This window comes from Pelobates fuscus, chromosome 1 (assembly GCF_036172605.1).
Source record: "Pelobates fuscus isolate aPelFus1 chromosome 1, aPelFus1.pri, whole genome shotgun sequence".
Classification (NCBI taxonomy): Eukaryota; Metazoa; Chordata; class Amphibia; order Anura; family Pelobatidae; genus Pelobates; species Pelobates fuscus.
Window position 1 is genome coordinate 297,355,546 of NC_086317.1, and position 72,089 is coordinate 297,427,634.

The window sequence follows — 72,089 nt, forward strand, 5'->3', positions numbered from 1 at the left end:
TGATTTCTGATTTAAGCTATCCATTTTCTTAAAATCTAGTTCCTTGTACCTTATCACACTTTGCAACTGTGCTTCCAAGTAAAAACAATATACATTTATCCTGCTTACTGCATCCCTGTAAATTGATTGGATTTAATGAATATTATTACAGAAAATTAAATGAACACACACACATATATGTATATATACATGTCCACGTGTTAATGGATACAATATTCCTGTCTATTATTACTTTGATGTTGCAACTCCATATTTACTTACTTGTGCTGTTTAGGGATTCAGAGATCTGAATTCAATCTGTCGCTTTCCTCCGGCACATTTAATTTACCCTTCAAGCATATAACTATACCGCTGATTCTGAAAAAGCCCAACCTTGACCCCAACTCCCCATCCAACTACACTATAGTATATTGCATAGTATATCGCTACTGTCGTTTGCCTCCAAGATCCTTGAAATAGTTGTGCATGCGAGATTGACAAACTTCCTTGAATCCAACTCTCTGCTTGACCCACTTCAGTTTGGATTCCGCACTCGTCACTCTGTTGAAACAGCTGTGACCACAGTATCCAACGATTTAATCACTGCTAAATATTGTGACCATTACTCTATCCTACTTTTCCTTGATCTTTCTGCTACCTTTGACACTGTTGATCATTAACAGCTTCTTCTAATTCTCCGTAATCTATGAGATACTGCCCTCTCCTGGTGCTCCTCCTACCTCTCCCAGCACTTTTTCAGCGTTTCCTTCTCTGGCTCTGCCTCTTCTCCCCAGCTCCTCTCGATTGGTGTTCCCCAGCGCTTTTTCATTGTTTCCTTCTCTGGCTCTGCCTCTTCTCCAAAACCCCTCTCTGTTGGTGTCCTTGGTTCCCTATTGTTCTCAGTCTACACTGCCTCCCTTGGAAAACGTATCAGCTCTTTTGGCTTCCATTATCATTTATATGCAGATGACACACAAATCTTTTGAAGGAGTCCTCTGTCCTCTTCTGATCTCTCTCTGCCCATTTTGACTCGTGTCTCTGACTGCCTCTCCACGATTTCCAACCGGATGGCTGCTCACTTCCTTAAACTCAACCTGTCCAAAACAGAACTTCTAGTCTTTCCTCCCTCAAGTGTTGCTACTCCCGTGTCTGTCTCCCTCCAAGTCAACGGCGGCACCATCACCTCTATCTACCTCACAGGCTCGCTGCCTAGGTGTTCTCTTTGACTCCGAACCTCTCCTTCACCCCTCATGTCTAGTCGATCGCCAAATCCTGCCACTTCCATCTCAAAACATAGCTCGCATCCGCCCCTATATTCAACACCAGACCCAGCTAAGGTGCTGGTCCATGTCGTTGTTCTTTCTCCTTGTCTACTGCAATCCCCTTCTCAGTGTTCTTATGTGTTCCCAGATTGCATCGCTGCAATCTATAATGAATGCGGCACCGAGGCTCATTTTTCTGTCCGCCCGCACCACCCACGCCTCCCCCCTCTGTCAGAATAACTTACTTAGTTATCAGTGAATACTTTTCTAGCAACCTATTTCATTACCCCTACTAGTACCCTTTGTGTCACTATACCCCACTCCCTCTAGCATGTAAGCTCATTGAGCAGGACCCTCAACCCCTCTGTTCCTGTGTGTCCATTTGTCTGGTTACAATTACGTGTCTGTTAGTTTACCCATTGTACAGTGCTACGGAACTTGCTGGCGCTATATAAATAAATAAATAATAATAGTCCTTGGGGAACACAACAACAGCCTTTCAGCAGTGTGCATATTCCCTTAATGGTTTAGTGACAGCCATAATGGGCATTGGGTTTGCAAAATGTACACAGCGCCATTTCTCAGAAACAACACTGTTCTCCTTTGCAAAGCTGCAGGGGTAGCATCTTTGTCCCAAAATCACTTTGCTATGATGAAGTAGTTTTAGAGTTTAAATTGTCCCATTTAGCTTGCTGGCATAAATCCCTAGCCGTAAATTGTAAAGCTGGTGTAAGGACTTTTTGACAAGCTGAGGAATGAGAACAGCTGATCTCTCAAATGAACATTGAGGTTGATGAATGAGACCAGTTAAAATTTAAAATAAATCTTGATAAATATTTTGAAACAAACAATCTGTTTTCCTTGGTGTTTTCCTTGGTGTTTTAGAGATTCCTACATTAATTCCTGTTCAGTGCACAGTGGTTCAGTTTGTAAGTAGAAGTATTTAGTTTGATGGTTGACTACTGTGTACCTTAATCCTAACTCCTATTAGGAGGCACTCATCCAAAAACAGTTTCCAAGAGCGAAATGAACAAACAACAAAAGACACAAAAAACTTTATAAATGTTTAAATATGTAATAACAAGAGAAGAAAGCCTTTTAAAGCATAAACCAGTAACAAAAAAGCACAAATACAGCTGCATATAAGAAAGCAGCTTTTAACTTGTATTTATATGTAATATTTCAGGGTGACTGCAATTTTTTGGCCTGGCCACGTCAGGGCTAGGCAACCTTTTAGTGGTACTGTGTCAAAACAAGATATTGAAGATATTGAAGTCCCCTGGTGTGCCGGTACTTTATTTTTAAAATTAGGTTTGTATGTTCCTGTAATGTGATTGTGTTATTTATGGGTGAAGCAGTTGCATTGTATTTGTACGTTGTGTGCTGTTATATTGTTCATGAGTAGTTTGTGATATTGTGCATGGTACCTATGAATGTGGCATGTGTATGGGGGATGCTTGTGGAATTGTGTCTGGATGATATGTCACATTGTGTGTTTGGTGATGTGTGTATGTGTGGGGAAGTTTGTGGTATTGTATGTGAGCGGCTGTTTGTGGGGTTGTGTGCGTGTATGTGGATTTTCATTGTTGTGCTTGTGGGAACAGTGTGTGTGTTTGTGTGTGTGCTGTTTATAAAATATGGGAGCATTGTTCTGCAGCTCTGTGTATATCTAGCAGTGTTGTTGACTTCCCTGGGATCCAGTGGGGGACCAGGCTGGCCAGGTACAGGTCAAGGGCAGGAGCTGTGATAGCTGCTGCAAGCTGCTCTACTCCACTGTGGATTCGTGTTCACAAGTGCGGGGAGGAAGTATTCTGAGATTTCATGTCAAACTAACTTGATTGCGTTCTACGAAGAAGTAAGTAGAAGTATAGATCACGGTGTTGCAGTGGATGTGATCTATTTGGATTTTGCCAAGGCATTTGATACAGTTCCACACAAAAGATTAGTGTTCAAACTCAAGGAAATCGGTCTCGATGAAAATGCTTGTTCTTGGGTAGAACATTGGCTTAAAAACAGAATACAAAGAGTTGTCGTTAATGGTAAATTTTCAAGCTGGACAGAGGTGGCAAGTGGTGTCCCTCAGGGGTCTGTTCTGGGACCCCTTCTATTTAACATTTTTATAAATGATCTTGAAGACAGCATTGAAAGTCATGTTTCAGTGTTTGCAGATGACACAAAACTTTGTAAAATAATACAATGTGAGCAAGATATTACTTTGCTGCAGAAGGATTTAGATAGACTGGAGGACTGGGCACTCAAATGGCAGATGAAATTTAATGTTGAAAAATGCAAAGTTATGCACTTCGGCGTAAAGAATACACAAGCAACGTATACCCTTAATGGAAGCGAATTAGGGATAACAACACACGAAAAGGACTTGGGAATTGTTATAGACAACAAACTATGCAACAATGTGCAATGTCAATCAGCAGTGGCCAAGGCCAGTAAGGTATTGTCATGCATGAAAAAGGGCATTCATTCTCGGGACGAGAATATCATTTTGCCTCTCTATAAATCACTGGTAAGACCACATATTGAATATGCTGTGCAATTTTGGGCACCTGTTCTAAAGAAGGATATCATGGCACTAGAAAAAGTGCAGAGGCGGGCTACAAAATTAATAAAAGGAATGGAACATATCAGCTATGAAGAAAGGTTAACAAATTTAGACCTATTTAGTTTAGAAAAACGTCGCCTGAGAGGGGATATGATAACATTATACAAATATATTCGGGGCCAATACAAACCATTGTGTGGAAATCTATTCACAAACCGGACTTTACATAGGACACGAGGCCATGCGTTTAGACTGGAAGAAAGAAGATTTCGTCTAAGGCAAAGAAAAGGTTTTTTTACTGTAAGAACAATCAGGATGTGGAATTCTCTGCCTGAAGAAGTGGTTTTATCAGAGTCCATACAGATGTTCAAACAGCTACTAGATGCATACTTGCAAAGACAGAATATTCAAGGATATAATCTTTCAATGTAGGGTAATAACTGCTTGATTCAAGGATAAATCTGACTGCCATTCTGGGGTCAAGAAGGAATTTTTTGTCCTAGCTTGTTGCAAAATTGTGCTTCAAACTGGGTTTTTTTTTTTTTTTTTTTCCTTTTGGATCAACAGCAAAAAACAGGTGTGAGGAAGGCTGAACTTGATGGACGCAAGTCTCTTTTCAGCTATCTAACTATGTAACTATGTAACTATGTAACTTCCTTTAAAGGGACACTATAGTCACCAGCACAACTACAGCTTATTGGATTTGTTTTGGTAAGTAGAATTATTACCGTCAGACTTTTTGCTGTAAACACTGTCTTTTCTGATGATGTCTTGCAGACTGCTTGTTTTTCTGAGTCAAACAGCATGCAGAGTTACAGCTTCAGGCTTGAATACAGTAAGATTTTGCTATATATATGGAGGCATGAGGGCCCAAGGGGGCTAGATGGTGGTGTTAACACTATAGGGTCAGGAATACATTTTTGTGTTCCTGACCCTATAGTGATCCTTTAAGTGCTGCCATGCGTAAATTAAGGATTGTCTCTCAACGCCTGCATTCACCGCCCAGTTTGCACTAGCTAATATATGAAGTCCCATTGGGACTCATGATAGGCCAGAGCCTGTTTGGCTTTGCTAGAGTTGAGTACCATGCAACGGCACCCTGAGTGTATAGATTGCTGAGCCTACATTTGGAACAATTGTGTGCTGCTATTCAACAATGCAGTTTCAGATTCTGAGCTACTGAAATAAGTAAACTTTTTATACTTCTCCCAGAGTATTTAAAATATAGTTCATTAAAATTAAAATGTATATTTATAGGCAATATAGTAGATTATAGTTAACTGTAGTACTAGTACAGTTACAAAGCTGATCTATGCTTTATTATATGTTGTTTAAGCCCCACGGTCACAGATCAGCTGTTATTGATTAGTGGAACCATATCACATTTTATATTTAATTTTGTTTAGAAAGGCAGATGTTAACTGCTTTCTAGTTGATTCCCTTTAAAAAATCTAGTTGATTCCCTTTAAAATATTGTAACCTCTGGGTCTTGTACTTGAAAATACATTCTTGGCAGTCTCTCCCAAAAGCATTTTCTACATTTCACAAATTGTGCAAATAGAAATTATTGGCATCATGTCAATACACAAAAAAGGGAAAATAAATTAATAAATCTTATAGGTTATAATTATTCATTATATAATTAAAAGGTTTGAGTAAATCTAAATTTTCTCTGTAGGTAAGTATGCTAATAAAAATCAGCTTTATTTATAAAATATTTACCAGGCAGGATATCTTAAGATTTCTCTCATTTTCAAGTATGTCCTGGGCTCACAAACACTGCATTGTTACAATAGGGTACAATAAAATTCTAGAAAAAAGAATATAAAGTGTATATATATATATATATATATATATATATATATATATATATATATATACATACATATATACATTTAACACATACCAGGCAATAAGTATAGTCAGCCATCACAGGTGCATTTTGTACTGAAGTATGTTGCCATAACTCTTTTAAAAGATTTTAGATTGAATGAAGATTTGACTGTGTCCCTGTCACGGTAATATACCCCAACACGCAGGAATAGTTCAACAGTCACGAGACAAGAACAAAGTTCGTCTTACCGGACCTTAGAATGGCCGGACTAGGACGAGAGAAAGACAGAGTCAGAACAAGCCGAGGTCAAGGGAACTGAGAGACAGCGTAACGTAGAACAAGCCGAGGACTGGTACACAGAGAACAAAACAGCGGATAAGCAAGCAAGGATAAGGAGAGAGCGGAGTCAGGAACAAAGCCAAGGTCAAGCACCAAAAAACCAACTGAACGATACAAGCACTAAAGGGAACTGGACAGAAACCACGATAGGGCAAAGAGCAAGGGAAACAGGTGAGTATAAATACCCTAAAGGTTCACTTTGATTGGCCCCTGTCATATCCACGCCCCCAAAACGTGAGTGTATGGGGAATGTGGCCTGACAGGGGCCAATGGGAGACTGATTCTAATTTAGTCTCCCACTGTCCCTTTAAGAGCGCGCCCGAGACGCGCGGCGCGCTCTTAGTGTCGGGCGGGACATGTGACCGCTTCTCGCGGTCACTGCCCGCCTGACTGATCCCATCGTTGGCTGAGCCGCGCGCGGCTCGTGCAGGAGCAGGACCGCGCGCGGCGAGAAGAGAGGACCCCGGCCGGCCCCTGGAGAGGGTAAGTACCGCTACAGTACCCCCCCCTGAAGACACGCCCACCGGGCGGGGAGGAGCAGGCCTGGCAGGAAAACGAGCGTGGAAAGAACGCACAAGGCGAGGAGCGTGAACAGCGTCAGCGGAAATTCAACTGCGTTCCTCAGACCCATAGCCCTTCCAATGTACCAGATATTGGAGGCGACCCCGAAGCAAACGAGAGTCAATTACAGCCGCCACTTCAAACTCCTCATGGCCCTCCACCGAAACCGGAGGAGGAGGGGGGACATGCCGAGTATAACGGTTGCACAGGAGGGGTTTTAACAAGGAGGTATGAAACACGTTAGGAATGCGTAATTTTTTTGGAAGATCCAATGCATACGAGACAGGATTAACCACATGCAAGATACGAAAAGGACCAATAAAACGAGGGGCCAACTTCATAGAAGGCACACGAAGACGAATATTGCGAGTAGAAAGCCAAACCCGGTCTCCCACAGCATAGGATGGAGCCGCCCTGCGATGCTTGTCTGCCTGAACCTTCTGGCGAGCAGCTGAGGCCACCAAAGAACACTGAACCTGCTCCCAAGTATTACGTAGACTAGCCAAATGTTCGTCCAGAGCTGGCATGCCCTGTAAGGAGAATGCAGCTGGAAGAACCACGGGATGCCGGCCATAAACAACGTAAAAAGGGCTGTTACCGGAGGATTCATGAGCAGCATTATTACGAGCAAACTCAGCCCAAGGAAGAAGGTCAGCCCAATTGTTCTGATGGTGGGACACGAAACAGCGAAGATACTGCTCCAGAGATTGGTTGGCACGTTCAGCAGCTCCATTAGACTGGGGGTGGTAGGCTGAAGAAAACGAGAGGGAGATACCCATCTCTGCACAAAACGCTCTCCAGAATCTGGAAATAAACTGGCTACCCCTATCGGACACGATCGAAGTGGGAATACCATGCAACCGAAACACCTCCCCGGCAAAGATAGAGGCAAGTTCCTTGGATGATGGCAATTTGACAAGAGACACAAAATGAGCCATCTTAGAAAAACGATCCACAATCATCAGGATGACAGTTTTACCATTAGAGGGAGGTAATTCAACAATAAAATCCATGGATATATTGGACCATGGCCTCTCGGGTATGGGCAACGGATGCAACAACCCACAAGGAACTCTGTGGGAGGACTTCATACTGGCACAAGTGCTACAGGCATTAACGTAATCGGTGACGTCCTTGCGCAAGGAAGCCCACCAGAAATATCTAGAAACTGCTGAGACTGTCTTAGAAATACCAGGGTGTCCAGCAGTTCTAGTGTCATGATATAATGACAAGATGTCTCGTCTCTCTGGTATATCAACGAATAGCTTATCAGCAGGCCTCTCCTCAGGAGCCAAGTTTTGTTTAGCCTGAATAGTTTGTAAGAGAGAAGACGAAATAGAAAGAACAGTAGTCGCTATTATTCTGTCAGGCGGAATGACAGGGGTAACATCGACCTCGAGTTTGTCAGTAGTCTCGAATTGTCTGGACAGAGCGTCAGCTTTAGTATTATGATCACCCGGTCTGTAAGTGATTATGTAATTAAAACGAGACAAAAACAGAGACCACCTGGCCTGCCTAGAAGACAATCTTTTTGCTTCACTAAGGTATGAGAGGTTTTTGTGATCCGTTAAAATGAGGATAGGATCCCTGGTACCCTCTAGCAGATGTCTCCATTCCTTGAGTGCCAAAATGATAGCAAGGAGTTCACGACTGCCTACATCATAATTCCTCTCTGCTTTGGACATCTGTCTGGAAAAGAAGCCACAAGGGTGTAACGGCTTTTCAGGTGAATCTCTTTGAGACAAGATAGCACCTACCCCTATCTCAGAAGCATCAACCTCAAGAATAAAGGGCAGTGAAGGGACAGGATGCTGTAAAACAGGAGCAGAGGCAAATGTAGCTTTCAAGAATTCAAAGGCCTCGAGTGCTTCTGGTTTCCAGACATGAGTATTACCATCCTTCTTGGTCATTCTGGTTATAGGCGCTACAATGGCAGAAAACCCTTTAATAAAACGCCTATAATAATTAGAGAACCCCAGAAAACGCTGAATGGCTTTCAAACCCTGGGGTAGAGGCCATTCCATAATGGCAGACAGTTTCTTGGGATCCATACGAAAACCCTTGGCAGAGATTATATAACCCAAGAATTGGACTTCAGATTGATCAAATGAACATTTTTCGAGTTTGCAATAGAGACCGTTAACCAGAAGAGTTCTCAACACTAATTTAACATGCATGTGATGAGTCTGTAAATCATTAGAATAAATTAATATGTCGTCCAAGTATACTATAACGAATGTATGTATAAATTGACGTAGGACATCATTAATAAATTCTTGAAAAACTGCTGGGGCGTTACAAAGACCAAAGGGCATCACAGTGTACTCGTAGTGGCCACTCCTGGTATTGAAAGCAGTCTTCCACTCGTGATCCTTTTTGATACGTATGAGGTTGTAAGCACCCCTAAGGTCCAATTTAGTAAAAACTGTGGCCTGTTTAAGCCTATCAAAAAGTTCTGTGATCAAAGGTATGGGGTACGCATTTTTGACGGTGATTTTATTAAGGCCCCTATAGTCAATACAAGGCCTTAATTCGCCATCTTTCTTAGATACAAAGAAGAACCCAGCCCCTGCCGGGGAAGAGGATCTTCTTATAAATCCCTTCTCTAGAGATTCCTTGATATATTCCTCCATAACAAGATTCTCCTGAGGAGATAAAGGATATATTCTCCCTTTGGGAGGCATCGTACCAGGTAATAATTTAATTGCACAATCGTAAGGCCTGTGAGGTGGCAATCTTTCAGCCTCCCTTTTATCAAAAACAGATTTAAGAGACAGGTACTGAGAGGGTATGACCGTAGGCACGGGAGGAATATGAGTAGAATTCAAAGGGGTGACTTTAACAACACAAGACTCTTGGCAAGAATCACTCCAAGAAACTATTTGTCCTGACTCCCAATCAATGGTGGGATTATGAGTACGTAACCAAGGATACCCTAACACGAGGTGAGAGGAAGGAGAAGTAATGATCTGAAACCGAATGGTCTCAGAGTGTAACACCCCTGTAGACATATGAAGTGGAACAGTTTCATGAGTGATAACTGGAGAGCATAATGGTCTACCATCTATGGCCTCAACGGCCAAGGGTGTCTACTTCTCTCTGGTGGGTATGTTATTCTCTTTGACAAAACTGGAATCAATAAAGTTTTCGGCCGCTCCGGAATCAACCAGGGCTAGTATATTCCCTGCTATGCAGTTACTATCAAGGTGCAGGGAAACAGGAATAAGTAATTTATTAAGAGGCAAATGTGAGGACTGTGATGTCACACCCAAGGCCAGTCCTCTATACGGACTTAGGTGCGATAGTTTCCCGGACGCACGGGACATTCTTGTCTCATATGACCCCTCCTACCACAATAAAGACAAAGTCCCTCCTTTCTCCTATAAAGCTTTTCAGCGTCAGTGAGTTTGGCAACCCCTAACTGCATAGGTTCCTCCTCAGAACTTTTAGATCCCTCGGGAGTCTCAGCTCTAGGGGAGTTAACGGGAAAAAAATGTCTATTTCTGGACCTGGTGTATAACCTGTCACGGATCCTGTTATCTATATCGATAAGATAGTCAATCAGGTCCTCCAGGGGTACAGGGAGGTCCTTAGCTGCTACCTCATCCAACATAGTTTCAGACAGACCTTCCAGAAACGCGGTAGTAAGCCCATTATTAGTCCAATCTACCTGTGAGGCCAGGGTACGGAACTGAATAGCATAATCGGCTACAGATTTAGATCCTTGCTTTATTCTCATTAATGCCCTGGCGGCATTTTTTGACCTTTTAGTCGTGTCAAAAGTTCTACGAAACGCTGCGAGGAAGCTAGTGAAGTCGTGTACCATAGGCCCATTAGCCTCCCAAATAGGATTTGCCCATTCTAGTGCCTTATCCGTAAGTTGGTGCATAAGAAAACCCACCTTAGATCTATCAGTGGGAAATGAACGTGGGTACATTTCAAAGTGGAACTCCACTTGATTAAGGAATCCCCTACATGTCTTAGCGTCCCCTCCATACCTAGGTGGCGGGGTTAGATGTGCTGAAGCATTAGGCATATTAGCAGTATCTGGTATAGGGTTTACAGGAGGCGCAGGTACAGGTACCGGAGCTGATCTGGATAACAGTGTCTGGATGGCTTGAGCCATTTGATCCATACGGTGATCCTGTTCTGCGAATCTAGCCTCATGAGTGGCCATCTGTTTTCCTAAACCTGCGGGGTCCATGGCCCTATCGTAATGTCACGGTAATATACCCCAACACGCAGGAATAGTTCAACAGTCACGAGACAAGAACAAAGTTCGTCTTACCGGACCTTAGAATGGCCGGACTAGGACGAGAGAAAGACAGAGTCAGAACAAGCCGAGGTCAAGGGAACTGAGAGACAGCGTAACGTAGAACAAGCCGAGGACTGGTACACAGAGAACAAAACAGCGGATAAGCAAGCAAGGATAAGGAGAGAGCGGAGTCAGGAACAAAGCCAAGGTCAAGCACCAAAAAAACAACTGAACGATACAAGCACTAAAGGGAACTGGACAGAAACCACGATAGGGCAAAGAGCAAGGGAAACAGGTGAGTATAAATACCCTAAAGGTTCACTTTGATTGGCCCCTGTCATATCCACGCCCCCAAAACGTGAGTGTATGGGGAATGTGGCCTGACAGGGGCCAATGGGAGACTGATTCTAATTTAGTCTCCCACTGTCCCTTTAAGAGCGCGCCCGAGACGCGCGGCGCGCTCTTAGTGTCGGGCGGGACATGTGACCGCTTCTCGCGGTCACTGCCCACCTGACTGATCCCATCGTTGGCTGAGCCGCGCGCGGCTCGTGCAGGAGCAGGACCGCGCGCGGCGAGAAGAGAGGACCCCGGCCGTCCCCTGGAGAGGGTAAGTACCGCTACAGTCCCTGAGGTTATTCCATAATTGTGATGCTCTGTGGGAAAACGAGGATGGAACCACTTTATTTTTGTATTGCGGTATGCTAAATATCGTGCTAGTACTGGATTGGAGGTTATAGGAGGTCGGAACAGCTGGGGAGAGCATTCTACTCAGTAGGGTGGGAGCTTCCCAGAAATGCTCTTATGCAGAAGGCTGGAAAGATGAAGAGTGCGTTGGGATTCCAGTGATAGCCAGTTTAGCTCTTTTAACATGTCACAGTGGTGGGTAAAGTAATTACATTCTAGTGCAAAGAGGCAGAACAAATTATATAACGTATTAAGGTTGTTAAGGTGTGTTTGCGGTGCAGGTGTATACACTGCATCTCCATAATCAATGACCGGCATTAGCATTTGTTTCCTTACTGAAGGACTTAGGCAGGATTTGTTTCTGTACAGGGCACCTAGTTTTGGATAAAATTTTGAAGAGAGCTTTTCGATGTGAAGGCCAAAGGATAGATTGGGGTCTAGCAACATACCTAGATATTTAAAAGAAGAGACTGTGGTTAGTGTGCTATTTAAATTTGTTCTTATACATTTTGTAGTTTACGTAATTTAGGTACAGTTCCAAAGATCATTGTAACTGTTTTGTCAGTATTTAGGAAGAGTTTGTTATCCACAATCCACTTTTCTACCTCGGTGAACTGGTCTTGGAGCATGGGTATTTATAGGTATTTCCAGCGTTATTTATTAAATATAACAGTACGTTTTTGGCAACTGAAATGAGAATTGCAAAATTTAGACTAAAGCAGCTGAGATGAAAAAGGACCTGAGCTGTAGTTGCTTCACTCTGAACTGCTTTGTTTTATATGTGGAGTATTACCGAGCTTAAATGTGTAGCTTAATGGCAATATTTTGTCTTTCATGAGAAGAGAGTCTAAACTAATGTATAATTATAGCACACATTTTCAATGAACAGAATGTGCAACAGATGGAATAAATCACTATCAAGGAATGTGACATGACTCAGTACATTTGCGACAGAAAACACATGACGTTAATAAATCTCTTAGAAAAGTTTATTAAACTGTCAGTTTAACCAATAACTCAAAATGCTATCAGAATAATCTGACCTCCCAGTTTTAATAGCACATATTGCCATGTTTGCCATTTTAATATTTCAATGCAACATCTGAAAAATATTTTTTTATATATACCATTATAAATGTCCATATGTTACCATCATCAGTCCAGATATGTATTATAGGATATGGTGATTTTAAATACACAGTTATGAGCCATCCAAGGCCAACCCTGACTTAACAGTGGGTTGTTTGGTAAAATACTTCCCCCCTTTATCAAAGCATCACTGTATAACTACCAATATGTTGTCACAGACAATGATAGGTTGCCAAGTTTAGAAAAACTACCTGGAGCCTGAGTATAAAGCAAAGCTAAATGACAATTTCCTAAGGCCATCTCCTTTTTCACCCTTTAACCACTGCAGGACTCAGCTCATGAGCCCTCGAAGACTGTTGCAGTTTGCTCTTTACTTCTTTTCGAAGATCACCATCTCCTCCACTGCTATCCACCCCGGTTGCACCATCTCCATTTACATTTGTCATATCTGCTTTTTGATAATTGTAATTAACTTTTTCAGTGTAGACATACTTAACTGAGCATTGATGTTATCATAAACTCAACAAGGGTAAAAGAAGGCTGTAGGAAAGGATCTAAAGAAGGCAGAATTTACAATGTGCTGTATTATTCATACATTACATCCATATACTGTTCTGAGTTTTCCCATTAGATTCTTTTTGTTGAATTATGAGATAAAAGCAGAAGTCCTGAATATTTAAACAAGGTTCATTGTTGTCTGCCATGGTTTGCACACAGTAAGTATTGCCTAATCAACAACTTCTTTGGAAATGAAAAACACTTGCTTCAGTCAATATTTATTAAAAACTGTAATACATAGCTTTGCAGGGTTAACAGACCTGGGACTATACACAGAGACCACTCCAATGAACTGAAGTGGTCAGGGAGCCTATAGTGTCCCTGTAAGCAGTAGGTTTACAACAAGCACATAAGCCAGCAATAACAGGAGTCCAGGAGGCAAAGCTAAAAAAAAAACTGGTCAGGGAGCCTATAGTGTCCCTGTAAGCAGTAGGTTTACAACAAGCACGTAAGCCAGCAATAACAGGAGTCCAGGAGGCAAAGCTTAAAAAAAAAACTCAAACACTAAGTTCAGGACGAATGATTCCCCCGAACAGTGTATTCCTAAGTGTTATAAAACCAAACACAGGCGATCGTGGAAGTCCAGCGGTGTTCGGGAGTTTCAGTATCTGCAAATAGTTCCATGAACTCGACGACCAAACACCACTGCTTGCGTTCATGCGAACAAGATGACCGCCATTTTATGGTCATCAATAGGAATTGCGGCCACCCAGACAAACACTTAGAACACTGATGTGGACATTGCTCATCAGTCTTCCCATTTTTAATTTCTGGTGTTTAGATTTTGTGGAAATTAAATCTCTTGAAGAATAGTGCCCATCGTGCTAATTTGGCACTTAATATTTGTGATATCCTAAGCTCTTGTATTCAGTTGAAAAGAGAAATGGAACAGAAGTGCCATTAAGTAGATGTCTCCTTTCATCAAGTGTTGACTTAATGGAGAGGAGCTCTTTTTCTCCCATACTATAATTAATTTCAGTTTCATTACATTTTCTAGAATAGCATGCCACTGGATAAAGGTGTTCAGTAACAGAGAGGAATGTTGGGATAATATGACTCCTAAGGCACAATTGGGTGCATAAACGTCTAAAGTATAACTGTGTTTAGGATAAGGGAGGCTTAGGATGGGAACAAAGGTAAAAAAACATTTAGTGTTGTTAAAGAATTATCTGAGTTTTGATGAAATGTTTTGATTGTTTTGTGAGTGCAGTGACTGTACTTATGATGGTTGAGAAATTATTTCTGAATTTATGATAGAAATTAGAAAGCATGTTAAATATTGGCATTTGGAACTACTCATTCCACAGTGGCAGACATTTTTTTTTCAGGTCCATTTTGATAAAGCAAAAGTATCATATATGTGAAACTGTTTTCTTTACATGTTCTTAATGTGTACTGATGTCAGGAGAGTAGAGGAGAATGTCATCTAAATATATAATCACAAATTGGTCTAGTAAGTCAATGAAAATATCAATGATGGAATATTAAAATGGAATATTAAAATTAAGCTGATGTATTGCAGAGTTTGAATGGCATGACTAAATATTCAAAGTGATGAGTGGTCTTCCATTCATCCCCTTTTCTTATTCTCAGTACGTTTTAAGCACCACAAAGATCTAGGAATCATTTTTCAGTCGCAATATCAATTCAGGAACACATGGTATCTGTTTTTATTGTGATTTGATTCAATTTACTGTAATCCACTATGGGTCTGATAGTTCCACCTGTGTTAGTAACAAAGAATATATCTTTGCCCTTGCAGGGGAGATAGAAGGCCTAATAAAACCCTTTTTTACGTTAACTTCAATGTATTAACTTAAAGTGGCCAATTCAGCTTCAGAAAAAGAGAAAATATGTCCTACGGGAACTTTGGCTACTTCCATCAACTGAACCGGACACTCTAGGGTCGAGGGTTAGGAGGAAGTATAAATGCTTCTTTTTCATTGAAAATATCATAATAGAAATTACATTGTGTAGGTACTGTCAATAAATGACACACCTACTATTGGTGTTTTTGGCATGTTGTAGTGCAATGTGTGGCTTTTAATTCAATAGATCATTTCACCCAATTTATTACAGGGTTATGTAAACAAAGTCAGGGGAGCCAAGGGTTTCATTAAAGACAGGAGAATTTATAACATCAAATGATAAGATTTCATAGTGATCATGTAAAATAGAAACATACACATGCAGTGATTTGTTTGATAACAGAGCCAGTCTTTGCAAATGTACCAGCGAATAATTGTATTTGAATCTCAGACGTTTTGGTTATAGATCGGATAGCATGTTCCTTAATAATTGATTCAGCAATAAAACAGCCACCCACTCCTGAATCTATCACAGCATGTAATGGATATATTTTTCATTTATATCCTATGTAACAGGGACAGATTATTTTTTTTTGTTTTATCTCTAAGAGGACATGTGAGTAATGAATGTAATGTTAATTAAGTCTTTCAAGCTTTATTTCTTCCAGATAAAGTACATGAGGCAAGAAGTTGATCTGGAGACAAGTAATATGTTCACTAGTTATGATGTCTTCTTCTCTTTCTTTCACCTTCTTTCAGAGGATATCTGACTACCATAGGTTCTGTTTTATGCATGTATCAGAGTTGTGTTTTTTTTTGGTTTGAAGATGTGGTTTGTTTCTTGCAAGAGGGATTAGAAGAGGAAACCTTTATGTGCTTCTCACTCAATATCGCCTATCAAGTTGTATAGCTAGAGATAGTAACTCTTCTAAATCCTGAAGAGTTCCAACTCTAGCTCATTAATCCTTCAGAGAGTCAGAAAGTCCATATTTAAACTGGTTTCTTAGTGAAGAACTAATCCAGGTACTATCTACAGACCAGTATCTACACTGCACTAATAATATTCAATCTGCAGGTGGCCTTGTTGAACGGAACACAATTTAGCCTCTGCCATTTTAGTTTTATTTGTGTCTTCATATAACCTGGATATTTCTGTGAAGAAACCATCTAGTGTTTCAAGTACAAGATTATTGAATTCAAGAAAGGTATGTGCCCACTCCCTTGGCGCGGGAAAAAACAGTCCGTACGGGAAAAAGTCTGTGTTATGGTATCTGAAAAGAATGTGCATGATTTTAGGAACAAGAGAAATCTGCATTCATTAACAAAAGAATGAAAGCCTAAGTGTTTCCCATTACATTTATCAGACATTGCAATTGGAGATTCAAGAATTTTGGAAGCAGCTTTATTAGAAATATGTTCTTAAATTTCAGTATATTTGAAATTCAAGTCCTGTATGTCCTGAGTAAAAAAAGTGAAGTCTTTGATTAATAGTATTTATAAGCTGAGAAAAAGACAGCCCACTAACTCAAAATAGATGTGACTTTTATTCTGTCTTATACGGTCCTGAGTTTTCCCCTTAGTCTGTTTTTCTTGAGCTGTGATCTAAAATGAAGAGTCTTGAATATTTAAACAAAGTGTATTGTTTTCTGCTATGTTTTGATGTTTTGTACACGAAAAGTAGTGCCTAATAAACAACTTATTCGAATATTTACTTCAGTCAATGTTTAGCTGATCAGCAGGAAAAAAAATAAAATAATAGTTGCAGTACTAGTTAATCTTTAATAGTTTAGCAGTAGTCTGTACATAGAAGTGGATACAAAATAGTTTTCAGTTGCAGTTCGGCAGTAGATTTAAATCACACAAGCAATCCAGTAATAATAGGCATGGGAGGTGTTTTGATATTGACAACAGGTGTCACCCATCACCAATTAGCCCTTTATTAGATTTAAATGATGTTTAGGAGTGACAGTACCTAGAGTGCATACAGTTTATGTTTTTTCTCTCCACATGAACATTTTCTGCATGTGCCTCTGCCTTTGTACCCATCTGTGTGTCTTTAGACCTGGCTTAACTGTTACAACCCCCATTTTGATAATATTTTTTATAGTAATTTGTTTTTAATATTGGTTTCGCAATCACTGATGGAGCTGCTAACATAATCAAAGCTCTTAGAGATTTTTTATTGGTAGGTATTTACTGCTTTTTACACATTCTACATCTTGCAGTGAAGGGTGCAATTCAGGAAGCCAATACAAAGGTAAAAAACACACTTAAACATTGCAGGAGAATTTCCAGGGAGTTTTACAATAGGGCAAAGACCATACAACAGGAAGTAGCAAAATAGGGCTTCCTACACACTGTCTACAACAAGATTTTAGAAACTTGGTGGAATCCCATTTATTTTAGACATACTGGAAATAATTTTGGAACACCAGAGGGAAATCTATAGTCCTTCATCCCACCACTTCATTCACATTGACTACACACTGGGGTGTGAGATGTGGCAATTCTTACTCCATTTATTCATTGTTAAACAGTTATGCAGGTTTGGGAAAGAATGCCTTTTTGAAAAACAGGGAATTAGGTTCTTATGGCACAATCCAGACTATTGTCAGGAAGCTTAAAGATCTACTCAATGCTTGTCTGAGCGGATACGTTACTAATTGCCCTGGACTGATGCTAGCTTTCCTGTATGATCCTAGGATTAAGGGGAAAGTGGCACTCTTATCCAACAACCTGCCATACTGGAGAGAAAGTCTGTCTGTGATTTGCAGTGAAAGAAATGCGTGCTCATTGAGGAGATGTGTAAATTGAACCTACCATATTGCCATTGACTACTACACATAGCAGCGCCAGTAACAAAATCCCAAAACCGCACATTGGAGCAGTTACATTTTGGCTTAATGCTGTTGGTGATTTTTGATAGGAGTAAGGGAAGGAGGTGGGAGCAAGAAAAGCAGCAAGCAGGTGAAAGGAGAGTAGTGTCTCTGAAATGGTTGTAGCTTACCTGTCTGAACCTAGTTCATCTTCTACTGAGGAGGCTCTGAGCTACTGGGATAAGAAGATGAGTATATACCCTCCTTTGTATCTGTTTGCCAGTTCTGTATCTGGTTGTATTCTTATGTCCACCAACCAGTATCTAAAGTGAGCAAGTGTTTTATGTTATAGGGAACATACTAAACCCCTAACACAAATATCCCTGCAACGGATTAAGAAAATAGCCTTCCTCAAGGTCACTCTCCTCAACTTGGCTTATGCTGCTCTTTAATACTTAAGGCATCATCACCGGCTAGCTTAGATCCAATTGGCCACACACCTCTACCTTCAAATTTTCTAAATCTATAAAAGTATTCTAAATCTAGTTGGGAATAAAATACATTCAAATTTAATTTATCATGCTGCTGCTCCCCCTTTTTTTCAAAAGCATTAGATTATAGTGACTGCCTGACTCTTAAATTGCCTGCTACCTCCGCAGAAATGGTTGGAAGAAGCTGATAGGGCAATGTGTGTTTTACACATTCAAGGATGGTCACTGATGCCGCAGGTTAAATGTACTAGAAAACTGTGTTCTTGTCAAGGTACAAGGGGTGATTGAATGGTTCACTGACATTTTCCTTTGAAATCTGGATAGATCCCCTAGTTTAAACATTTAAATGACTGCTGATCCCTATTTTTCATAATACAGGATAGCAAAAGGAAAGATTGCAATTAATCATTGTAAAACTTCAAAAAATCATTTAATCTGTATAATCTCGTTATCTAATATTCTAATTTTGGAAACTCAGAAGTACCATTGCAAAAATGTCTGATATTGCATTGCTCTGAGGCTAGGCAATATTGCAGCAATTTTGCATGCTGCCACAGAGTCTAAGGCAGCTTGTATCCTGCTCTTCTAGCTGCACAAATAAACCTCCCAGATTTTATTCAGAACCAAAATTCAGCATAGCCCAAAAAAAATCATGAGCTTAATTCTGCAGTCCCCCCTCTGCACCTCCACCCAAAAATGTATTGGGACTAGTGCAAACAAAAAGAAAGTTTGCCTGAGATAAAAAAAAATTATAATAAAATTAATTTCTGCTGAATATCATTTATGTGATATTTCAAATGTCATGTGTGACATCAAAATGAATGTATTTAATCTAAATAATGAAAACCGAAACATACATAAAGAAAATATATAAAGAATAAGTATATAAAAAATTATATTCATAGCAACTTTTACATAACCAGCATATTTCACTGCTTTTAGAAAATTAATGTTTCTCATTATAATAGCTCAAACCTTCCTAATTGTTATCTAAAATGATACACTGCTCCAAAGACATTATTAATTTGTTTTTGTTGTAGCAGAAAAAAATATTGATTTGCAGATTGCAAAGACCGTCAAGATTTTTGTACTGATTGATAAATCTATTCTGAAAGCCTTCTGTTATTTTATTGAATTTAGTTTTGCAACATAATGTAATGCATGTGTTGTACTATTTCGTCTGGCACCAAGTAAGGTTAATTCCTCAAGTAGGCAATGATCTTTTTCTGAATTGATCCTTTATGTAAAGTTAAATTCCACTAAAAAAAATCTACTTTTTCTGCTGTTTAACAACAGCTTTTGAGCAAGTTACTACCGAGTAGAAAATAACAACACAAATGTGTGTGACTGTACATACCACACAACTGGCACACATTTTGGAGGAAAATTCCAATTAGGGAGTCCTGTCCCACTATTCCATTTTTTGTTTACAGTGTTGTCCACAAAAAGTACAGCATGAGCACATCATAAGTTGCATTTCCACTAAGCAAACTATATATTCTAGGTGTCCTGCCCATGCAAGAGCACTTCAACAGTGCTTTGTTCAGGGAATGCCCTGAATGTGGCTGATAAGCACTGGCAGGTTGACCAACTCATTTTTCAGGCGTGACCCAAGCATTATGGTGACAACAGTCACACATACAGCATTAATGGTTGGCGAACTCCATTTCTGCATTAGGGACTTCTTTGTCTCTGTGTTTTTCCTACACCTGACACTTGTAGATACTGGGAAGAGCTACTGCTGTCTAGAAGTGTCAATCCCCCCAGCCATCTCTAGTGATTGCTGCAGTGAATTGGCTCTGTCTATGTAGAATCCCACTGTCTGTCAGGATCCACCATAGACTTCACATGCACGACAGTAAAGTCTTGAGAGTTTGAAGAAGACCAAACCCTATACAAGTGAAGCTAAAGCTTCATAGCATTTTCCATTCAAATTAGGATGTCATATCTTTAAAAAGACACATAACCTTTAACTCAGCAACAAAGGACACATAAGCAGAATTGTTTAGGTATTTAGAATTTACAAGTTCCTAATAGGCGTAATATGCTAAATATTTGTTTTTTCATATATGCAAGTAATGACAGTTTGATTTTGTTAGCTGATGCTGTTAGATCATACTTAACAGAACACAAACAACTGAATTTAATAGACTGTGCTCATTTTATAAAAAAAATAAAGATAGATAATCGACAAATCAGTTTTGTAAACACATCAAACCAAATTTATTTCTAAAAATATCTAGTGAAGTTTAAAGACACATTACTGTGAGTATTGCTGTAGAGCTCTGTTTTACACTGTGATACATCAACATTATGCATCTTCTAGAAAAGAGGGACATAAGGACAGAAAAGAGGAAAAGAATGATTTAGGCACAAAATAAGGAATGTTCCTTCTAAATAGGGAAACTTGAGAGGTATGAGCTTCAAGGAAGGGCTACGTAAATTAGACTGCATGCAAGAGTATACAAATAAGAAAATGAAGCTCCACAGTAGTATTTTTTTGTCACTGGAAGGGTTATTCACTAAAGTGAGAATTGTTGAGGAATCAAAAGGAATTCAAAGTGAATTTTAAATTTAAAAGCAAAAACGCCAAATTGGAAAAAATATCTAGGTCAGCCATGCTTCCAGCCCTTAACTCCTCACTCACTATACCCCCTACTACAGCTCTTTTAACCAAACAGCAGCCCCTATTCCCCCACTGAAGCCCATATCCCTACTACAGCCCCCAATGCACTTACTACTATTCATTATTTCCATGCAGCTTCTGCCCACCACTACAGTCCCTTCCCCACTATTGTAGCCACTATCCCCTTACTATAGCCCCTAATCCCTCTACTACAGGCCCTATTAGAGCCTATAACTACAGTCCTTATAAACAAACATCAGCCCCTATCCCTAGTCCCTGTCCCTACTACAGCTGCTAAATCCCCTTTTGCAGCACCTAACTTCAGCCTCTAACTCTCCTTCTACAGACAATATAATCAAAGAGCAGCCCATATTATTGCAAAGCAATTTTTGTATTCAGTCCTCATATCCTGGGACCTCATGCCATTCATTTGCTTTGAGAAACACACACACACAAAAAAAGTCTGCTAGCCTGATAACATTGGTAAATGTCTGGAAATCTCATACCTCCATCTTGTCTTGACCTGGTTAAGTTTTTAATTTTAATTTTCACTCTCACTTTCTTTCCACCCCATGCAAACTTTAGAAAGGCAGAATGTAAGAATGCTAATGTGACGAGACCAATCTCGCCACTGTGCATTGGAGGAGCCTGGTTGCCCGCCTGCTGCCTTTAGACTATGGCCCCATGTTGAAACACTTGATTTTCCCCTGCAAAGACATGAAAGCCGGGTCACCGCTGTTTGAGCGGTGATACCCCAGATAGCTATGCCATGGAGTCCATTCGTATAATGAAAGACTATGGGAAAGACTTTGGCTCCATGGCAATTGAACTGTATGTGTGTGGTCTGAGCGCCATTCAGTAATAATGTGTGCTCAGACCTAAGCTATCTGGGGATATGTTGCATGTCTGTATTTTATGTAATAAATGTAACCTTGTGTATTTTATTGTATTTTACTGTCTTTTTACTGCCATGTGCTTAATGGAGTTTTGCATCTGTCCTTGGAGATAATTGGATTACTTCCCAATTATCTCCAGGATAGAAGACTCTGTGGAACTGGTTTGGGGCAGAAAAGCGATGCTTCATTTGGTCACAAAGGACTACGATCTATCATTTGAACCACTGGACCAATTTGTATGATTTTGACGTATGTTTGTATTTGGAGTATGCTGATTCTGATGTAAGTTTTATGTGAATGTGATGCATACTTTTAAAGTTATGAATAATGTGGAAAAACTGTATTTCTCTGTCTGTGATAATTACATTACCCATTGCGTAAGGTAATTGTATCACAGGCAGAGGGGAGGATTTTGTGTGGGAGTGTCTGAGTGTATTCTACGTGTTTATTGGTTGTTTTCCAAAACCCTGTGGGTGGTACTAATGTGTATATAAGAACAATAAACCCACAGCTCTGTCTGTTCACTGCTTGACCCTCAACACAGAGCTTTGTCTCGTTCTTGGGGGGATTTACTGTATGCTGTTAGAGACTGATTGGCAGGAGTGTAAACTTGGGTGCTTTTCCTGTTCAGATGCTAGCAGCTATTCGTGAGGTTCCAGTTCGGGAGTTTGGAGTGCTACTTGGTATCCTGTTTGGGAGTTTGGGGTTCTGCAGTAGCTGTGCCTGTGTCTCTGGAAGGGGAAGATCTACTAAACGGCGGTTTAACTCTTTTATGCCTGGGGGTGCCGTTACAGCTAACAAGTTTTCATGGAAGTTGAGTGGAATCATTCTCCATAAGAGAGAAAAACACAGCCCTCTTCAATCTCTTAGGTTTTTATTAGTTTGTTTTAGTAAGGGTAAAAAGTTGGCTTCTATTAGATTTTTTAAATCGGAAATAATTATGTCTAAATATTCCAACTTGTTTTTTTTTTTTTCGTTTGAGAGCCCAAAGGAAATTGATTGACCTTTTACTCATGTTCTTGGCTATAAACATTGATTTGTCTCAAATTACATATTTTCCTGAAACTCTAGAATATTAATTTATCTCTTTCTATAATGCAGGAATAGATGTCTCTGGTTCTTCAAGCATCAAGCAAAATGTAATCTGCATAAGTGTTTAGTTTAAGTTACTCTGTTGAATTCAAATATGAATATGTATAGCAATGGGGATAGAGGGCATCTTTGGCTTGTCCCATGTTTAATATTAAAACCATGTGAAATTATTACTGATCCTGTGACTTTAGTCTGTGCAGCATCATAGAGAACTCATAAGGCATAAGACACTGCTTGTAATATTGGGCCCATAATTAAAATTGCTTTAAAGTTGCGAACATGAAACCACACCTACCCTATCAAATGCTTTTTCTGCATTTACTTATAGGAGTTTGAGTGGGGTTATTAACCAATGATGTGCCTGGTATAAAGCCTACCTGGTCATTACTGATTACATTTGATATAACGTTTGTTTGTTTTTTATCTTTCAGCGAGAATAGATGAGAATAATTTTCAATTGTGATATCTGCCTCTAACTACACTTTTGCAAACACACCAGAGCATGATATCTGATATACCTTTATTTTTCTTTTCTAAAAAGAAAAGTTCCATTAGTTGTTTAATCTCTTTTCCATTTTGGTTTTATTTCACAAATGATCATTCAATCACCAGTCTTTATGAAAAACATCAAAACGTCTTTATATAATATAATATTATTGGACTGTGATCTGACCATGCTATGTCCTTTATCTATTTTTTTGTAACCAGGAACAGCATGGCTACATTTCCCAGTATGAGTACTCCAATTCTAGAAAAAGTTCTAAAATAACCAGTAAAATCAATCTCCAAAGGGTATGATGTTCTCCATATGTCTCTGAGATGATAAGTGTTAAAGAGATTTTGCAGTCTATCAGCAGTGCATTTCCTGGGTTTTGTTTCTTTATGATCCTTTCTGTCTTTAGATGGATCTACTACATAATTAAATCGGCCATAATTAATACAAACCTTGTTTAATCTGTTAAATTTTCTTGAGAATTTTTGTAATAATCGTTATTGTGGATTTATTTGGTGCATATATATTGACTAGTGTGAATATTTTATTCATTTCACAAACTAAAATAAGCTTATACTTATGTGTCAGATTTTATCCAATGAGTTTCATGAAGCACACAAATCTGTACTTGATTTTTCTTTTTTCCCTCCTCTATAAATCACATGGTTGATAAACTTTATAACCTTATAACCATTTCAATCTTAATTTTGGATCACTTATGTGTGAGACTAGCTATGGCACTTGTGGTATCTTGCATGTCTGCATGTTTACTTGTGTATATGCTTTCGGCATTCTTTACAGTGAACATAAATAACATCCCTAGAATTTGTGATGTCTTTTTATAATGCATCCTTTCATGGTGGTTTTATTGTTTTATTACTGTTTTACATTTCAATTTCCCTTATAACATTATCTATTTTTAACTTTGTGTTTCTCCCAGATGCCCATTCCCATCACCCCTTTCTATTCTAAATATTGTTGATATCCTACACAATGTGTTTTCTTCTGTTTTTCTCATATGTAGACATAAAAACCTCATATATAGTATTCTTTCCCCAGTTTCTGTTTTCTTTTACCTTCCTTCTTGTGCCTCTCATTCCTATGTGTTTCTGAATTTCAATAACTTGTCCTACTCACAATGGTTCCTTGTGCTTACATGTCTTATTTATTTTCCTTTCTTTCCCTTTCCTTTGGCTCTTCCTTCCATTTCCCTCTTGAGTATAACAAATTATTAAACATAACAGAAAAGAGAAAAAAATAATATATATTTATTTGCATACTCTAGCTTTGTTCTCTTATCCCCCGCCCCTATTGTCTATGGATCCCTGATGCTACTGACTATTTTTTTTTTTTTTTTTTTTTTTTTTTATTAAATAACTTGTAATTTACCAGTTAGGTTCTTATGCCACCTGCAATTTTGTTTGACTTTAACCATCTTTTTGAATCCTAGGCTGTATTGAATCCTTCCTTCATGTAGTGTAAAAATATTCATGGTAAAGCCCCACTAATATTAAATAATTTTTGCTTTTAAGAATTGCCATGCTGTCAGCAAAGGATTGGTACATCATGAGAGATCTTGGAGAGATTTTTAATGCTTCGCATTCTCCTCAAAGCATCTTTTTTCTTATGTGACTCAAGATCTGTATCTTAAGTTTAGATGAGGAGCAACAGGTTAGAACATCTCTTGACAAATGATCCAGAATGCTTTTAGTTTTATTGACTCTGTGACATATTTCTAGCATAGGGATTTTATTGTCCCATTCCACTTACAAATATCAGATCTTGTATGTATATCTTCCGATCATTTGCATTTAGTTCTGATAATCCTCTTATCCTTAAATTGTTTTGCTGTGATCTATCTTCCATGTCTATCAATTTATTTTCCAGGTGAGCCACTTTCGTTTACAGAGTGGCATGTTCTTCCTGATGGGAATTTCTGATATGTTCCATCATATCTAGTTTTTCTTCAATATATTGTATTCTTGGGTTTAGGAGGGACAGCTCTTTTTTTATATCCTCTTTTTTGCATTTTCTCTTTCATTTCCTGAATTATATGACCAGATGTCTGAGTAATCATTTGTCCAAACCTTCTTCTTGTCTATGATCATCACTTGTATCTATTTGTGTTTCACTTGTTTCGCCCTCTAATGGGGTGTTTAACAAAAGAGACTCCTTTACTTATTTTATATTTTTCTATAGGGGGAGACTTTAAGTTTATCTTCAGTTTTTTGTTCTTTACTTCTTCTCTTCCCTTCACCTCTGCTTGTTCACGAGACATGAGTTGCTGTTTTTTTAGGTTTTTTTAGATAGTATGTAATTTTCAGTTTTCCTATAAATGTATTTCCTAACTTTTCTATAAGGCAAGGAACCTGCAAATCAGCTTCTGTCTTGCCTTTTGGATCTTGTGTATTGTATACATTGGCCCCAGCAGCACCCCATTTATGCATGTTCAGGTGGGTGCAGCCCCCTGGGTTCATAAAGATATATATTTGGGAGTCTAGCCAACTCCTTGGTTTTGCACCACTCCCTGTCACAGGTACCTCGTTCCAGGCAATGCCGGCGCTTCCTATAGACCAATTAGGCGGTCTATGTGGGGACAGTGGGCAGGAGCATGTCAGGAAATGTGCAGAAAAAGGAAAAACTGGGGCCGCCAGGTGCAGGCAAGATGGACATACATAAAGCAATGAAGGTAAGATGTGTGTCAGCGAATGTGTTAGTCTGCTTCAGTCAATATGTGTGTGTATGTCAGACTGTATGGGTCATTGTGTGTCTGTATGGGTCCATGTGTATCTGTATGGGTCATTGTGTGTCTGTGTGGGTCATTGTGTGTCTGTATGGGTCGTTGTGTGTCTTTATGGGTCGTTGTGTGTCTGCATGGGTCATTGTGTGTCTGCATGGGTCAGTGTGTGCCTGTATGGGTCAGTGTGTGTCTATATGTGTGTCTCTGCATGGATCAGTGTGTTTATATGGGTCAGGGTGGCAAAAATGCTTGCACCAGGAGTGATTCCAGGGCCCAATATAACCTTGTACTGTAGAGAGCCCCAGATGGAATTTTTTTTCCCAAGTAAGGGCGTTAATCTCATAAGAGCAGACAATATTTAAATAAAACTTATAGCGAGGTGGCTAATCTGGGAGATATACATTTTAAAGTAGCTGTAGCATCATCTCTTGTCTGCCCATGCCACCCACTGCTCTAGAAATCCCTTGGAAGAGCCGGTATTCGGCGAAACGCGCGTTGGGATTTGTAGAGCAGTGGGTGGCATAGGCAGACAGGGGTTGATGCTGCAGCTATTTTAAGATTTATATCTTCCAGATTAGCCACTTCGCTATAAGTTTTATTTAAATAGCGTGCATGGATATTTAGCTACTAGTTAGTTACTGCTAAACTTTTAGCAAAGGGGGAAGGGATTGGACACTATTTTGGCACTGTGTGATGGGGGTTGGAGACATGTGAAATAGGATTATCACCTTTTTTGGTTCTTTTGACTCTGTAGATTATTCTACAATTACCCCACATGGTCGCATGTACTATACACTATATTTGTATTTACTTTGTATCACACAGCCTGGTTACAATGCTGCTACCCATCCCATGTGTTCCCTATTAAGGGTTAATAAGTATAGGGGTGTATCTAAAAAATACCCCTTTCTGTCTCATTAGAGATATCTTTGCCAGAAGCTCAAGGAAGCAGGCTGAAGGGTCAGTGTTAGGACCCGTTTAGGGGGGTCTGCATTGACGTTGGCAGGCGGGCATTCCCTCCAATGGCCATTGGAGCAACTAAATGACCTCCATTTGTCTAAATATACATAGGGATTAAGGAGAAAGCGCAGGTAACGTTTTTCTTTTCTTTGGTTTTTACTATATATTGGGGCTGATGTGTGTTGTAGTCCTTGCTGCTTAAGCGCAGGACTTCTCTTTTTGTATTTGTATTTACTTTGTATCACACAGCCTGGTTACAATGCTGCTACCCGTCCCATGTGTTCCCTATTAAGGGTTAATAAGTATAGGGGTGTATCTAAAAAATACCCATTTCTGTCTCATTAGAGATATCTTTGCCAGAAGCTCAAGGAAGCAGGCTGAAGGGTCAGTGTTAGGACCCGCTTAGGGGGGTCTGCCTTGACGTTGGCAGGTGGGCATTCCCTCCAATGGCCATTGGAGCAACTAAATGACCTCCATTTGTCTAAATATACATAGGGATTAAGGAGAAAGCGCAGGTAACGTTTTTCTTTTCTTTGGTTTTTACTATATATTGGGGCTGATGTGTGTTGTAGTCCTTGCTGCTTAAGCGCAGGACTTCTCTTTTTGTATTTGTATTTACTTTGTATCACACAGCCTGGTTACAATGCTGCTACCCATCCCATGTGTTCCCTATTAAGGGTTAATAAGTATAGGGGTGTATCTAAAAAATACCCCTTTCTGTCTCATTAGAGATATCTTTGCCAGAAGCTCAAGGAAGCAGGCTGAAGGGTCAGTGTTAGGACCCGCTTAGGGGGGTCTGCCTTGACGTTGGCAGGCGGGCATTCCCTCCAATGGCCATTGGAGCAACTAAATGACCTCCATTTGTCTAAATATACATAGGGATTAAGGAGAAAGTGCAGGTAACGTTTTTCTTTTCTTTGGTTTTTACTATATATTGGGGCTGATGTGTGTTGTAGTCCTTGCTGCTTAAGCGCAGGACTTCTCTTTTTGTATTTGTATTTACTTTGTATCACACAGCCTGGTTACAATGCTGCTACCCATCCCATGTGTTCCCTATTAAGGGTTAATAAGTATAGGGGTGTATCTAAAAAATACCCCTTTCTGTCTCATTAGAGATATCTTTGCCAGAAGCTCAAGGAAGCAGGCTGAAGGGTCAGTGTTAGGACCCGCTTAGGGGGGTCTGCCTTGACGTTGGCAGGCGGGCATTCCCTCCAATGGCCATTGGAGCAACTAAATGACCTCCATTTGTCTAAATATACATAGGGATTAAGGAGAAAGTGCAGGTAACGTTTTTCTTTTCTTTGGTTTTTACTATATATTGGGGCTGATGTGTGTTGTAGTCCTTGCTGCTTAAGCGCAGGACTTCTCTTTTTGTATTTGTATTTACTTTGTATCACACAGCCTGGTTACAATGCTGCTACCCATCCCATGTGTTCCATATTAAGGGTTAATAAGTATAGGGGTGTATCTAAAAAATACCCCTTTCTGTCTCATTAGAGATATCTTTGCCAGAAGCTCAAGGAAGCAGGCTGAAGGGTCAGTGTTAGGACCCGCTTAGGGGGGTCTGCCTTGACGTTGGCAGGCGGGCATTCCCTCCAATGGCCATTGGAGCAACTAAATGACCTCCATTTGTCTAAATATACATAGGGATTAAGGAGAAAGCGCAGGTAACGTTTTTCTTTTCTTTGGTTTTTACTATATATTGGGGCTGATGTGTGTTGTAGTCCTTGCTGCTTAAGCGCAGGACTTCTCTTTTTGTATTTGACTATACACTATATATTACTTCAAGTACCTTTTAGCATAAAATCCCCCCCCCCACCTTGTGTGTGTATATATAGTACTTTTAGTTAAGTTTTATTACAAGTTTATAGGGGTTGCTTTAGCATATGTAAGGGTTAGGTCAAGAGATTCAAAGATTTTTTTTATCTCTGATCTTGCCTTCCGTTCTCGCTCTCCTTTATATTTCCTTCAAGGGGTTAACCCCCATTGACAACTAGCAACCTGACAATCTCTCCCTACTTTCATCTCTATCTAGGTATTGCTGTGGAGCAATTATTATTATTGGTATTTATATAGCGCTAGCTTATTCCGCAGTGCTTTACAATAAGAGGGGAATTTATCAAATGAGACAATAACAAAATGTAACAGGAACAATAGGTAGTTGAGGACCCTGCTCAAATGAGCTTACAGTCTAGAGCAGTGGTAGTCAACCTTTTTCTACCTACTACCCACTAATGCATCTTTCTTGATGGAAAAATTTCCTTACCGCCCACCAGTTTTTGCGCAAGTTCAGAATATTTTTTTTTTTAGAAAGGAGGGTGTTTTAAAAACAAAATAAATGTACGTACATTTATCTTTTTATTTCTACTTTATGCATGTTTAGAATGTTTTTCACTTTATGAAGTTTAATGAGAAAACAAAGTAAATTGAAATTACCTTTACTAGTGATTAATGAGATCCTCGTGGTTGATGCTGCGCGATTAAATATTTGATATCTGGTTCGATTTTCGTAAGGAACAAACGAAGGTTTCTTTTTTCGGTGAAATTCAGACGTTTCTCTGTTTGCTCATAATATGATTTCTCATCTGTGCATCAGCTCCCCTCCTCTCCCTCCTCAATTATCCTCCCCACCTTTTTTTCCCTTTTTTCTATTTTTTAATAGCAATGCCCAGCAGGAAGGCTGAGCTAGGTAGCCCACTTACTATTATTAGCCAACAACAATTCTCGCCTTTTCCCTTTTTCTTCTTTTTTACAAGTACTCTGCTCCTTCTTTCTCCTATTCTACAAGTACTCTGCTCCTTCTTTCTCATTTTTACAAGTACTCTGCTCCTTCTTTCTCCTATTCTACAAGTACTCTGCTCCTTCTTTCTCCTTTTTACAAGTACTCTGCTCTTTCTTTCTCCTATTCTACAAATATTCTGCTCCTTCTTTCTTATTACCCTGCTCACAGACAAACACATCCACACATACACTCACAGGCACACACACTCACAGACAAACATACACATACACTTACAGACACACACTCACAGAGAAACACACACACAGACAAACATACACACTCACACATACACATACACTTACAGACACACACACACACACACACACATATATACTTACAGACACACACATACACTTACAGACAAACACACTCACACAGACAAACATACACATACACTTACAGACACACACTCACAGAGAAACATATACACACAGACAAACATACACACTCACACATACACATACACTTACAGACACACACACATATACTTACAGACACACACACATACACACTCACAGACAAACACATACACTTAAAGACAAACACACTCACACAGACAAACATACACTTACAGACACACACACATACACACTCTCGCATACACTTAGAGACACACAAATTATTAATATTAAATGTCCACCCAGCCTCCCTACCTGGAGAGCTGGTGTGGATCTGTCCCTGGGGTCCAGTGGGGCTTCACTTCAGTGGGTGGCAGAGTTCTAATCCAAGGCTCCCTCGCAGGCTGTCTACTGATGCCAGGAGCCAGAATATGACGTCATATTCCAGCTCCCGCGGCATCAGCAAACATCGCGCCAGGGAGCAGAGCAGAGAGGTTAGAGCTCCCTCGCCACCTCGGATTAGAACTCTGCCGCTCTGGGGGGGTCCAGAAGGTGGCCTGGAAGGAGGGAGCGCCTCCCTCCTGCCGGTCACTGAAATCTTGCGCTGCCCTCTCTAAAAAGGAGAAATCCTCTCAAAAAGAGGATTTAGTCGCCGAAATCCCTACCGCCCACCTGGAATCCAGAAACGCCCACTAGTGGGCGGTAGGGACCAGGTTGACGACCCATGGTCTAGAGCAATGTTAATGTTTACTTTATTAAAGTTGACTGGTCCACGAGGTGTGTGTGTTTTGTTTTTTTGTATGTGTTTTGGAGTGGAGGGTGCGACTGTATGCTAGGGCGTGGAAGGGTAGGATCCAGTTGGGTCAAGTAAATTCTTGCCCAGGTTCCAAACAATATTAAAGACGACCCTGTGTTTAGTGGATGAGTGAGTGCACTGGATCTTGTGTCTTGTATAAATTGGCCCCAGCAGCACCCCATTTATGCATGTTCAGTTGAGTACAGCCCCCCTGGGTTCATATAAATATATACACATACATATATATAAATATATATCATTTAAAAAAAAAATATATACAGCAGGGTCGTAATGTTGATTTAGTTTTTTGAACATGCGAATACACTTTTCAAAAGATTAGTTCTGTATGTGGATTTTGGGTAGAGCGCCTGAGTTAGGATTATACAGTTGCAAGAAAAAGTATGTGAACCCTTTGGAATGATATGGATTTCTGTACAAATTGGTCATAAAATGTGATCTGATCATCATCTAAGTCACAACAATAGACAATCACAGTCTGCTTAAACTAATAACACACAAAGAATGAAATGTTGCCATGTTTTTATTGAACACACCATGTAAACATTCACAGTGCAGGTGGAAAAAGTATGTGAACCCCTGGTTGAATGTCTTTTGGCAGCAATAACTTCAACCAAACGTTTCCTGTAGTTGCAGATCAGACGTGCACAACGGTAAGGAGTAATTATTGACCATTCCTCTTTACAGAACTATTTCAGTTCAGCAATATTCTTGGGATGTCTGGTGTGAATCACTTTCTTGAGGTCATGCCACAGCATCTCAATCGGGTTGAGGTCAGGACTCTGACTGGGCCACTTCAGATGGTGTATTTTCTTCTGTTTAAGCCATTCTGTTGTTGACTTACTTCTATGGTTTGGGTCATTGTCCTGTTGCAACACCCATCTTCTGTTGAGCTTCAGATGGCCTTAAGTTCTCCTGCAAAATGTCTTGATAAACTTGGGAATTCATTTTTCCTTCGATGATAGCAATCCGTCCAGGCCCTGACGCAGCAAAGCAGCCCCAAATCATGATGCCCCCACCACCATACTTCACAGTTGGGATGAGGTTTTGATGTTGGTGTGCGGTGCCTCTTTTTCGTCACACATAGTTGTGTGTTTCTTCCAAACAACTCAACTTTGGTTTCATCTGTCCACAGAATATTTTGCCAGTACTGCTGTGGAACATCCAGGTGCTCTTGTGCAAACTGTAAATGTACAGCAATGTTTTGTTTGGACAGCAGTGGCTTCCTCTGTGGTATTCTCCCATGAAATCCATTCTTGTTTGGTGTTTTACGTATTGTAGATTCGCTAACATGGATGTTAGCATTTGCCAGTGACTTTTGTAAGTCTTTAGCTGACACTCTAGGACTCTTCTTCACCTCATTGAGCAGTCTGCGCTGTGCTCTTGCAGTCATCTTTACAGGATGGCAACTCCTAGGGAGAGTAGCAGCAGTGCTGAACTTTCTCCATTTATAGACAATTTGTCTTACCGTGCACTGATGAACAGCAAGGCTTTTGGAGATACTTTTATAACCCTTTCCAGCTTTATGCAAGTCAACAATTCTTAATCGTAGGTCTTCTGAGAGCTCTTTTGTGTGAGGCATCATTCACATCAGGCAATGCTTCTTGTGAAAAGCAAACGCAGAACTGGTGTGTGTTTTTATAGGGCAGGGCAACTGTAACCAACACCTCCAATCTCATCTCATTGATTGGACTCCAGTTGGCTGACATATCACTCCAATTAGCTCTTGGAGATGTCATTAGTCTAGGGGTTCACATACTTTCCACCTGCACTGTGAATGTTTACATGGTGTGTTCAATAAAAACATGGCAACATTTCATTCTTTGTGTGTTATTAGTATAAGCAGACTGTGATTGTCTATTGTTGTGACTTAGATGATGATCACATCACATTTTATGACCAATTTGTGCAGAAATCCATATCATTCCAAAGGGTTCCCATACTTTTTCTTGCAACTGTGTATATATATATATATATATATATATATATATATATATATATATATATATATAAAGGCTACAATACCTTGCACTCAAGCTGCAAAAAATATTCTTTGCCGGGTGCACTACCAGGGCTCCAAAATAGATAGCAGAAAGTAGATGGCTGCACTCACGGTCTTCATCCTGATCCTGATGAAAGTCCTTGGAGAGGACTGAAACCTTGAAACCTTGATCCTGATTTTAAAATGTTAAAATAAAGGTAAATTTTTACTTGGAAAACCGTCCAACCGAGTGCAGCCATCTACTTCCTGCTATATATATTTATATGTCTATTGTTGTGACTTAGATGATGATCAGATCACATTTTATGACCAATTTGTGCATAAATTCATATCATTCCAAAGGGTTCACATACTTTTTCTTGCAACTGTATATAAAATTGATTTTCTCATCCCTCCTGGTTTATATGTTTATTCCTCATTCTCGGGTCCTCTCTCAGGAGATTGAGGATTCTGCACAGTATCTTAGCTGTTCCTAGAACTGAAAGCTAAAGGTGTTGGAAGCATATATGGTGTCCAAAGGACAGAACAGTTAAGGGATACGACTTAGAGATTAATAGAAAACATCCTTGTGTGATTTCATTAGAGCTAGATTTCTCTCTAGCTTCTTAAGCGATCTATTAAAAGTTACATTTTAATTCCATTATTGGCCTCGGACAGAATATTTCCTCTCTGTTTTCTGTTCCTAGAACTGCACTTTTCTGGACAGCGATCTCAGATGGAAAGTTAGTCTGGTAGCTAAATAATACCTGTCTTCCCACTTAACTCCATGCAGATGCCAGAGTGACTGATGAATGGGTAGTAATTTAAATGCGTTAGTAATGTCAGATTTAACCAGGCAGCCTTCCTGGAATAAATAATGGCTTGTATGGTGTCGTCAATTCTCGCGTACTGAAGGGAGACATCTTCTGACGGGATCAGTGCATTTAAGCTAGGTGTAGTGGAAGAGTGAGGTGCAGAAAAATCAATAATCAGTCTCTTTTTATTATTAAATTTCCCTGTGGCGATTCCTAGGGGTTTGTCCTCCAGGAGGTGAAAGGTGGTGTTGTGAAAGGTCCTATCATGAAACCATTGGTGATTTCTTTAAGTAGGAGTTCTCGTATGCTACTGGGATCTGTGAGTGCTGACTGTAGGTTGGGGCATTCCAAAATACCTGTGGGGAGTGTTACAAAGCCTGTGTGAAATCCATTAGTAAAACCAGATGTGAGAAATTCTACCAGATGTAAAGAAGGATGTTTGACAGGTAGCGTTGCAAATTAGGAACGTTTATTGGAGTAGAAGATTTTTTAGGGTACAACCTGTTTGGGCACATTGTTTTATCATGCGCTCTGTAACAAAGTGAGCACATGTGAAGAAGCCTGCATGCACTATAACTACAACCACCGGCATTGAAATTATTGCAGACTTGTGCTTTACCCAGAAAAACGATTGGCCTGTCTAATTTGTCTCTCAATTCTCTCTGAGTTGTGTTGCATTGATAATCAGCGTTGACGTTACTGGTAGAGGGAATTGCTACTTTTTCAGGACAAAAATTAATCGTATGGGCTGATGATGAGCATATGGCGCAGGAAGGTGTTTTGAGGCACGCAAAATGCCTTAGAAACAGTTCAGTGTCTAACTGACCCCAGTCGGTGTTTGTATTGTATTGGGACAGGGATGCGGCAGATCTTGATGAGAATGATTTGTGGTAGTCGTAAAAGGCATAGCCCCCTGTACTTATATGCTAAGTCAATGACTTTGTGTAGGTATAGGTCAAGTTCTTCTCTAAGGAGGGGTAAAACTGTTCAGATAACGTCTCTGTATAGACCGAATGCTAGGACAAATTAAGTTTCCTATTAAGTCTATGGATCTCTAGACTTCATGACTACTAACAGATCATCAAACGTATATGACCTGTTCTCGACTACGTCTTGAGAAGAATCAGTAGTGAAGACAGATTCATGTCTTTCCTCTCTATTATGTTACGTTTGAGATTCTGAGGTATGAGGTGAATAGGGTTTATGATGTTGGTAGTTTTAGCGGGTAAAGGGTTATTGTTACCTCCTGGGTTAGGCTCAGGCTGGGCTATAGGTACTGGAACCTCTGGAATGGTTGGAGTATTATTGGACTCCAGATTATCCAACATATTATTAATAGTAGCTACAGAAGACACTAGGGAGGCCTTCATAATGAGCAGTTCTGCCAAGCTGTTTTGCACATTAAACTCGGAACTAGGGCCAGGCCTTTCATTGTCCTCGATAGTGTTTAACAAACGAAAGAGTTCAGCTTTCCTGACTGTAGCCAGGAATGGGATATTCCTCTTTTTGAGTTCTGAGCTGATTTTGGGGATTGTCCATGATCTATAGCTGGAAGCTGGGCTTGCCGGTATGGTTTGCCTTCTCTGCAAGCCTGATCTGGCCAGGGTGATGGTAACCGACAGGTCATCTCCTTGTATGGAAGCGTTAGACATGCTAAGGGTGTGAGGCAGATAGCTTGGTTAGTATGGTACTATATAGATCTGCAGTAACCCAGATTACTAGATTAGTGCCCTAAGGCGAAATTGTATTAACTTACTATCTTAGGTGACAGGTGACACCCTGACTACTTGCCAAGCGGCTTTGAGAGGTTACATAGTTACATAGTTACATAGTTACATAGTTAGATAGCTGAAAAGAGACTTGCGTCCATCAAGTTCAGCCTTCCTCACACCTGTTTTTTGCTGTTGATCCAAAAGAAAAGAAAAAAAAAAAAAAAAAAAAAAAAAAAAAAAACCCAGTTTGAAGCACAATTTTGCAACAAGCTAGGACAAAAAATTCCTTCTTGACCCCAGAATGGCAGTCAGATTTATCCTTGAATCAAGCAGTTATTACCCTACATTGAAAGATTTTATCCTTGAATATTCTGTCTTTGCAAGTATGCATCTAGTAGCTGTTTGAACATCTGTATGGACTCTGATAAAACCACTTCTTCAGGCAGAGAATTCCACATCCTGATTGTTCTTACAGTAAAAAAACCTTTCCTTTGCCTTAGACGAAATCTTCTTTCTTCCAGTCTAAACGCATGGCCTCGTGTCCTATGTAAAGTCCGGTTTGTGAATAGATTTCCACACAATGGTTTGTATTGGCCCCGAATATATTTGTATAATGTTATCATATCCCCTCTCAGGCGACGTTTTTCTAAACTAAATAGGTTTAAATTTGTTAACCTTTCTTCATAGCTGATATGTTCCATTCCTTTTATTAATTTTGTAGCCCGCCTCTGCACTTTTTCTAGTGCCATGATATCCTTCTTTAGAACAGGTGCCCAAAATTGCACAGCATATTCAATATGTGGTCTTACCAGTGATTTATAGAGAGGCAAAATGATATTCTCGTCCCGAGAATGAATGCCCTTTTTCATGCATGACAATACCTTACTGGCCTTGGCCACTGCTGATTGACATTGCACATTGTTGCATAGTTTGTTGTCTATAACAATTCCCAAGTCCTTTTCGTGTGTTGTTATCCCTAATTCGCTTCCATTAAGGGTATACGTTGCTTGTGTATTCTTTACGCCGAAGTGCATAACTTTGCATTTTTCAACATTAAATTTCATCTGCCATTTGAGTGCCCAGTCCCCCAGTCTATCTAAATCCTTCTGCAGCAAAGTAATATCTTGCTCACATTGTATTATTTTACAAAGTTTTGTGTCATCTGCAAACACTGAAACATGACTTTCAATGCTGTCTTCAAGATCATTTATAAAAATGTTAAATAGAAGGGGTCCCAGAACAGACCCCTGAGGGACACCACTTGCCACCTCTGTCCAGCTTGAAAATTTACCATTAACGACAACTCTTTGTATTCTGTTTTTAAGCCAATGTTCTACCCAAGAACAAGCATTTTCATCGAGACCGATTTCCTTGAGTTTGAACACTAATCTTTTGTGTGGAACTGTATCAAATGCCTTGGCAAAATCCAAATAGATCACATCCACTGCAACACCCTGATCTATACTTCTACTTACTTCTTCGTAGAAAGCAATCAAGTTAGTTTGACATGACCTGTGCTTCATAAAACCGTGCTGATTTTTGCTGATAACCATATTCTTCTCAAGGAATTCTTGAATATTATCCCTTAATAACCTTTCAAATATTTTACCAGCCACAGAAGTTAAGCTCACAGGTCTATAATTTCCAGGCAAGGATTTTGAACCCTTTTTGAATATAGGAACCACATCTGCCTTCCTCCAATCCTCCGGAACACTTCCTGAAAGAAAAGAATCTTGAAAGATTAAAAACAGAGGTTCACTTATTTCTACACTTAGTTCCTTAAGTACACGTGGATGGATACCGTCAGGCCCTGGAGCTTTGTTTATATTAACTTTCTTTAGTTGCTGCAGCACATTGTCTTGAGTTAACCAATTACAATTATTCTGCAAGTTTTTAGTAGCAATCATTTGCACATCTATTGCCATGGGTTCTTCTTTAATATATACGGAGGAGAAATAGTTATTTAGAATTCCTGCCTGTTCTTGGTCTTCATTAACCAACACCCCCGTTTCAGTTTTAAGTGTACCTATACTTTCATTTTTGGGTTTTTTGGAATTTGGAAGGTTCTACCTATGATTTGGCTCATGGGGTCTTTGTGCCACTGAGGTGGGTGGGGGGGTGTTGGCCTCTCGGTGACATGTAAAAGATTGTTATATCGATTGGCCGTGATGAGTGAGGCCCTAACTATGATTTGATGCAAGGCTATAACTATGCGTTAGGCTGATTGGGCTCGAACCTCTGATGGATGGAATGATTGTAGGCCTTGCGGGACCAACTGACTATAGGCGAAGAGGCCTATGGGAATATACCTAATTGGCGAGAGATTATTATCATATAATAAATAACCTAACTGGGTTTATTATTTAATGTACCTGCTATTTGTCCTGTATAACGCATTCGGTAGTGGAAAGAATGATCCCTACTTGATCTTAAAACATGTCATAATAATTAAGTTACCACCTAACCCCCAGGTGAAGACCATTGAGATTGCACCGTTAAGAATAAGAGGGCGATAACTTGAACCAATTTGGGAAAAAAGTGTCTTATTTATTTATGGTACTTGTTTACCAGAAAGAAATACATAAAATTATTAGTAGGTAGGTAATTTAGAGGCTTACATATTTAAATAATGCAGTTGTATTTAACCAAGAAGGCACCGTTACAAGCATTGTCAGTAATTGTATGATCTCTAAACAGGAGGGAAAATAAATGTGCTTAATTGTTATTTTATGTATATACTGCATAGTATAGTTAGGATGAAACTGAAATTCATTTTTTTTTAAACATGAAATGCATAAGACAGAAGCGGAGCATAAATATTAACCTATTTAACATACATATATTTATATAAATATATTAGCTATGGCTTTAAGAAAAAGTACTTTAGTGAATGTATGAACTTGACTGCCATTAATATACATTCTGTTTAAGAATATTGAGCCATTCGTTTAATTTGACATGAATAAATTGAAAAGGACGTTTAATGAAAGGCTTAGTAACCATGCGAATTTTAACACGAAATGCTGTTTAAAATGAATGAACAATGTTTAACAACTCTGTTTAAACGAATTGAACTTCTACTGATCTGTATGAGTGAATTGCCAGCGTGGCAAATAAACGAAAGTGTGACGAGAACAATCTCACCACTGTGCATTGGAGGAACCTGGTTGCCCCCCTGCTGCCTTTAGACTATGGCCCCATGTTGAAACGCTTGATTTTCCCCTGCAAAGACACGAAAGCCGGGTCATTCGGTGCTTGCCCTGTTTGAGCGGTGATACCCCAGATAGCTATGCCATGAAGCCCATTCATATAATGAAAGACTATGGGAAAGACTTTGGCTCCATGGCAATTGAACTGTATGTGTGTGATCTGAGCACCATTCAGTAATACTGTGCACTCAGATCTGAGCTAACTGAGGATATGTTGAATGTACCTGTTTAATGCAATGGCTGCACAGTTATATATTTTTATGTATTTTATTGTCTTTTGCTGCCATGTGTTCAATGGAGTTTTGCCTCTGTCCTTGGAGATAATTGGATTACTTCCCAATTATCTCCAGGATAGAAGACTCTGTGGAACTGGTTTTGGGCAGAAAAACCATGCTTTATTTGGTCACAAAGGACTACGATCTATCTTTTAAATCACTGGACCAATTTGTATGATTTTGACGTATGTTTGTATTTGGAGTATGCTGATTCTGAAAATGTACGTTTTATGTGAATGTGATGCATACCTTTAACATTATGAATAATGTGGAAAAATGTATTTCTCTGCCTGTGATAATTACATTACCCATTGTGTAAGGTAACTGTATCACAGGCAAAGGGAGGATTTTGTGTGGGAGTGCCTGTGTGTATTGTACGTGTTTATTGGTTGTTTTCCAAAACCCTGTGGGTGGTACTAATGTGTATATAAGAACAATAAACCCACAGTTCTGTCTGTTCACTGCTTGACCCTCAACACGGAGCCTTGTCTCATTCTTGGGGGGATTTATGTTATGCTGTTCCAGTTTGACTGCTAGGAGTGTAAACCTATTCGTATGTTTTTTCCTATTCGGCTGTTTACAGCATTCATATGGTTCCAGTTCAGCTGTTTATGGCATTCATATGCTTCTCTGGTTCGGTGGATTGGTGCCTACAGTAGCTGTGCCTGTGTCTCTGAAAGGGGAAGATCTACTAAACGGCGGTTTAACCCTTTTATGCCTGGGGGTGCCGTTACAGAAAGATTACACGAATCGAAAACGAAAGTTCATATGAAAGTAAATAGAAGTTTACACGAAATATAAACAAAAGATAGATCTGAAAGTGTGTTTTACAGGAATGGCAGCTATATATATACGAATGGTTAAACATAAGTTTTTTAGGCGAACGTATTTCTGACAATGTATGAATGAAGTGTGCGTGGAAACAGACGAAAGTTTAAACAAACGCCAGATTACACGAAGAGTAGCGGTATGTGAATGAATGGTTATTATCAGTGTTATAGTCGAATGGAAATGTTTAGACGAACGAGTGATTAATGACAAGTATAGGGGTGCGTTCGAATGATAGAGTATAACTTACAATTCGTATGCTGGCTTCCTTGTTATACTCACAAACTCAGTTTAGAACAGAAAGTTTGAAACGGACTGCTGGCGGGCGGGAAAATTACGTCAGGGTTCTGTGAACTGGAAGTAAACAGATGCACTTCCGAGATCGTAGCCGACTGGTAAGCAGGGGCTTACTGGGTTTAATAAGGTACATAGTGCCTCCCACAATTACAGGCCTATATATATGTTCTATGTATATTTTTAGGTAATATATTTACAGAATCAAGTGATTTCATTATTTAACAATTTGAGGGGCCTGTCTGACATCACAGGCATAAACTCCAATGAATTTAATTTGCAAGCCCTTTATTTAATACTGTAACTTTCCAAAACACCATCAAACCTGGACATGGGTTTAGTGTTGCACTTGCTGAAAATAAATGAACAGTAAAACGCATCACGATGATGTCATCAGTGAAAGTGCCTCTTGTGTGTGAAAAATGCAAAAAAACAAATATGAATGCTAACTTTCTCCAGGGTTTGTGACTATGTGGGTGCTAGAACAGACTGGACGTAACCAATTTTAAATACCCTGGGTTGTCTACTTTTGCAAATGGTATGCCATGATGGATTTAATTCTTATTCCTGGGCTGCCATAGGGTCTCAAAGGCAACATCTAAACAATCTGGTAAATGTCAGTGTGTAAAAACAGAAAAGTGGAAAGCCCTATATTTGACCCTGTAAGTTTCCAAACCCCCATAAAACCTGTACATGAGGACTACTGTTCTTGTGAGACATCGCTGAACACAAATATTTATATTTTATTGCAGAAAAGGCTAACAGTATTATGACATTAACAATTAAAATGTCATGCAGATGAAAATAACACAATTTCTTAATTTCTCAGACTGTTTTAAATATTATTAATATAAAATTATGATTAATATATGAATATTTGATGTGAAATGAACGCCCTGTTTCTCATAAACAAAATTATATATATAGTAAGTGTGGGTGCATTTAATATGATAGAGGTAAATTAGGATTATACAGACATATAGTCAATTTCTAGTTTTTTTTTTTTTTTTAACAGACTTTCTACAATTGCCTTGTCCTTACGGGGTTAAGAAAAATAAGAATACTATTATTAAACCATGCACATCTTGGTTAAGGATTTGGCTGCAGCTGGTTGTATCAAAATAAATCATTTTTTTCATTTTGAATGAATGATCACATTTTTATTCATTTAACATGTACTTTACACTCATAGTAAACACTTTAAATAGGGCAAGAATATTGAAATTTGGCAAATCTCACTGAGATTGGTTGTCAAGCGTAAAAGTTTAACTTTAGTAAAAAACTAATTACATGTGTATTGCTTGGGCACCAATATTTAATTGGTGTTCAAATGCATCAATTTAATTTGCATGTACAATTCAGCAAATATACATAAAGGAAAATTAATGACCACACTACACACAGGGCCGGCCTTAGGGGTGTGCGAGCTGTGCGGCCGCACAGGGCGCCATGGAGCAGGGGGCGCCGTGCGGCCGCACAGCCGGCCGGGATTTAAAAAAAAAAAATATATATATATATTTTTTTTTTGCAGCGGGGGCGGAGCTTACCGTGCGGCGGGGGCGGAGCTAAAAGCGCCGGAAAACTGCTGCAGGGGAAGCAGGAAGGAGTCCCTGCTTCCCCACCAAACAGTCACCAGGAGCTGCACTGCCTCCACAATGAACTCCACAGGTAACTGTGTGCTTGTCATGTGAGTGTGACTCTCTGCCTGTGTGTATTACTGTCTGTGTGTGTGTATGACTGTCTGCCTCTGTGTGTCTGTGTGTATTACTGTCTGTGTGTGTATGACTGTCTGCCTCTGTGTGTCTGTGTGTATTACTGTCTGTGTGTGTGTGTATATGACTCTCTGCCTGTGTGTATTACTGTCTGTGTGTATCACTGTCTGACTATGTGTGTCTGTGTGTATGACTGTCTGCCTGTGTGTGTGTATTACTGTCTGTGTATGTGTGTATATGACTGCCTGCCTCTGTGTGTCTGTGTGTATGACTGTCTGCCTGTGTGTGTGTATTACTGTCTGTGTGTGTGTGACTGTCTGCCTCTGTGTGTCTGTGTATATGACTGTCTGCCTCTGTGTGTCTGTGTGTATGACTGTCTGCCTGTGTGTGTGTATTACTGTCTGTGTGTGTGTGTGTGTATGACTGTCTGCCTCTGTGTGTATGACTGTCTGCCTCTGTGTGTCTGTATGTATGACTGTCTGCCTTTGTGTGTGTGTGTTTGTGTGTATTACTGTCTGTGTGTGTGTATGACTGTCTGCCTGTGTGTGTCTGTGTGTATGACTGTCTGCGTGTGTCTGTGTGTATGACTGTCTGCGTGTGTGTGTGTATGACTGTCTGCCTCTGTGTGTGTCTGTGTGTATGACTGTGTGTGTCTGTGTGTATGACTGTCTGCCTGTGTGTGTGTATTACTGTCTGTGTATGTGTGTATATGACTGCCTGCCTCTGTGTGTCTGTGTGTATGACTGTCTGCCTCTGTGTGTGTATTACTGTCTGTGTGTGTGTGTATGACTGTCTGCCTCTGTGTGTATGACTGTCTGCCTCTGTGTGTCTGTATGTATGACTGTCTGCCTGTGTGTGTGTGTGTGTTTGTGTGTATTACTGTCTGTGTGTGTGTATGACTGTCTGCCTGTGTGTGTCTGTGTGTATGACTGTCTGCGTGTGTCTGTGTGTATGACTGTCTGCGTGTGTGTGTGTGTATGACTGTCTGCCTCTGTGTGTGTGTGTGTGTCTGTGTGTATTACTGTATGCCTCTGTGTGTGTCTGTGTGTATTACTGTCTGTGTCTGTGTGTATGACTGACTGTCTGCCTGTGTGTGTCTGTGTGTGTGAGACTGTCTGCCTTTGTGTGTCTGTGTGTGTGTGTATGACTGTCTGCCTGTGTGTGTGTGTGGATGTCTTCCTGTGTGTGTGTATGGCCGTCTGACTCTGTGTGTGTGTGTGTCACATACAACCAATACACGCATATCACACACTGTTAATACACCCATTACAAATATCACACATAGCATACATATCACACACAGTCATCACACCTACTATCACATACACAGACAACACAAACATTACAGCATACATGGATGACGAGGGGGGGGGGCGCTGTGAAGATTTTTCGCACAGGGCGTCTAAATGCCTAAGGCCGGCCCTGACTACACATCAGCCCCAATATATAGTAAAAACCAAAGAAAAGAAAATGTTACTTGCGCTTTCTCCTTAATCCCTATGTATATTTAGACAAATGGAGGTCATTTAGTTGCTCCAATGGCCATTGGAGGGAATGCCCGCCTGCCAACGTCAAGGCAGACCCCCCTAAGCGGGTCCTAACACTGACCCTTCAGCCTGCTTCCTTGAGCTTCTGGCAAAGATATCTCTAATGAGACAGAAAGGGGTATTTTTTATATACACCCCTATACTTATTAACCCTTAATAGGGAACACATGGGATGGGCAGCAGCATTGTAACCAGGCTGTGTGATACAAAGTAAATACAAATACAAAAAGAGAAGTCCTGCGCTTAGTCCCATTACTGCTGGGCCAGCAGCAATGACTACAATACACATCAGCCCAATATATGGTAAAAACCAAAGAAAAGAAAATGTTACTTGCGCTTTCTCCTTAATCCCTATGTATATTTAGACAAATGGAGGTCATTTAGTTGCTCCAATGGCCATTGGAGGGAATGCCCGCCTGCCAACGTCAAGGCAGACCCCACTAAGCGGGTCCTAACACTGACCCTTCAGCCTGCTGACATATATCATATGATTGTTGTAAAGTCAAGTAATTGCTAAATGCAGTATGTGATGTATAGTGGCTTATGAGATTGCAGTATTTATCATGTATCATGTAACAGGGGTAATACTCTATTGAATTACAGTATGCAGTGTGAATCATACAACTATGTAATAGTCTAATAGAAAGCATACAGGATCTATCACACAACCATGTAATAGCCTTTCGACTAGTATTAGACCAGTGGTTCCCAAACTTTTTAGGTTCAAGGCATCCTTAATATTTCAATATTTTTCCAAGGCACCCAAAGTCAAAAAAATTCTAGGTTGTATACATGTACAGCGCTGCGGCATATACTGGGCCCCTGTTTGGCATAATTGTTTCCCTGTCAGGGGCGGATCCAGAATCTAATATCGGGAGGGGCACTGGTATATTATTTAAAGAGGTTTAGGTGCCAGGAGTGCCATGGTGCTCTCCCATGGTAAGTAGTCAAACTGTTAATAGTAGTGGATAGGGGCAGTGGAGTGTGTGTGTGTGTGTGTGTGTTTGTGTGATGGTGCAGTGTGTGTACGGGGGTGCATTGTGTCTGTGTGTTTGAAGGGTGCAGTGTGTGAGGGATACAGTGTGTGCGTGAGGGGTATAGTGTGTATTGAGGGGTACAGTGTGTGTGTGTTGAGGGGTACAGTGTGTGTGGGGGGCAGAGTGTTTGAGGGGGGCAATGTGTGTGGGCACTGTGTGTATGGGGGCAGTGTGTGTATTGAGGGGTACAGTGTGTAGGGGGGCAGAGTGTTTGAGCGGTACAGTGTGTGTGAGGGGTACAGTGTGTGTGTATGGGGCAGTGTGTGTGCATAGGGAGCAGTTTGGGTCTATAGGGAGCTGTGTGTGTGTATGGGGCAGTGTGTTTGTATAGGGGGCAGTGTGTGAGTATAGGGAGCATTGTGTGTGTGTGGGGGGGCAGTTTGTGTATGTGTGTGTGAATGAGGGAGACTATGGCATTAGACTATCAGGGAGACTTTGAGCCCAGCGTGAAAAACATTGCTAAATGGCTTGCTCCAATATCAAGGGCCTGTGATAGGGTCATATCCTTGCAACATATCCACTACTAGTGGTTTTAATGCTTGGAGTAAACTTTTAAGTTAAATCTTTTTAGTTTTTAGAATGTATGCCATTCCATGTTTTGTATTTTGTTTTTTGTTTGTACATGCACAGATCCAATGGCAGGAAGTACACTGATGCTGTAGTAAAAATTTACAGAACAGGTACTGTTTAGTACTGACTGTACAGTTCTTTTTTATGATGTTCATTCTTTTTTTACATTTCCTTAAAGTTAAAAACTAAATCAAACTTCTGTAACTCTAACATATATCCTGGCTATGAATGTAATCACAAGCACAGGTACAAACACACAAACTGAGAAGTTTATTGTTTGTGCATGTGTACATTTATAAATTATTATATTCCATTTTATAAATTATGGTTTATGAAGCAGAAAGTATTTCCATTTGTAAAACTACACATCACTACTGCTTAGTGGTCTAGGAGGGAGTCATAACCATTTATATCTATTTTTACTTATTGGAAAAACTACTGTTACTTTTCACATTTTGTAATTGTGTCTTATAATACTTAAAGGAAAATTATAGTGTCAGGAATACAAACATGTATTCCTGACACTATAAGTCTAAACAGCTGTTTAGTCCCGCGGTCCCCCCTTGTACCTGGTTAAAAAAGGTGATTTACTCATTTTTTTCCAGTGCTGCATGGGTCCGAATTCAGCTGGCTCCTCCCATGCTCAGCCCTCTTGGCTGAGATCATTAAACTTGATAATCTCAGCCAATCCGGTGCTTTCCCATAGAAAATAAATGGGAGGCTATTGCACATGTGCGGCAATACGCAAATCTGCCCCAATCAGCATCTCTTCATAGAGATGAATTGACTCAGTGCATCTCTATGGGGAAAGTTCAGCACCTCCATAAAAAGTGGAGGTGCTGAACGTCAGTGCTGCAAATTGTGCAGCAAAGACACTGGAACCATCTCTAGTGGCCATCTGAGTGACTGACTAGAGGTGTTACTAGACAGTAATGTAAACACAAATACACAAAAATAAGTCCTGCGCTCAAACTCTCACTACTCTTGGGCAGCAGTAACGACCATAGTACACATCAACCCCGATATATACAGGAATACCAAAGGAAAAAAGTTACCTGCACACTTCCCAAATCCCTATGCATATTTACATAAATAAAGGTTATTTTGTAACTCCAATGGCCATTAGATGTAAGCCCACCTACCACGTCAAGGCAAACCACTCAGGTGGGTCCAACACTGACTATTCACCTTGGTTTCTTGAGCTTCAGGCAAATAAATCTCTAATGAGACAAAGAGGTATATGTTTCTAAACCCCTACATACTGATTAACCTTAATAGGGAACACATTGGGGTAGGTGGCAAAATTGTAACATACCTGTGTGATACAAAAGTAAATACAAATACACAGAAATAAGTCCTGCACTCAAACTCCAACTACTGTCGGGTGGCAGCAATGAACTCCAATGGCTATTAGATGTAAGCCCACCTTGTACTTTTTTTTTTTTTAAACTAAGTCTAGAATTAGCGCTTTGTTCCATTGTAATTTAAGAGTATATTTTCCAGTACCCATATACATACTATATACTGTTTTTTAAAGGACAGAAATAGGTTATTTTGAATATCCTACATGTATAACTGACACAATATTAAGCGCTGTGAACAAAATTTCACAGCAACAACTTCCATTAGCTCTCCACGGCTTAGCTTTTTGGATAACCACTTTCATCCATTGAGCTAAAAAGAAATTCCTGCTAGGGAACTTTTGCTAGATGATAGTGGAGAGGGAGAGCAGCTCTTGTCAGGTCTCAGGTAAGAAATCAAACAATTAAAAAATGTTTTGTTAAACAACAAGCTCTAGAGCTTATGGTGCTTGGAGTGTTCCTTTAACCATTTATAAAATGTGATTCTAGAGTAAAAATACGAAAAACTATGCAAAATCCACATATAATACAATGCATTTTATGATTACAGATTTTCTAAATACATTTGTACATAATTACCTAGCAGTGCTCTAGAGATGGTATTATTAAATTCATTTTTATGTTCATCTCGTACATTGGATAGATGCCAGTCTTGAATCAATTAAAAATGGTGCACAAAGGGGAATCATAGTATGGTTGACAAGATAAAAAGCTCATAAACCATATGAGTAGGTGGTCAAGAAGGATAATGAAAATGGTCACACAGTGCTTGGAAAAGGGAAATATAAATTTTATGGAAATAATGTAACTTAATTAAACATTCAAGGTCACTTAGATACAATGATTTTTCAAAATTCAGAGCAATCTAAATGTGGTTTCAGGGGGGATCACCACGGCAACGTCTTCCCCTGAGACACGGTACTCACATTGGGTATCTAACTGTTTTTCTTTCCTTGAAACATGGTGTGCAGCTATTTAATTTTATTAATGTAGCAAGTTGGGTTTAGACTAGTAGACTTGTCCTGGGAGCAATCAATCCCTCTCAGGGCCCTTCAGTTACATGTTAGGGCTGTTATTGTCAATAGAGAGTGAGTTAATGATGCTGTACAACAGTGAGGAAAAAAGGTATTTGATCCTCCTGTTGATTTTGAATATTTGTCCACTGACAAAGAAATGATCAGTCTATAATTTTAATGGTAGGTGTATTTTAACAGTGAGAGACAGAATAACAAAAACAAAACAATTCCAGAAAATCACATGTGAAAAAATGTATAAATTGATTTGCATGTCAATGAGTGAAATAAGTATTTGACTTAGTACTTGGTGGCAAAACCCTTGTTGGCAATAACAGAGGTCAGACGTTTCTTGTAGTTGGCCACCAGGTTTGCATACATCTGAGGAGGGATTTTGTCCCACTCCTCTTTGCAGATCCTCTCCAAGTTATGAAGGTTTTGAGGCTGACGTTTGGCAACTCGAACCTTCAGCTACCTCCACAGACTTTCTATAGGATTAAGGTCTGGAGACTGGCTAAGCTTCTTGAGCCACTCTTTTGTTGCCTTGGCTGTGTGTTTTGGGTCATTGTCATGCTGAAATACCCATCCACGACCCATTTTTAATGCCCTGGCTGAGGGAAGGAGGTTCTCACTCAAGATGTGATGGTACATGGCCCCGTACATCATCCCTTTGATGCGGTGCAGTTGTCCTGCAGTTGTCCTGTCCCCTTAGCAGAAAAACACCCCCAAAGCATAATGTTTCCATAGGAATGCTTCCTCCTCCTCCAAACACATGTGGTTGTTCCCATTGTGGATGTATGTTGTATACAGGTATTAGTTCCTTACTTTTTACTTTGGTTCTCTGCATGCAAATCGCCTTGGTTGTTATAGTTTTCTTTTCTTAGAATTTAAATTATTGCTAAGTGCTTTTTTGCACTACTAGGCTACATTGTTTCTTTAAATTGGCTATATTTATAAAATGTTAAAAAAAAAATATTCATAATTTGATACCACCAATGTGAAAGTATATACATGCTCCAGTTCTCCTATGTACTTTTTTCTCTTAAGGTATATCACCTTTGTATTTTAATGAGCATTAGGGTTAATGGTGCTGGGTTATTATGCATCACATTTAAATTTATTGTTACAGAGTGGGACATTATTTTTCACGCTAGTGGTTTCTAGTGGGAAGCTTTTTGGTGTAAAACACCACAAGTTGATGCATTACACGGAAGCACCATGTCCACGGCACTAATATTCTTGCTAGTGGTTTCCAGTGGGAAGCTTTTTGGTGTCACACACTGCAAAGGGATGCGTTTTATGGATGGGCCATGGTGAGTTCCTGTTTTTAGCTTTCACTGTGGTGGGACATCAGCATGTAGAGTATCACCACTAGGGGTTCAACTTTCACAAACTAATCTTCTTTGTTTTTTTTTTTTTTCGCCCCTGACGATGGCGTTTTGACACGCCGAAACGCGTGTCGGGCGTTTTCTTTTCTTTTCTTTATTTTATTTATTATTTTCACCATGCACTTGGGTTATGTTTGTTAGCACTTTTTTAGTTTAATTTAGCTCTACTATAGGATCAGAGGTTTCGGTAGGCATTAGCTTTATGCTATGCCGAGGTAATAGGGATAGACTTTAGGTAGCATTATGCCTTCAATGGGGGAGTAGGTAGAGAGGTTTCTGGATCCCTTACTGGTGTATTTTATATTGATGAAGAGTTTTATGCCTGTCTGACATGCATCACAGGGTTCTCTTGGCGTTCTGCTAACTCCATGTACCCGATTTAGTGCAGATTACATATTTTTATTGCAGTTTATATCGCTGTTCTATCCCTGATACCTGCCTCATACTTGACTCCAGGCTATAGCACCTACCTACCTAGATTGCCTATTAGTAAGGAGGCTATGATTTTTAGCTTTATTAATAAATAATTATGTATATATATTTTTTTGTTTTATTAGTACATTTGTATAGGGTTGTACTTCTTTTTCTTGGCACAACACCTATTAGGGTGCCTGTGTTGGAGAATTAGTGCTTTCTATGTTTTCAATTATTATTAGGGTTACCCCATGTTCATTAGTACAACCCGGTGACTTTCTTTTCTCTTGACTGAGGTTTTCTTCTGGGGGGACAACTGCTCATCTTAGCCCAATTTTTGGGCGGAAGGGCAGTGTCTAACCGGACCTGGAGTCAATTTTTAGATAGTGATCTTCTTAGGCATTCATCTTGACCCTATCACGCTACAGAATATGTCCACCTACAGAGAAGGTACAGCACAACGGGGAACCTTTTTCTTGCGAAGAGCACGTGACTGGGGGGATCTACAGTCCTTTCTGGGGACGTTGAACTTCGTCATGAGAATTATTCCTCCGGGTAGCACATTTATTTCCCGACCACTGTGTCTTCTTCCCACCGACAGTTGCATTTTGGCACTATTGTGCTTACTAAAGCAGACCTACACATATGGCTCAGATTCATACCACACTGGAATAGTAGGCCAGGTTATCCCCGCCATTTCTCAACATTCCCCTGTTACATGGACCAATGCAGCCACACACACTGTTTTCAAAGTCAATTTTGTGACTTTTGGTTTTGAGATTCCTGGCCAGTTGAGACTCTTGATTAAAATCTTTCCATTCCTCCTCAGCATTGTTTGGAATCTACCCCATAGTACCGCCTAGAAGGCCTGGGGGTATGAGTGGATAGGGGAAACTGTCAAGTGCCTCTCTGACAATGGATCAGCCGGCGATACCATCAATAAAGGCAGATCCTCATCCTTGACAATCATGGCTTATTAGACAACTCACCCGGTAGGCAGCAACACTACAATTTCACATCACGTGGGCACAAATTCCCGGTCGTATGTACAAGCAGCTGACGCTTTATCTCACTCTAATTTACAAGACTTTTTCGAATCCCACCCAACAGCCAACAACAGACCTGTCTATGCCCCCCACCCCCCGCATTCCATGGCTTAAATCTTGGACTAACTCGCCTCATGGCATTTGGCAGATTTCTGGATAGAGCTGCCCTCTCCGTTTATACATCTCGAGCATACAATAGAGATTTAACCTTTACAGTTTACCACCGATTACCATAATACCGATATTCTTTCACTAGACGCCATCATGACACTCCTCTCCTTTTTGCTCCCCTCAATTTAAAACTCTCTCTTAACACTACAAAACTTTACCTGACTGGAATACAACACAATATCTTAAGTGCCTATCCCAGTACCAAACAGTTCACATCCTCTTACCATGTGACGAATGTACGGAGATAAGGTACTAGCCTACGGAAAATAAGATCCCGGTAAAAATGACAGACCTTTGCAGGTTATCACTCACTGGACTAAACCACAATATGCCCCTATTTACACTGCAGGGCAAACCACTCACTACAGCTAAATTCATAATGTATCTTAGAACACTCTAAGCTAGGTGGGGACTCAACCACAATGCCTTTTCGGGACATTCGTTCAGAATCAGGGCAGCATTAGCTGCTTCTAGACAAATGTCCCTCCTCACATCATAAACATTAGGATGCTGGAAATCCGCAGTTTATTACTAGATACAAATTCAATAATTGATACTGCACTCAAAAAATAAGAGTATAACGTTGCATTTAATGAATAATAAATCTGAAAGTTAATCAATAGTTGATTTCATGCATATACTATCAAATATATACAAAAAATATACATAAATTGTACAAAGATTATAAACAATGCTCTTGAGTGATTAAATCCCATAGAAGCCAGTGTGATTTCATGTGTAAAAAAGAAAGATCATGACAAGAGCTGACTCATAGATAAGCATTAAGCAAATGATTCTGTGGTATCATTAGAGAATTCCATATATACAATATTTGACAGAATATTGGTAGGGAATATATACCGTATTGTCACAATGTATATACAAAAACTGAAGAAAAAAAGAGAAAAAAGAAAAAATATTTGAAGAAAAAATATATGAAGAAAAAATTTATATACAGTCCAGTGTGCACACTATTGTAAATTGGGTGGATCTCACCAATTTCTCCTGTAGAGGAAATTTTTGATTCCCAATGGAGCCTCCACGTGGTGATTGGTAATTGGCCACAAGTTTATCCAAGTAATTTTTTTTATGAAGGGAAGCTCCACGTCCATATCCTAGTCAAATATCCTGGAAAAGTGCTGGCTCTTGCAATGTCGGGCGGTCGCCATTACTTGGATAAACTTGTGGCCAATTACCAATCACCATGTGGAGGCTCCATTGGGAATCAGAAATTTCCTCTACAGGAGAAATTGGTGAGATCCACCCAATTTACATTAGTGTGCACACTGGACTGTATATACATTTTTTCTTCATATATTTTTTCTACAAATATTTTTTCTTTTTTCTCTTTTTTTCTTCAGTTTTTGTATAAATTTTTTCTATTTTTTCTATTTTTTTCATTCTCTCAGGTGTACACATTGTGACAATACGGTATATATTCCCTACCAATATTCTGTCAAATATTGTATATATGGAATTCTCTAATGATACCACAGAATCATTTGCTTAATGCTTATCTATGAGTCAGCTCTTGTCATGATCTTTCTTTTTTACACATGAAATCACACTGGCTTCTATGGGATTTAATCACGAAAGAGCATTGTTTATAATCTTTGTACAATTTATGTATATTTTTTGTATATATTTGATAGTATATCCATGAAATCAACTATTGATTAACTTTCAGATTTATTATTCATTAAATGCAACTTTATACTCTTATTTTTTGAGTGCAGTATCAATTATTGAATTTTTGACTATTAGGAGGCTTTTGGGCCACCTTGATACTTTGCACCATACACGGATAAAAGAGTGCCTGTATGCATGAATTTTTTATTACTAGATACATACCACAACCAGAGCTAGAGTTGAGTAGACAAGCCTTTATGAATCTTGCTACGTAGAGATTTGTAATAAGGTTGTTTTATTCAATTTTTGCCCTCTTTTATTACAGGCCTACCCGATACGTAGGTTTCGGCACACCACAACTGACTTGCTCATATATCTAACTTAATATAGATACAGCTTTCGTCCCCGACTACAAATTGGAAAGCGGAGCCTGAAGTTGTGGGAGGGGTTACCCAGCTATTTAAACTCAGGCCCCCTACACCACAGGGCTGATGCTGCCGGGTTCATCCCTCCCACCTCTCCCATTATACATATTACTATTACAGATGGGCCTTCTTTTATTACAGGCCTGCCCGATACGCCGTTTCGGCACACCACAACCGACTTGCTCATATATCTAACTTATCATAGATACGGCTTTGGTCCCCGACTACAAATATGTGCATGCTGTCTTGAGAAAGGACCAGGATTGGGTCTAAAACATGCACTATGCATTAATAAAAGTTTTTGTTTGTTTTTTTTAACTAAAGAAATCCTCTAAGTACCTACTTCTTTGGCATTTTTTGATTATATATTTGCTCCATTATGGTTAAGCAATTTGGATAGAAAGTGTGCCCTTTTTTTTTTTTTTTTTTTTTTTTTTAATTTTTTGATATGCTGCTGCTGGGGCCAATTCATACAACATACAAGATTGGTGCACTCACTCATTCAATAAATTGCTATTTCAAGTATCACAGAATGTAATAGTTCTATTTAAAAACACCTCACCTAGGCACAAAATAATGGGGGTTTAGTTACATTATATGATCATACATTGCATAAGCCTGCCACAACATCAACGTACCCCATTCTTGGCAGGTCCTACTAGAGCAGCCTAATGCTTGCTCTTATTAGATTAAAAAACTTACTTGGGAAATGCTTCCTCTTGGGACTCTCTGGAAAGGTTAAATAGGGCCTAGGTGTTTTATTTGGTATTTGCTGTTGTAATTGCTGCTTAGTGCTGTTAAGTGAATGAACGAGTGTGCTGGATCTTGTGTGTGTGTGTGTGTGTATATATATATATATATATATATATATATATATATATATATATATATATATATATATATAAATATATATATATATATATATATATATATATATATATATGCACATAGAAATCCACACAACTAAATAAATTAAGGACCTAGATGACAGCAAGTTTAATAAACTTTATTGCCAATAGAAATGGGGCAGAATAAGATTATCTACAAGGTTTGTGATGTCTGTCAATATGAGTAAAGATGTAATACTGTACTGTGTCCAGGTCTGGATAAAAAAAAAAAAAATAATAATAATAACATATTTTTCCTTTTACCAACTTTCTCCAGGGCAGATAATATAAAATTACATAAAATGAATTCAATTTACAAACTATGTCATAAAGTATGCCAATGTATAGAAAACCTGTCTTGAATGTTAAATATAAAAAAAATCTACATAACATGAAATAAAAATGTCATATTTATTTCCACGAAACATAGTTAAAGTAAAGTGTCAATCATTATTTGAGCAGAGTATTCTACTATCTACTGAAGCTTCAAACTATAATTCTGCTGGCAACATTTCTATTTCTGTGCTTTCTCTAGACCTGTTACTTCACTTGATACTATTTTGGCTTCAGCTTCTTTTCCATCTGTCTCTAGGGATTACTTTCTTTGAGCCTAAATAGTAGTTTTATTACCTGCTACATAGGGTTATTTTAATAGATAAATGGGAATTGCATACAGGAAGAAATCCATTGGGTTTGACATTAGCAGATTTCCCCCTGTGTTTGTTTTTTTAAACTTAGTTTTGCCATTTTCCCTTTACAGAGAAATATAGAACACATACTAGCTAATTTTACCATTCTTAAGTAGTCAACAGTACTTTTTCTTTTACAGTCTCATGGATGTGACATGACAACTCGAAGTTTATGAAATTACAATTTAAAACATAATTTCAACATACTACTATTATTATTAGCTATATATCCTTATTGGGTTAGGTTGTACATATTTAAGATCAGCAATGTCTCTAAATCCTCCAACTTCAAAATTAAATGTCAAAGCAATAATTTCAATACACAAAATGTTGCATAATAGCTCAATATTTTGTAATGCAAATGGTCATGTGCATTTGAATTGCCCTTTTGGGGTATATAGAGCACTGAAGTACGAGTACACATTTTAAAGATGTGTGCAAAAGAGACATTAGGAGCCGGTGAAAGTTTCCCTGTTACCTATATGGAGTATCCATTGAAGCTGTAAACTGTCTTCTTATGCACAAAGTGATACTTTGATTCAGTCTTCTTAATGAAAGAACAATACTACCTGTGCTTCAGCAACTTTTAATTACACCTGCTTAGACAACTTTAAAGAACTCTAGAGAGATTTATTCCAACTATAAAGTCTCTTTTGATTGCATTTAAGGAACCTTTTGCACCCTCTATCGTGTACTGTAAACAGCCTCTGAATCCCTGGCAATTCTAAGATAAAAATTCTTAGAAATTACCATTAACGGAACTAGTTGTAAAGGAAAATAAAAGGATAGCAGGGAGGGGAATATAAGTGAAGGGAGGGGAAAGCAGAAAGGGAAATATAACAGAAGGGACAGGAATGCAGGAAGTGGAATATACTCGAAAGTAGAGGAGAGCAGGGGGAATAATATAAGAGAGAAATAAAGCTAACAATAAAATGCATCATATTATATATAAGGTCACATTGTATACAATATTCTATACCAAAACTTTTTTTTAATGTTGAAATAAATACAGTGAAATGTATCAAGATGCAATGGCATGACAATATCCATGGAATCATTTCTACTAATAAACAATACCTCATAATGGACCTGTTATAGGACGATCGTCAAAGAATGGTTGTAGGAGTAAACCTTATGACAATGTGGGATATGGTATATTAGTTATGTTTATGTTATAACTTATTAAAGCTGTGGACATTTTTGACTCATACACCAAGAGTGTTTGTGTTTTATTGGGATAGGTTTTGATGACGACGATGTGCGTGTCAAGAGTTTGCAAAACTAGAATAAAAATCCCTGGTTTATGCACTCACAGTCACAGCACAACTCTAGGATGGGGCATGAGGTTGGGTCACAGCTAAATTAACAAAGGGGCAAGTGAAGCTCATGGCTCATCCTGCCACACAAGGCCTACACTACTGGCTGACCTGTCAATCTTTTCTTCCTGATTGAGCTCTGAGTGCACTTCAGATTAGAACTAGCCCTCTGATGTCATCAGTGAATGTCTTCTGCAGTCAGTCCGAGAGCTTGTAGAAATCTGGTACTGGTACATTACTGGAGATTGCAGGGAGGAGAGGGGTAGTGGCTACCCCATGGTACACTAGGAAAATAACTATTACATATTTACACACTTCCCACTGAGGATTTTATAAATGTGAAGACAAAAAAAGTCAATAGTATAAACCAGTAACAAGATCTTATAACGCTAAATTGCCTATACTAAGAGCTGAATTTTAAGATCTTTACTAAAATACAGTAGAATACACTCACAAGTAAATATTTTAAGATCTTGTTACTGGATTATACTATTGGCTTTTTTGTCTTCACATTTATATATTACAAGTGAGATGCGCACCCTCTGAGTACTGTAATACGTACCTGTACTCTCACCAAAGCCATGATTGATCATACACTCCATATCCGTGACAAGGATTGTATTGTATCTTTAATTTTCTAATTTGACGCATACATTATTATCCGATCTTGTTTTTCCTATTTTTTATTTCATATTATGGGATGAGTTGGTGTAAATATTGGATTACTAGCTAAATTTATTTACCTTACCAAGACCCCCTGCTTTTCAACTAGTGATGTCGCGAACATAACATTTTCGGTTCGCGAATGGCGAACGCGAACTTCCGCAAGCGTTCGCGAACCGGCGAACCGGGCGAACCGCCATAGACTTCAATGGGCAGGCAAATTTTAAAACCCACAGGGACTCCTTCTGGCCACAATAGTGATGGAAAAGTTGTTTCAAGGGGACTAACACCTGGACTGTGGCATGCCGGAGGGGGATCCATGGCAAAACTCCCATGGAAAATTACACAGTTGATGCAGAGTCTGGTTTTAATCCATAAAGGGCATAAATCACCTAACATTCCTAAATCACAATGGATATGGATTGACACCTGAAATATGACATATTGACACCTTGACATATGGATTGACACCTGTCCTCAGAGACCCTGATACACACTGACACAGAGCAGAATAGGGACTGTTCCCCTTACATAGGGTCACTTGGCAGATATGGATTGACACCTATCCTAAGGATCCCTGATACACACTGACACAGAGCAGAATAGGGACTGTTCCCCCTACATAGGGTCACTTGGCAGATATGGATTGACACCTATCCTAAGGATCACTGATACACACTGACACAGAGCAGAATGGGGACTGTTCCCCCTACATAAGGTCACTTGGCAGATATGGATTGACACCTATCCTAAGGATCCCTGATACACACTGACACAGAGCAGAATAAGGACTGTTCCCCCTACATAGGGTCACTTGGCAGATATGGATTGACACATGTCCTCAGAGACCCTGATACACAATGACACAGAGCAGAATAGGGACTGTTCCCCCTACATAGGGTCACTTGGCAGATATGGATTGACGCCTGTCCTCAGGGACCCTGGTACACACTGACACAGAGCAGAATAGGGACTGTTCCTCCTACATATGGTCACTTGGCAGATATGGATTGACACCTATCCTAAGGATCCCTGATACACACTGACACAGAGCAGAATAGGGACTGTTCCCCCTACATAGGGTCACTTGGCAGATATGGATTGACACCTGTCCCCAGGGACCCTGATACACACTGGCAGGGGGGCCTACTGTCCTCCCCCCGCCCCCACCCCTGCTTGGTGGGTGGGGGCCATAAAAATAATAGGGGGGACCTACTTTCCTCCCCCCGGCCCCCACCCCTGCGCGGTGGGTGGGGGCCATAAATCAAAATGGGGGGAGGTCCTACTGTCCTCCCCCCGCCCCCACCCCTGCGCGGAGGGTGGGGGCCATAAAAATAATGAGGGGTGACCTACTGTCCTCCCCCCGGCCCCCACCCCTGCGCGGTGGGTGGGGGCCATAAATCACAATGGGGGGAGGACCTACTGTCCTCCCCCGCCCCCGCCCCTGCGCGGTGGGTAGGGGGCATAAAAATAATGAGGGGGGGACCTACTGTCCTCCCCCCAGCCCCCATCCCTGCGCGGTGGGTGGGGGCCATATATCACAATGGGGGAGGACCTACTGTCCTCCCCCCGCCCCTACCCCTGCGTGGTGGGTGGGGGACATAAAAATAATGAGGGGGGGACCTACTGTCCTCCCCCCGGCCCCCACCCCTGCGCTGTGTGTGGGGGCCATAAATCACAATGGGGGAGGACCTACTGTCCTCCCCCCGCCCCCACCCCTGCGCGGTGGGTGGGGGCCATTAAAATAATGAGGGGGGGCCTACTGTCCTCCCCCCCGGCTCCCACCCCTGCGCGGTTGGTGGGGGCCATAAAAATAATGAGGGGGACCTACTGTCCTGCCCCTGGCCCCCACCCCTGAGCGGTGGGTGGGGGCCTAAATAAAAATTCTCCCCCAATCAAAGGTGACTAGGGGTCCCCAAGCCCCTAGTCACCCACCCCCCCACCCCAAAAAATTTTACCCCCTTCCTACCCCCCTCACCCTAAAAAATAGTGAAGGGGGAATAAAATAACTAACCTGTAAAGAAAAATTCAACTTACCATTTGACATCTTCTTTTTTCTAAAATCTTATTTTTTCAGCCCCAAAAAATGCCAAATAAAAAGCCTAAGAACCGACGCAATAAAATAAAAAAAAAAAAACGATCGCAAAAAAAAAAATCCATCTTCACCCAGGGAGGGCTCCGTGCAGACTGAGCTCTGCAGGGCGTGGGGAGGCTTATAAAGCCTTGCCACACCCTGCAATTAGGCTAAGAACACTCTGATGGCTGGTTTAAGCCAATCAGAGTGCTCTTTGTCTTTTTACACAGCGTGGGAAAATTCCAAAGAACTTTCCCACGCTGTGTAAAATGACACAGAACACTCTGATTGGGGGCGTGGTTTCGGCTCCGTCTGAAATGGCCTAAACCCCCGATATAGCGTTTTACAGCGGCAACTCAGCTTTCATGGGGCGCACTAAACGCCCTGAGCATCCCCAGACCCCAGGGAACCCCCAGCAAGGCCCCCTGGACAGTTTCTTACAGCCACAGCCCGGGGCGAGCGGCGACCCCGCAACAGCTAAGATGGCGTCGGCCCCAGCACAAGGCCCGACACATGCTGCCCTGGAGAGGATTGAAAATTCCCTCCGCGATCTAACAGCTTCTATGGTCACTAAAACTGACCTCCAAGCAGTGGCCACCAACCTGCAGGATGCCTTGCGGACGGAGGTGGCTGGGCTCCGCGCCGAACTCACGACGCATGCAGGCCGCATTACCGCGCTGGAGGAAGCAGATGTGACTATGACGACCCGCATAACATCCACGGACACCGCGGTCGCTAGGCAAGGCGAGATGATCCTATCTATGCGCCGCCACCTCGAAGACGTGGATAACCGAGGTAGGCGATGTAACATCCGCGTGCGCGGTGTACCAGAAGCCGATGGGACAGAGGAGGCTGCGGACACTCTCAGGGAGCTCTTCCACTCCATTATGCAGGTTACACCACCATCACCAATCCTCTTTGAAAGAGCGCATAGGGCACTGCGCCCCAGGAACGCAGATGACGGCCCGAGGGACCTCATTTGCTGTGTGAGCTCTTTCCCGGTGAAGAACGCCATCATGCTTAAAGCCCGGGAACGAGCTTTTTGGCCCTTCAGAGGGGCCCAAGTTGCGCTTTTTAACGACCTGTCTCCTATCACCCTGGAGGCCAGGCGAGCACTCCGACCTATTACAGCAACACTGCGGGAACACAATGTGACTTACAAATGGGGCTTCCCCTTTGCCCTGATGGCACGACACCAAAATCGGTGGGTTACTCTGAGATGGCCTGAGGAAGTCCCGCGTTTTCTGGGAGAATTGGGCCTTCCGCCTCAGCCGGTCACCAACTGGATTTTGGGCCCGCTGGGACCGCCACCGAGACCGCAGAGAGAACCCAGACAACGATCGGCTGGAGCTTCCTATGCCCCCCGGACTGGAAGACATAGAGACCCAACGTCCCCGGAGGAATAGTCGCGCTCCCCTGAACTTTCCATGGTACAACACCCACTACTCTAAGCGATGAAACCCTGATGCTGGACGACGACGGTTTCCGCTCTGGTTATCTCTAGATGAGTGAGTTTCACACGACAGACTTTGAGGTACTGTGGGGCCCCCTCTTTTTCTTGACATCTTGGGAGGGGGGTTATTGGGACATGTGGACTCTGGACTGGGTCCTCTACCGCTGTGATTCCCGTAATTAATTGCCTTATACTATGGCATCCCTGGTCCCATGATTTGTGACACTAACTGCATACGTACATGTTGAACCTTTGGGTGGGGGGATTGGGGGGGGGGTGATGCGGACTGTTCCCCCTGAGATTCCTCTGTGAACAACACGGACTTGTGGGACACTGGTTCTTACCTGGGCTATGGGATAGATGTGGATTCGGGGGGGGGGGGGGGCGGGGCGGGGGTTGTAGGATGTATTCCATGCCTCCGCACTGTTTGCCGTTTTCCATAGAGGGTCACATGTTGTTGTACTTAACTGCATATTACCTCGGGGCTTAGTATGTACAAGTGTCAAGATGGATGGCCTGCTCCGCACTCGTACCCTACTCCTGAGACATACATACCCATAACTAATTTGTGGGGGACCGGCTCGCGGCTCCTGCCTCGCTCCTTTCTCCCCCCCTCCCGCCGCCCCCCCTCTCTTTCCCCCCCCCCCTCTCCCACCCCCCCCTGTGTTTCTTTTCCCATCCCCCCCTCCTTCCCCCCCTCTCCCCTTCTCCCCCCCCCCTTCTCACCCTCTCTCTCCCCACCCCTCTTCCCCCACCCCCTCCTTCCCCTTTCCTCCTACCCCCCCCCCCCCCGCTCCCCCGGCTCCTTCTCCAGGTATGTGCGGCAGCCTCCCAAGCCCCCCGCCCAGACACGCACATGGGATTGCAGGGCTATCAGACCCATCTGTTCATCTCGGGGTGTATTCGCCTGTTAACCCCCACCCAGGAGCGCCCCCTCTCACGCGTGTGTATTCCCCCCCCCCTGCTTGCCCCCCCTCCCTCTCTGATGGGGGGCGAGCTGGGGGGGGAGAACCGTGGTGGGGGAGCGTACTTAAAGATGTTAACACTGTTTTAAGGTTTGATAAACTTGTTTTGCCGTATTAAGTTTTGCATGGATCACTACATATGCACGTGGTTATTTTTAGGTTTTGCTTTCCATAGACTCATTCCCCCTCACAACCCGGGGATCTGACATATGTAAAATGTTCATTAATCCACAATGTGATCGCTAGCAGTCCCGCAAGGGGCGGACTAATGGGATAGGTGGGAGGACTAGAAGGAGGTGCTCTATGCTGGGGCTGTACCTGGGAACACGGGATAGCTTTGGAATTCACTGACTAGCCTGGACACTTGTATTTATTGCCTAACCTACTTAACGATTACTGTCCGCGGGCTCCCTCATCGCCTGCCCAAAAGGCCATTCACATTGCCCACTAACTCTCAATACGGGGGATGGGTTGAGGCGGGTGCTGACTATCCTCTCGTGGGAGATCCTTTGAGCGGAGCCCGAACCGTGCTTCCACACATATACACTCGTGCTAAAGGTGGTGCGGCCGCGCAACGAGTACTTTAATCTCCTGGGCTGGTACCGGAGTGAAGACCCATTGACGTCGGCTGCTGCACGAGACTACCCTCCTCCACCTTGGTGGGGGGTATAGATTTGGGGTAGAACCCAAATTCTGTGAGGGTATCGACAATAGGGATACTTACCTCCTTTTAATCTCCTTACAGACGACTGGACCTGTACCTCGGGCCCCTGGACGAACCTGCTCCTACACTCACTTTACCTATCTCTGACCTTCTCTCTTCCCCCTACCCGTTCTCTCATACCCCCCCTCTCTTTTTTCTCCCTCTTTCCTTTCCTCTTCCCCCTCCCCCCTTTCCTCCTGCATTGGACTGCCGGGCGTGTGGACTGGTTGCTCCTCACTAACCCACATTCCCGACGATACTGGGCACTATGGCCTACCGCACAGCACCCCTGAAGGTTGTCACGCAGAACTGTAGGGGACTTAACATCCCCGAACGCAGGACGCACCTACTGAGGGAACTACAACGAAAGCGGGTGTCAATCGCCCTGTTACAAGAAACACATTTTAAGGAAGGGTCACAACCCAGATTACGCAACCGACACTATGCTACCAACTACTTTTGCAATCATCCCGCATCGCACAAGACCGGTGTAGCCATTCTACTGGCGACCAACCTGGGATTTGAAGAACTCGACCGTGTACAGGACTCAATGGGGAGGTACCTCTTCCTTAAAGGGGTCATCGCGGACAAAATCTACACCATAGCCTCCATTTATGTACCTAATAAGAGGCAAGCTCCTTTCCTCCGCAACGCTCTCCAGCAATTAGAGGACTTCTCCGATGGAATCCTAATAGTAGGAGGCGATTTTAACGCCCCACTGGACCCGACGTTGGATTCTTCCACGGGTCACAGCTGCATATCGCAGCGCCATATTAGGTCCATTAGACAATCACTAGAGGCACTCAGATTAGTGGACTGCTGGAGGACATTACACCCCTCGGTGAAGGATTACACCTACTTCTCGGCGCTTCATAACCGATACTCACGCATTGATTATCTTTTCCTTACTCAAGAGGGACTATCTTGCCTACTTGGAGCCGACATCACCCCTGCTACCTGGTCGGATCATGGATCTGTTACCATGGAATTGGCCTCCCCACTCTACAAACCAACAGGATGGACTTGGAGACTCAATGAGGCCCTGTTACTAGATATGGATACGAAGGACCAACTACATCAGGCACTAGAGCAGTACTTTAGGGAAAATGACACGACGGATGTCTCCCCGATCTCGCTCTGGGAGGCACACAAGAGCGTGATCCGCGGGACATTCATATGTATCGCCTCGCAAAAACGGAAGGCTTTCATGTCCGAGCTGACTGAGCTACACCGCACCATCTCGGCACTGGAGTGCAGTCATAAGAGATCCCAACTGAATGCGGTCTATGGAGAACTGATGGAACATCGAAGACAACTTAAAGCCCTCCTCTTGAAGAGACACCTCAGGTCTGTACAACGCTCTAAGGCCTTCTGCTATGCCCACGCCAACAAAGGTGGCAAGTACCTTGCACGACTGTTAAAAGGCCCCATGCCCCTTAGGCAAATTCGACAGGTCCGCTTGACCTCCGGGGAGATATCTCCCTTCCCGGAAAAGATTGCGGAGGAATTCAGGCGGTTTTATGAAAAATTGTATAATCTATACCCACCTAAAGGGGAAGCTGAGACTGAGAGGCACCGCTCGATGGTTCAGGATTATCTGTCTGAAATGGGCATTCACAGACTGGAGCAAGATTCTGCGGCACTCCTGGAAGCTCCAATTGATATTGCAGAAATAGCTGCAGCCCTGAAATCCTCTAAGACCGGTAAGGCACCAGGACCAGACGGCTTCTCTGTGGGGTACTATAAAAGTTTCTCCGACATACTTTTACCACGACTCATTGATGCCCTCAACGCAGTTGGAGAGGGGGGACATTTGGGGAGGGAATCAGTAGCTGCTACCATCTCCGTACTCCTGAAACCTGGGAAGGATCCGTTACACTGCGGCAGTTACCGCCCGATCTCATTACTCAATGTGGATTCCAAACTGTTCACAAAAGTCCTGGCTACCCGTCTCAAATGCCTTCTACCCGAGCTGATTCACGAGGACCAGACAGGGTTCATACCGGGTAGGGAAGCCAGAGACAGCACCATGAGATTATTCGCCATCCAGCGTCATGCTAGGAGACATGGGACCCGATTGATGCTTCTCTCCACGGACGCGGAGAAGGCGTTTGATCGGGTCAACTGGTCATACCTTATGGAGATGCTGAGATGGCAGGGATGCGGTGAAAGGCTCCTCTCTTGGATATCTGCACTATATATGGACCCTCGAGCAACTGTGAGAATCAATGGGGCCACGACGACAGACTTCGCGATCCGTAATGGAACTAGGCAGGGATGCCCGCTCTCACCACTGTTGTTCGCACTATACCTGGAACCCCTCTTACAAGCTATCAGGCAAAGCCCAGACATCAAGGGCTATGAGTGGGAAGGAGTGCACCATAAGGTGGCAGCTTACGCCGATGACCTCCTCTTTTTTGTCCGCAATCCCCGAACAACACTACCTTGCCTCCTCACAGAACTTGACAGATTTGGACACCTATCTGGATTCAAACTCAACATCCCTAAATGTGAGGCACTAAACATCACACTCCCCACAGAGGAGGCCCGCTCCCTGGAATCGCAATTCGCATTCCGCTGGTGCTCCAACAAAATGAAGTACCTAGGCGTTTGGGTGACTACAGACCCGGAGGATATATATGACTGCAACTTCACACTCCTCCTCAAGAACGTCCTGATGGACCTCTCCAACTGGTCCTATCCACATGTTACATGGCACGGCAGAGTTGCCGTACTTAAAATGAATGTCCTACCAAGGATCCTCTATCTCCTGCAAACAACGCCCGTTGCCATTCCGGATTCTTTCTTCTCGACCCTAAAATCGGGAGTGCTTAAATATGTCTGGCGAGGCGGTCGACCTCGACTTCGGCATGATATCCTGTGCCGACCTAGGACACAAGGCGGTCTAGCGCTCCCTGATTTTAAAAAATATTATCAGGCCGCGGTAATGCAACGTGTCTTAGACTGGCATGTAACCTCGGCACCCAAACAATGGGTGACCCTGGATAGGGGACTCATAGGCTCAACGCTGGAGGCCCAGGTATGGGGGAATCCCGGAAGACACATCACTCCGACTCGCACTGAGGGACTGGTCTCTCAAACCCTGATTGGTTGGCGAACACTGAGGAAGCAAGAACACATCTCCCCAACGCCTAGCCCAATGCTACCGATCACACACAATGTAGAGGTAGGAGGTGGGCTCCCAGCGGGAGCATGGCCCATCGAGAGTGAACGTGCATATATACCCATACATACAATCCTCGCTGATGGGAAACTTCGGGATCTCCCATCGCTGCTTGGAGACAGGCCCTGGACCCTTCTCTCCCAATTCCGTTACATGCAACTGAAACACTTCATTGCCTCCATCCCACACAATGCACGGTTGCGCAGGGACCTCACATGGTTCGAAAGACTCTGTGACCAAGGACTAGATCTGGCCCACGCAATCTCGATACTCTATCAAAACCTATTGGTGGGAGGCACCCCCGCACCGTTGGCGTTTAAGCGGCAATGGGAGGGACAACTGGGGAAGGAACTTACCACCCAACAATGGGAATCCGCGTTGCTTTGGCAACATAAGAGCTCAATGAGCTCTTATTACCAGGAAATGAATTACAAGCTGATATCCCTGTGGTACCGGACACCGGCACTACTTCACCGAATCTTCCCATCAATCCCACCAGTGTGCTGGAGATGCCAGGAAGAACGCGGCACGGTACTACATATCTGGTGGGAATGCAAACTCATTATCCCATATTGGATCATGATCAGGGCCGAGGTGACGCTCATCCTGAGGGACATACCCAATTGGACTGCGGAACTGGCCCTGCTACACGCCTCTACACAGCCCATACCAGTGTATAAAAAGTCGTTACTGCGGCACTTGCTTAACGCCGCTAAGGCCAACATTCCAGCACATTGGAAAACAGATATGGTGCCAACTAAACAAGAATGGATTCACCGGGTCGAAGATATTCAGGGGGCGGAGGAGGCGCACGCCACCATCACTGGTCGAAGAACCAGACACACCGACATGTGGATGCCCTGGTTTTACTATATTGCTCAGTACCGACAAGATGGAGACAATCAGAGACACACGGCACAGGCACCAATGCCCCCCCCTCCTAATCCCCTTTCCTTTCTTCTCCTCCTTCTGATCGCAGGGTCTCGAGGGGTCTGAGATAGACACTGGACAGACTGGACTTAAGCAGATAGGTGGAGCTCCGTGACAACTGACAGAATAGAAACCACTGACTAGAAACCTATGAGTTAGGACTTGTCATTGGACGGAAGTCTCTGGGGGTAGACATCGCCTTCAGGGACACTTACTGTACTGGACATTCCACGATCTGAATACGCTCTGATTCAATTCACTAGCATTTTGACATATGGACTGACAGAAACCCTACACATGCACACGCAACAGTAAACACCGCCCATGACAGGAGTGATCAGAGGCCCTTAGAACCATTCGGTGACTCAACGCTGTTGAGGCAGAGGTGACCGGTGAACATGTTTTGGGCTCCGCCTTGGATGGGTATCGCATGGGAGGGGTCAGCACTTGCATCTTAGTTTTCTACCTTTAGTCTGGGCATTTGGCCACTTATGGTGGGGGTACCGGGTCATGGAGGTGTTGTAAGATAGGTCTCTCACATACCTTACCTAACGGGAGGTACTTCAACATCACTGAACAGATTATATCTCCCCCCGGAGGTACTCCGGATTACACCTGGGACCCTACCACCAACGATCCCACATATGTGGAAGATTTGCTGGTGTCATTGCCCATACGCTATCTTCCGACCTTTGCTGACCCGACCCCGCATAGCTCTAAACTCGAGACTCACTGGTCTCCCTACCCTGAAACTGTATTACACCCCGAACTAGCCTCGACTATCTAAGGTAATAACTACCTATGTGACATATCCATCCCCTGTCCACCACAGGCAAGCGCCAACTGTAATCCATGTCTAGCCAGAATTACATCAGGCCGTGGATAAATACTCATACACACACAAATGCTACATGAAGGCGCTCAATACTGATTCCTGCTCTCTGCTTCCACAAATAAAGGGAAGTAATCACGGAATTTGTCAACCTAGGTCAATACTTTGTTCACCTGATTTTGTGATGATTAACTGTACGTAAATTGTTTTACTCAGACTGCTCTGATACTAGAATATTTTATGCTGGCTTTATCTTGTACTGGAAATATTACGTTTTTGCTTGGCCTGCGAGCCACTTATGTTGATTATATCATTTCAATAAACAGATTTACAAAAAAAAAAAGAACACTCTGATTGGTTAGATTCCAAGCCCCCCAATCAGAGTTCTCTTTGTCATTTTACACAGCGTTGGAAAATTCCAAAGAACTTTCCCACACTGTGTAAAATGACACAGAACACTCTGATTGGTTAGATTCCAAGACCACCAATCAGAGTGCTCTTTGTCATTTTACACAGAGTCGGAAAATTCCAAAGAATTTTCCCACGCTGTGTAAAATGATACAGAACACTCTGATTGGTTAGATTCCAAGCCCACCAATCAGAGTGCTCTTTGTCATTTTACACAGCGTGGGAAAATTCCAAAGAACTTTCCCACGCTGTGTAAAATGACACAGAACACTCTGATTGGTTAGATTCCAAGCCCACCAATCAGAGTGCTCTTTGTCATTTTACACAGCGTTGGAAAATTCCAAAGAACTTTCCCACGCTGTGTAAAATGACACAGAACCCTCTGATTGGTTAGATTCCAAGCCCACCAATCAGAGTGCTCTTTGTCATTTTACACAGCGTGGGAAAATTCCATAGAACTTTCCCACGCTGTGTAAAATGACACAGAACACTCTGATTGGTTAGATTCCAAGCCCATCAATCAGAGTTCTCTGCAGTAACACAGGGTGTCTGGAGGGAGTATCTGCAGTAACACAGAGTGTCTGGGGGGAGTATCTGCAGTAATACAGAGTGTCTGGGGGGAGTATCTGCAGTAATACAGAGTGTCTGGAGGGAGTATCTGCAGTAACACAGAGTGTCTGGAGGGAGTATCTGCAGTAACACAGAGTGTCTGGGGGGAGTATCTGCAGTAATACAGAGTGTATGGGGGGAGTATCTGCTTGTAACATTTATATGCACTGAAAAAAATAAAATAAAATAATAATAAATTGAAAAAATAAAATAAAATGGTTGCAGCTTCCGAATGAATCTAAAATGGATGCTGTCCAGTAGGTGGGAGGGTCTGCTAGGGAGGGTGTGCTGCTGATTTGCTGGAATGTTTCTGCTGACTGCGAGGTACAGGGTCAACGTTTACTCAATGATAAAGAATAGTGGGCGGACCAAACATCATATGTGTTCACCCGCGGTGGCGAATGCGAACATGCTATGTTCGCCAGGAACTATTCGCCAGCGAACCGTTCGGGGCATCACTATTCTCAACCTCAATAGACTTTGTGCTTCAGGTTAAGGTAAAAGAAAATCTCACATTTTTAAAACCCTACATACTTATTAACCCTTAATAGGGAACACATGGGATGGGCGGCAGCTCTGTAACATGGCTGTGTGATATAAAAGGTAAATACAAATAAACAAAAATAGTAGACCCACCTAAGATTTGACAGGTAGGCTTACATCTAATGGCCATTGGAGTGGAACTAAAACTCTCCATTTATATAAATATGCACAGGGATTTGGAATAGTGTGCAAGTAACTTATTTTGTGGTAATTATAATATATATGCTAAAATCCTTGGACAATATCTGCTATGAATTTTTAGAAAGCATTATTGTTGGGTGCCCTTCCTTCCTTTATGCTCTGTGTACATGTTACTAGCCACTATTGTTACATTGTGAAAGCCTGCAGATTCCCATATCTATGCTGAACTATTACGACATCTAATGATCAAACTTGTTCTTTGCAGATAATATTTGGAAATTGTCATTGATCTATCAGTATCTCCAGGGCTCCAGCAAGGGCTTTGTATTGTTAGCCTTAAATGCAGAGAAAATGTTTGACCATCTGGGCTGGACATTCATAGAAGGGTGATTTATTAAGTTTGGTGTTTACATCCCTATATATTAGAGTCATCTTCGCCTTCTATGCCAATCCATGGCAGGGGTACACATTATCCCCACTGCTGTATGACCTTGAATTAGAGCCATTATTATTACTATTAGATCTACATTATTATTAGATCTAACTCTTGCATAACAAGAGTCACTACAGGCTGTAAAGAGGTGAAGCTTACCGCACATGCACATTACATCCTGTTGTATGTAAGGATTTTTTTTAGGATATTTATGGGGTGATAAATATTAAAAATAATATTTCCATAAAAATTATCAAAAAGTAATTTAATAGTTTTTATTATATCAAAAATTTTTATATTGGCACTGTTTCCCCGATTAATTATTTAAAGCTAAGAATTACCCACTATTGTAATTCTCTTAAATCCTGGAGGAAGTTTCAGTAGATTTTATCTCACACATTAATAATAAAAAAATATATATATAATTTATTGTGACGATAATAATAAAAATAATATATGTAACATGCGTGACAATAACCAGTGAATATTTAGGTATAACATAAGTATACAATATGGCAGTGGTTTTAACACCATATAGACAGCTAAAAGCAAGTTATATGCAACAGTTGTCAACAAGATTTACAACAGAACACAGCATTTCACAGCAGCACAGTGTAACACAATAAAAACTTTGTCTGACAGTCAAATCACTCTGAGTTAACTCTTTCACTGCTAGCTACAATCCTCATAGGCAAGATATCCTATTATATTGCAATTTTACAACTACAATAATTCTCATACCAGATCATTCACCATTCCTATGTCCATCCAATAAGAATAATTCGAATCAGGTTTACGTTTGCAGAATTCTAACTTTCCTAATCAAGATTCATTATCTTATATCAGAACAAGTCAATACCTCTGGCTAAAAATTTGGTATGCTAACATTTGGCAAATTTACCGTTAATATATCGTTATCTTTATTCCACCTGCAGGAATGGAATTTTTATAACCATATATTCCTTAGCTAATTATGATTTCTAAAAATTTAAATCTGACCTAGATTTATCCAGATATATATTTATGCTATTAGTAAAACAAATAAGTAATTTAATTTAATTAAATAAAACCAGCATACTTACCAGTTAGGTTGTGTAGATATGTCCCAGGAATTTTGAATGCAAGCATGATGTATAGAGAATTGTATGGAAATAGGAGAGTTCTGAAATTGTGGTAGTTGGAAAAGTATAAAGAGTTAGGTGTGTCCAGCCTTGGCTCCAGATGTCAGTGTCCAAGAGAGTGTTTAAGAGTCCAGAAGTGGGAGCCTTGAGTCCAGTCCAAGAGTTAGACTGCCTGTCAGTTCCAGAGAGTTTGAGAGTGTCTTCTCTTCCCTTTGTCCTTACTTTTTAAAGGGGAAAATTATCTGCATGTCACTAGTCGATAGGACCAATAGGGAACTGTGGGTGTGTCTTCCCTACAGACTATCATCTAGATTTTTGTCAATAGATGGTGCAATTACATCACCAAAATTATTTTCAGGGGGTCCATTTACCTTTTTGTATAATGGGTTAACTGATTTTGTGATGCGTTTTAGGTCATTTTCATTATCTCTTATGGCTACTATAAATCACAGAAACTCATCTTAAAAGCATTTTGGTTCACTCTTTGTGCTCCAGTGCACAATCTCCAACCAGAATATTGACGTCTTGAAAAAAGTCTGCATAGACTGAAACGGTGACTATTTTGTTAATCACTGTGTTTGCTTAATAAAGCAGCAGTTTGAATTTACTTTACCAAGACTCCAGAGTGCTCTCTACTAGGTATATATCTATATCTATATTTTAGCATTCAGACATTATGCCTTATTTTCTTGAAAATGTCACATATCAGAAAATTTAATTTTTTTTCAAATATTGTTTTTGACCTTTGACTTCATTATTCTCTAACTATCTAGCATTGTTCAAGTCATTGTTCAAGATACATCACTAAAATTACGCTATTCGGACATACTGATATGAATTATGCATTGCATTTATTACTTTCAAGAAAAAAAAAACTGACATTTCTTAAGCAACTCCCTTGGTAAAGAAAAAGTAAAAGCAATGGCTTCTCCAATGGAAAATGATTTTTTTTTTAAATGTAGTATAAAACATAAATACATTTTATTTAGCATTTTTGCTAAATAAATCCATTGGGTTATATCTAAAAATAGCTTGCAAAAGCTGCAGAGCTCGTGTCTGCAGTCTTGCAATCCCTAAGCTTCTTCCCAGCCCAGGCTTTATGTGGCTGTCTAATCACAGACTTCCCACTACAGCTCAATGAAGAGTCTTTGCAAGGCATTTGCACTGGACAATTGTCTGCCTCTTGAGCTCCACTGAGCTAAGCAACCAGGAAGTAACATGACTGACAGCAAGGCAATGTAAAAATATTACTTTATAAATGTGCCAATTTCTATTGAAACCTTAAAGTTAAAAAAAGAAGACACACTATTCACACATAATTATATAGTAATATAGGTTGAAAAATGACTAAAATCACTCAACTTCAATCTTGAAACAAAATATTTTTTGCAAAAAAAACACCTAAATCATTTGTAGCCATTTCCATAAAAAAGAGGGAGGATCATTCTTGACTCTGTAATGGCTATTAGATCCAAATGTTTAAAAAAAAAAAAAATACTTATAGAACCTGATAATACCTCTTTTGATGGAGCATTTCACGTCTTTATTGCTCTTACTGTAAAGAGCCCTTTCTTCCAGTCTCAATGGGCTACCTGTTGTCTTTCGTATATTAATACTAATGAACAGGTTAGTACATAGTGGTTTGTATTGACCCTTTGTATATTTGTATGGTGCTATCATATCCTCTCTGAGGCTGCTTTTTTCTTAAAAAAAAAAATACAGTTTTTCTAGTCTTTCTCCATAACCAATATTTTCCATCTCTCTTAATAATTTTGTAGCTCACTTCTGCACTTTTTATAGTTCTGCAATATCCTTCTTTAAAATTACATTGCATATTAAAGTTGAGGTCTTACAATTGATTTATAAAGAGGCAAAATTATATTTTGAAATGTGAATAGTTTTAAAACACAAAAGCACCTTTCTAGCTTTTGTAATGGCAAACTGACATTGCATACTTTTGTCTTATTTGATGTTATCCCTAACTCAACCCTGCTTAATGTATAAGTGGCTTGTGATTTTTTTTTTATTCCAAAATGCATGACTTTGCATTTATCTGTATTCAACCTCATATGCCACTTGCCTATCCAGACCCCCAATTTATCTAAATCCCTCTGTAGAGAAGTTATTTTATGTTCAGACCATAGTATCCTACCTAGTTTTGTGTAATCTGCAAACACCAGCAACCTCTAATGCCAACTTAAAGATCATTTATAAACAGAGAAGTGGACCCAAGACATAACTGTCGGGCACCTCACTTACCACTTTTGTCCAATTTAAAAAAATGCCATTTACAACTTCTCTCTGCACTCTATCTTTAAGCCAGTATTCAATCTAAGAAAAGCAAAAATTCAAATAAACCAACTGATTTCAATGTTATTAATAACCTTTTGTGTGGAATTGTATCAAATGCCTTATCCACATCTACTGGATCATCTTGATATATATTTATAGTAAATTAATTCTTGAAATAGCCCTTCAAATTATTTCCCAACTACAGATGTTAGGCTCATAGGTTTGTAGTTTCTGGGTTGAGCTTTTGAAACCTTTTTCAATATAGACATTACATGTGCTTTTCTCCAATCCTCTGGTACAATTCCTGAAAGAAAAGAATACTGAACATTTAAAAACAGTGATATGGATTTTTCTACACTAAGCTCACTAAGTCTGCATTGTTGAATACAATGGCCTGGGGTTTGTTTAAACTAACTTTATTTAATTTCTGTAGCACTTTATCCCA